Consider the following 72,089-nt stretch of genomic DNA (forward strand, 5'->3'; position numbering starts at 1 on the left):
TCCCCACCCACCCTCATTGAAAAAGTAAGCATCTCACTACAGGTTATAGATGTGTAGTCATGCAAAACGCTTCCGTAGTAGTCCTGTTGTGAAAAACTAAGTGTATTTCCCTTCATCCTATCCTACCCCCCATTTTTTCTATTCTCTCTTTTGACCCTGTCCCTCCTCAGAAGTGTTTGCTTTTGATTAGCCTTCCCCCAATCTTCCCTCTCCTCTATCAACCCCCTGCTCTCTTGTCCCCTTCCCCCTTATTTTCCTGTAGGGTAAGATAGATTTCCATACCCCATTGTGCATGTTATTCCCTCCTTAAGTCAAATCCTATGAGAATAGGATTCACTCATTCCCTCTCACCTTCCCCCACTTCTCCTCCACTGTAAAAGCCTTTTCTTGCCTGTTTCATGTGAGATAATTCACCCCATTCTACTTCTCCCTTTTTCCTTCTCCCAGTATAATCCTCTCTCACCCCTTAATTTTATTTTCCAGATATCACCCCTTCATCTTCAACTCACCCTGTGCCCTCTATCTATCTATCTATACATACATATAATTTTTTCTCTCACACTACCCTAATACTGACAAGGGACTCCTGAGTTATAAATATCATCTTTCAATGCAGGAATGTAAACAATTCAGCCTTAATAAGTCTCTTATGATTTCTCTTTCCTGTTTACCTCTTCCATGTTTCATTTGAGTCTTGTATTTGAAAGTCAAATTTTCTATTCAGCTCTGGTTTTTTGCTCAGGAATACTTGAAAGTCCCCTATTTTATTGAATGACCATTTTTTACCCTGAAGGATTATACTCAGTTTTGCTGGTTAGGTGATTCTTGGTTGTAGTCCTGTCTCCTTTGCCCTCTGGAATATCATATTCCATACCCTCTGGACCCTTAATGTAGAAGCTGCTAAATCTTTTGTTATCCTGATTGTGTTTCCACAATACTTGAATTATTTCCTTCTTGCTGCCTGCAATATTTTCTCCTTGACCTGGGAATTCTGGATTTTGGCTACAATATTCCTAGGAGTTTTCCTTTGGAGATCTCTTTCAGGAGGTGATCAGTGGATTCTTTCAATTTCTATTTTGCCCTCTGGCTCTAGAATATCAGGGCAGTTTTTCTTGATAATTTCTTGAAAGATAATGTCTAGGCTCTTTTTTTGATCATGGCTTTCAGATAGTCCAATAATTTTTAAGTTCTCTCTCCTGGATCATTTTCCAGGTCAGTTGTTTTTCCAATGAGATATTTCATATTCTCTTCTATTTTTTCATTCTTTTGGATTAGTGTTACACTGCCTTGATTTCTCAAATTGTCACTAGCTTCCAATTGCTGCACTATAATTTTGAAAGAAGTATTTTCTTCAGTAAGCTTTTGGACTTCCTTTTCCATTTGGTCAATTTTGCTTTTTTCTCCTCATTGACTTATTGGGCCTCTTTTGCCATTTGAGTTATGCTATTTTTTAAGGTGTTATTTTCATCAGGATTTTTTTGGGGGTCTCCTTTAGCATCACTCTCAGTTTTTCCTCTACTTCTCTTACTTGCTTCTCAAAATTCTTTTCTGAGCTCTTTCCTGGCCTGAGACCAATTCATATTTTTCTTGGAGGCTTTGGTTGTAGGAGCTTTGGCTTTGTTGTCTTCTTCTGGTTGTATGTTTTGATCTTCTTTGTCACCAAAGGAAAATAATATGGTCTGACTCTTTTTTCACTGTTTGCTCAATATCCCAGCAAATTATGTGAGTTATAAACTCTTTGTTAAGGTAGGGGTCTGTTTCCAGAGTGGAGAATGTACTATCTCAAGCTTCAGGGGTTTTGTGCAGCTGTTTTCAGAGATACTTCTAGGGACTGTAAATTTTCAGTTCTTCCAAGTTGCTATGATCAAGGGTGAGGTGTTTGCTCCTTTCCTGGCCTGTGCTCTGATCTATGAGTGACCACAAGCACTCTTTTCTGCCTTGGAACTGTGAGGATTTCCTCTCCACAGCTACTACAAACTCTACCATGCCAGCACTCCTCCTTGGCCCAGGACCGCCATCCAAAACTGTGACCCAGATCCAAGCATGGGCAAAGCAAGAGAATCTTGCACCAGCAGAGAGATCCTTGCAACCCCCCTCTGATCAGCCACTTGATTCCCTCTCCATTTGTGGACCAGAAGCTCCGGAGGCAATCGCTGCCTCTGGACCGAGCTCGGGGAATCGGGCTGGAACTCCACTGTGCTTCTCTCTCAGCACTGCAGAGACAGACTTTCCCCCCTGACCTTCTAAGTTGTCTTTGCCCTTCATGGGTTGAGAAGTCTGGAAACTGCCACAGCTGCCCCTGATTCAGTGCTCTGAGGCCTGCTCCAGGTTCACTGTGGTCTCTGTGCCCACACCAAACTGCATTCCTCCCTCAACCTGGTGCGATATACCTTTCTGATAAACCATCCAGGCTGTCTTTGGCTGGAAATTTGCTTCACTCTGTCTTTTTGTGTGTTCTGCTGCTTTAGAATTTGTTTAGCGCTATTTCTAATAGGTATTTGGAGGGGTTTGGGGGAGAGCTCAAGCAAGTCACTGCTTTTACTCTGCCATCTTGGCTCTGCCCCCCAAAAGATAATTTTGATACCAATATTACAAGAAACAATTAAAGAAAATTGCCCTGAAGTTTTAGAACAAGAGGGAAAAGTAGAAATAGAAAAAATCCACCAATCACCACCTGAAAGACATCCCAGGATGAAAACCTACAGGAATATCGTAGCCAAATTTCAAAACCTCCAGGTTAAGGAGAATATATTGTGAACAAGAAGAAAAAACAGTTCAAATACTACAGAGCCACAATTAGAATTACAGAAGACCTAGCAGTTGCTGTACTAAAAGACCCCAAATCTTGGAACACTATATATTGAAGAGCAAAAGAACTGGGGTTGCAGCCAAAAATAACTTACCCAGCAAATTTGAGTATAATCTTGAATGAAAAAAAAATTATATTCAATGAATTGACAGACTTTCAGGTTTTTGTCATAGAAAGACCATAACTTAATAGAAAATTTGACACATAAGATCCAGAGAAATACAAGGTAAACATCAAAGACCAATTCCTAGGAGCTCACTAAGGACAAACTGTTTACTTTTTATAGTGGAAGTGGAAATGTAAACCATGTTCTTAAGGCTGTCATTAGTAATTGGGTAGTTTGAAAGAAAGACTAGGAATGAGCTGAGTATGATGTGATGATTCTAAAAAGCAAAATTGTGTAGGAAAAACTAAAAAGAGCAATTATCACATACAAATGAGGTGCAAGAGGAAGAACTGATACAAAGGAATCAGATGGGGGTGAAGGGCTGGTAGTGTTGGAACCCTACTCTCATCAAATATGTCTTAAAGAGGGAACAATATACATCTAGAGGTATAAAAGTCTAAATTTATAAAGAAATAAGAGGGTGGGGAACAAGATAAGGGGGGGATTAGAAAGTTGTATAAACTAAGATTTAGGAGGGTGGGGGGAGAAGAAAAGGGAGAGACCCTTAGAAGAGTGGGTAGAACAAAGAAAAGGGCCTTAGGTGAGAAGATAAGGGAGAGATTCTTGAAAAGGGTGTGGAATAACAAGGTAGTAGTTAGAAGTAAACTAGAGGATGGATAAGGTAAAAAAAAAGAGGCTGAGAAGGACAATAGTGAGGAAAAAACAGGAGGGAGGGAAATACACAAATAATAATTATAACTTTGAATGTGAATAAGTTCAATTCATCTATAAAACAGAAATGGATAGCAGAATGGATTAAAAATCAGAATCTGATGACATGCTGCTTTCTTTTAAAAAATATTTATTTATGTTTAGTTTTCAACATTCACTTTCATAAGATTTTGAGTTTTAAATTTTCTACCTTTCTTTTTCCTCCCCCCTCCTCAAGATGGCATGCAATCTGATACAGACTCTACTTATACATTCATATTAAGCATATTTTCACATTTGTCAAGATATATAGAAGAATTAGAACTAATGGGAGGAACCATGAGAAAGAAGAAATAAAACAAAACAACAAAAGAAAAGGAGAGCAAATAGTATGCTTCCACCTGCACTCAGACTCCATAGTTCTTTCTCTGGATGTGGATAGCATTTTCCATCATGAGTCTTTTGGAGTTGTCTTAGATCCTTGCATTGCTGAGAAGAGGTAAGTCTATCAAAGTCAGTCATTGCACAATGTGGCTGTTGTTATTTACAATGTTCTCCTGGTTCTGCTCATTTCATTCAGCATCAGTTCATATAAGTCTTTCCAGGTTTTTCTGAAGTCAGTCTGCATATCATTTCTTACAGGATAATAGTATTCCATTACATTCATATACTACAACTTGTTCAGTCATTCCCCAATTGATGGGCATCCCTTCAATTTCTAATTCTTTGCCACCACAAAAAGAGCTGCTATAAATACTTTTGTACATGTAGGTTCTTTCCCCATTTTCATGCTCTTTTTGGGCTACAGACCTAGAAGTGGTATTGTTGGGTCAAACGGTGCACATAATTTAAAGCCCTTTGGGCATAGTTCTACATTTCTCTCCAGAATGGTTGGATCAGTTCGGAACTCCACCAACACTCCATTAGTGTTGCAATTTTCCCACGTCTTCTCCAGAATTTTTCATTATCCTGTTTTGTTATGTTAACCAATCTGGTAGGTGTGATGTGGTACCTCAGAATTCTTTTGATGTGCATTTCTCTAATCAATAGTGATTTAGAGCATTTTTATATGACTATAGATAGCTTTAATTTCTTCCTCTGAAATGTGCCTACATTGACCATTTATGAATTGGAGAATGACTTGTATTCTTATAAATTCATCTCAGTTCTGTATATGTTTTAGAAATGAGGCCTTTATCAGAGACACTGGCTGTAAAAATTGTTTCTCAGCTTTCTCCTTCCCTTCTAATCTTGGTTGCATTGGCTTTGTTTGTGCAAAAACTTTTTAATTTAATGTAATCAAAGTAATCCATTTTGCATTTCATAATGTTCTCTATCTCTTGTTTGGTCATAAATTCTTCCCTTCTCCACAGATCTGATAAGTAAACTATTCTTTGCTCTCCTAATTTGCTTATAGTATCAGCCTTTATATCTAAATCATGCACTCATTTTGACTTTATCTTGGGAGAAGGTGTAACATGTTGGTCTATGCCTAGACCAACTTAATTGCCTAGTTCCTGCTATACTATTTTCCAGTTTTCCTAGCAGTTTTTGTTAACTAGTGAGTTCTTATACCAGAGGCTGGAGTCTTTGGTTTTATCAAATAGTAGATTACTATAGTCATTGACTGTTGTATCTTGCATACCTAACCTATTCCACTGATCCATCACTCTGTTTCTTAGCCAGTACCAAGTAGTTTGATGATCGCTGCTTTATAATACAATTTAAGATCTGGTATAGCTAGGTCACCTTCCCCTGCATTACTTTCCATTAGTTCTCTTGATATTCTGGACATTTTGTTCTTTCAGATGAATTTTGTTATTGTTTTTTCTAGCTCTATAAAATATTTTTGGGGAGTTTGATTGATATGGCACTGAACAAATAAATTAATTTAGGTAGAATTATCATTTTTATTATATTAGCTCAACTTACCCAGAAGCAACCAATATTTTTCCAATTATTTAGATTTGACTTTATATGTGTGAAAAGTTTTTTGTTATTGTGTTCATGTATTTCTTGAGTTTGTTTTGGCAGGTTGATGCTCAAATTTTTTTTATAATGTTTACAGTAACTTTAAAGGGAATTTCTCTTTCTATCTCTTGCTGTTGGACTTTATTAGTAATATATAGAAATGCCAACAATTTATGTGGATAATATGCTGCTTTCAAGAAACACATTTAAAGAGATGCACAGAGTTAAAACAAATGGCTGAAGTAGAATGTATTTTGCCTTAGTCAATGTAAAAAAAAAAGCAGAGGTAGTAATTATGATATCAGACAAAGTCAAAACTAAAATTGATTTAATTAAAAGAGATAAGCAGGTAAAATACATTATGATAAAAAGTACCATAGATAACAAAGCAATATCAATATTAAACTTATACATTAAATACTATAGCATCTAAATTTTTAAAAGAATAGTTAAGTGAATTGCATGTGGAAATAGAAAGTAGTACTACAATAGTGGGGGACTCTAATCTTCCCTTCTCAGAAGTAGAAAATCTAAGCAAAAAATAAATAAGAAAGCAGTTAAGGAAGTGAATAGAATTTTAGATAAGCTAGATATGATACATATCTGAAGAGAACTGAATGGAAATAGAGAGGAATCCACCTTTTTCTCAGTAGCACATGATACATTTACAAAGAGTGACCGCATATGAGGACACAAAAATTTTATAGTTAAAAGCAGAAAAGCAGAAATAGTAAACACTTCATTTACAGACCACAATGCAATAAAATTATATTTAATAAGGGACCATGGAAATATAGAAAAACTAAGTGGAAACTAAACAATCTAATCTTAGAGAATGTTTGGGTTAAAGAACAAATAATAGAGACAATAAGTAATTTCATAAAAGAAAGTGACAATAATGAAACAACATATCAAAACCTATGGGATACAGCAAAAGTAGTAATCAGAGGAAAATTTATATCTTTAAGTGCTTATATAAATGAAAAAGAGGAAGAGCAGACCAATGAACTGGGTATGCAATTAAAAAACAAACTAGAAAAAGAACAAATTAAAAATCCACCATTAAATACTAAAGTGGAAATCCTAAAAATTAAATGTGAAATTAATAAAATTGAGTGCAAGAAAACACTTGAATTAATAAATAAAACTAGGAATTGGTGTTCCACAAAAGTCAATAAAATAGATAAACCATTGGTTAATATGATTTAAAAAAGAGAGAAGAAAATTGAATTACTAGTATCAAAAATGAAAAGGGTGAATATGCCACTAAAGAAGATGAAATCAAAGCAATTATAAGGAGTTATTTTGCCCAACTATATGCCAATAAATTTAACAACTTCAGCAAAATGGAAGAATATTTACAAAAATGCAAATTGCCTGGATTAGCAGAAGATGAAATAGATTATTTAAATGGAACTATATTAGAAAAAGAAATTGAACAGACCATAAATGAGCTTCCTAAGAAAAAAGCACCAGGACCACATGGATTTACAGGTGAATTCTACCAAATATTTAAAGACCAACTAATTCCAATATTAGGTAAATTATTTGGAATAATAGGCAAAGAAGAGATCCTATAAAACTCCTTTTATGAAGCAAATATGATACTGATACCTAAACCAGGAAAAGTAAAAACAGAGAAAGAAATTATAGACAAATTTCATTACTGGATATGGATGCAAAAATCCTAAATAATATACTAGCTAAAAAATTACAATCATATATTACAAAGATTATGCATTTTGACTAAGTGGGATTCATACCAGGTAAGCAGGGATTATTTAACGTAAGGAAAAGCTATTAACACAATTAATTATATCAATAATAAAAATTATAAAAATCATAATATCAATAGAATAGCTAAGTCATTCAAACGCAATCATAAAATATTATTTTAACTATGTACATTGTTTTCCTGGTTCTGTTCACTTCCCTTTGCATCAGTTCACTTACTTTTTTCAGATTTTTCTGAATCCATCTCCTTTGTCATTTCTTAGAGCACAATAGTATGCCATCACAATGATATAACACATTTTCTTCAGCTATTCCCCAATTGATGGGCATTCCAAGTCTTTGCCACCACAAAAAGAGCCACTAGAAATATTTTTGTATGCAAGGGTTCTTTTCCTTTTTCTTTGATCTCTTTGGGGTATAGACTAAGTAGTAGTATTGGTAAGTCAAAGGGTATGCACAATTTGATAACCCTTTGGGCATAATTTAAAATTGCACTCCAATATGGTTAGATAAATTCACAATTCCACCAGTAGTAGTACATTAGTGTCCCAATTTTCCCATATCTGCTCAAACATTTGTCATTTTTCCCTTTCAGTCATATTAGCCAATTTGAAAGCTCTGTGATGGTATCTCAGAGTTGGTTTAATTTGCATTTCTCTAATCAATAGTGATTTAGAGCATTCTTTCATGTGACTTTAGAGAGCTTTTATTTCTTCTGAAAATTGCCTGTTCATACCCTCTGATATCAATATCTCTGATATCAGTTGATATTAATTGAGGAATGACTTGTATTCTTATAACTTTGACTCCATTCTCTATATTTGAGAAATCAGACCTTTGTTAGAGAAACTTGCTGTAGAATTTTCCCCCCATTTTCTGCTTTCTTTCTAAATCTTGGCTGCATTGGTTTTGTTTTTACAAACCCATTTTAATTATATGTGACCAAAATTATCCATTTTATATTCCATATTGCTCTTTATCTCTTGTTTTGTCATAAGTTCTTCCCTTATCCATAAGTCTGACAGGTAAACTATTCCATCTTCTTCTAATTTGATTATGATATCATTCTTTATGTCTAAATCATGTACCCATTTTGACGTTACCTTGGTATACCATGTGAGATGTTGGTCTATATCTAGTTTCTGCCAAGCTGCTCTCTAGTTTTCCAAGCAGTTTTTGTCAAATGATGATTTCTTGTCCCACAGGGTTGGGTCTTTGGGTTTATCAAACATATTCTTGTGGTCCTTGACTATTGTATATTATGTACCTAATATATTCCCCTGATCCACTATGCTATTTCTTAGTGAGTATCAGACTGGTTTGATGATTACCATTTTGTGATACAGTTAGAGATCTGGTATGGCTGGGCCATATTCTTTCACCTTTTTAAAAATTGATTTCCTTGATATTCGTGACCTTTTGTTTATCCAGATGAATTAAAAAAATTTTTTTCTAACCCTATAAAATATTTTTGGTAATTTTGCTGGCATGGCACTGAGAAAGTATATTAATTTTTCTAGAATTGCCATTTTTATAGTGGTTTGACCTGCCTATGAGCAATTAATATTTTTCCAATTATTTAGATATGACTTTATTTGTATGAAAAGTATTTTATAATTGTCTTCATATAGTTCTTGTGTTTATCTTGACAAGTAGACTCTCAAGTATTTTATATTGTCTATAGTTATTTTAAATGGAATTCTTTTTTCTATCTTTTGCTGCTCAACTCTGGTGGTAATACATAGAAATGCTGTTGATTTACATTGATTTATTTTGTATCCTGCAATCCCACCAAAACTGCTAATTATTTGAACTTGTTTTTTAGTTGATTCTCTAGAATTCTTTAAGTATACCATCATAGCACTCAAAAAGAGTAATAGTTTTATTTCCTTATTGCCTATTCTAATTAATATTTTCTTCCAGTTTTCATTTTTATTTTGTTTTATTATTTCTTAATGTCTAATGAAGTCATTAACTTCCATTTGCCCAATTCTGATTTTTAAGGAATGATTTTCTTCAGGAAGCTTTTGTACCTCCTTTTTCATTTAGGTAGTTCTACTTTTTTAAGAGTTTTTCTCTTCATTGAATTTTTGTGCATCTTTTTCTATTTCTTCAATTGTACTTTTTAAGGAATTCTCTTCAGTGGATTTTTGTACCTCTTTGGCCTGTTCTGTTTTTAAAGTGTTGCTTTCTTTGGTAATTTTTTTGTACTTCCTTTTCCAAGCTGATGACTCTCTTTTTCATAATTTTCTTATATCATGCTCATTTCTTTTCCCAATTTTTTCTTTACTTCTCTCATTTGGTTTTTCAAATCCCTTTTGAGCTCTTCCAGTATAACTGGATCTGGCTTGGCCTATTATAGTGGAACAAGTGAGGCATGTATTATTGTATATTGAAATGAAAACTTCCTAAGTAGCAGAAATATTATATTGAGTAGAGTTTAATGCAATCATTTTAACTGAAATATTGAGTTCAGTTGTCTCTGAAACCTTTGCAATCACATATGTTGCATGACAAAAGTTCAACAACTTTCCCTTTTAATAACTTGTGATAAAAACCTGAATGGGCTATGTTCCTACCTCTGAACTCAAACTGTAACAAGTATAAGATAATAGAAACTTCTTCCCAGGTCACCCTCAAAATAATTTATTAGCAATTGTGCTGGGGATGCTGTCCACCAGGAGATAACAGTTATATCCAATGGTCACTAAATATATTTCATTCTTATGTTAATTACGGGAAAATACTCATTGTAGGTCTTCCCTCCAATTAACAGTAAAATGTTTCCATTGAAGCAGAGATAGATGAATGTATGTCATGACTCAGTTGTCAGTCTTGGCCAATACTGAATTCATACAGACTGTTCACAAACTCAGCTATGCTCATATTTTACCTAAGGGAAAAACTAGATTCATGCTTTTGCCTCACTTTGGGAAGTTACAGAATAAAAATCAATATGATCCTCTTTAATTGAGTTCAGAGTTCCTAGGAAGAAGATCCTGCAATTTTTCTGAAATTTTTTTTGTGTAACCTGCCACTGTCCCTCTCTTGCATCCAATTCCCAATAATGAAAAATATACAAACCAGAAATTTCTGTGATTAGTCACACTTTTAGCTGATGTCATATTACAATGTTAATTGAATGTAAATGCAAACAAGGTAGATAAAACAAGGAAGTTTTGAGTTAATATAGATTTATATAGACTGGGAGAGAGAATTTTTTTTCCATTTTGTATTAAAGAGCTTATTAAAATAATTTGCAAAAAGACCACTGTGAAAATAATTATAGTTTATGTGTCAACATATATTATGAAGAAATGATTGGCATTTCTATATGCTATCAACAAAGTCTAGCAGGAAGAGATAAAAGGAGAAATTCCATAAAATAACTGCAGACAATATAAAATACTTTGAAGTCTACCTGCCAAGACAAACCTAGAAACTGTATGAACATAATTACAGAACACTTTTCACACTAATTGTGTTAGATCTGAACAACTGAAGAAATATTGATTGCTCATGGATAGGTTGAGCCAATATAGCAAAAATGATGATTCCACCTAAATTAATTGACTCATCCAGAGGAATACCTATAAAAATATCAAAAATGTATAAAACTAGAAAAGAATATTAACAAAATTCATTTAGAATAACAAAAGGTCAAGAATATTAAGGGAATCAATGAAAAAAATGTGAAAATAACTTAGCAGTTCCAGATCTCAAACTGTATTACAGGTGGTAATCAACCAAACAATATGGTACTGGCTAAGAAATAGAGTGGTGGATCAGTAGAATAGTTTAGGTCCCCTATATGCCATAGTGAATAACCACAGTAACCTAGTTTTTTGAAAAACTCAAAGATCCAAGATTTTGGGACAAAAACCTAGTATTTGACAAAAAAGTGCTTGGAAAACTGGAAAGCAATTGGCTAATATGATAAAAGAGAAAAATGACAAATGTTGGAAGAGATGTGGAAAAATAGGAACAGTAATGAACTATTGGTGATCCAACCATTCTGGAGAACAATTTGGAACTATGCCCAAGGGGCTATCAAATTGTGCATACCCATTGATCCAGCAATGCAATTACTAGCTTTGTATCCCAAAAAGGTCAAAGGAAAAGTAAAAGGATTTATATATACAAAAATATTTCTAACAAGTTGTTTGTGATGGCCAAGATTGGAAATTGAAAGGATGCCCATTAATTAAGAAATGACTAAACAAGTTGGGCATATAATTAAGATGTTATATTACTGTGCTCTAAGAAATAAAGAGCAGGATGCTTTCAGGAAAACATAGGAAGACTTATATGAAGTGATCCAAAGTGAAATGAGCAGAACCAGGAGAACAGTGTACACAGTAATAGCAATATTCTACAATGATCAATTTTGAATGACTTGCTATTCTCAGCAATACAATGATCCAAGACAATTCTGAAGGACTTATGATGAAAAAAATGCTATCCACCTCTAGAGAAAGAACTGATAAAATCTGAATGCAAATTAAAGCATTTTTTTTCCGCTTTATTATTCTTGGTTTTTTTTTTGGTTTCATTTTCTTTTGCAACATGGCTAATATGAAAATGTTCTGCAGGACAGCAAATATAGAATCTATAACAAATTGCTTGCATTCTCAATGAGGTTGGAGGGAAAGGAGGGAGGGGGAAACGTGGAACTCAGAATAAAAAAAGTTAAAATTTTTGTTTACATGAAATTGAGAAAAAATTAAATGTAAAAAATCTTTTACAAAGATCGAGGCAGTAGAGAAATATAAATAACTCAAAAGGACCATCTAATTTAAAATTAGATTATTTCCATTTAAAAATGAGCATGGGTAAGAAGAATGAAAAATATGTTCTGGAGACTGGTAGGTGGTGCAGCAGATAGAGTACCAGCCCTGGAGTCAGGAGGAACTGAATTCAAATCTGGCCTCAGACCAGATGCTTCACATTTATTGGTTGTGTGATCCTGGGCAAGTCACTTAACCCTAATTACCTAAAAAAAAGGAGGAAAAAAGAATGAAAGAATAATATGTTCTGAAATATGATTCAGGTGTAAGAAATGAAAGATTCCAAAGGCTTGTGATATAATTGCTCAGTTAATAGAACAATGTTTCATAGAACAGAAAAGTTGCCATGTCTGGAGAATCCCTTTTCGATATTATATCTATGTAAGCCACTAGGTGGCAATCTAAGCTTCAGATGTATTACATCAACAAACTGAACAAGAGTAAAAGAGCCTGGAGATCTATAACCTCAGAATATAACTCATTTTCTCTGAAAATGTGCAGATTGTCCCCCCATCTCCTAGACCTTCCCAACCTTTGAATTTCCCTAGTGTCTTCCTGGGTTCCTATCCGGTTTGGATAGTTCATATAACTTGCCTGGCTCATGATTCTCCACCTATTGGATTCTCCTTCTTGATTTCCTCCTTAACTTGATCCTGCCTCCAAAATATCCATTTAACCAAATTCTATTTAATATACTAAAGGAATGTGTGTGTGTGTGTATCTGTATAACAGTGAGATCTAAAGTTGTTAATTACACAAGTTCCAATTGGTCCTATGGTGATCCGTGATGTGATAAGTTAACATACCTGAAGGTCTTTTTTAAAGGAACTCCTTTCAAGCTTCTTTGTTTCAAAGGCAGAGGGGACAAGACCAAAGCATCTCACCAATTTCTAGAATTTCTTTTCCCCTTGAATGACCAGGGAGTGAAGGATGCTTATCTCCTGGTCCTCAGCTTTCTCACAGCATCTGTCAAAAGTCCTGTGGAAAATCTCTGTGTCATGTATTATAAATGCTTTTATATTCCAGGGAAAATTTTAATCAGGAGCCTTAAAAAGATTGTCAATGCTGCCTTCACCTATAGACAATTGGCTTCACTGTAAAGAGTACCTCTGTGCCAGAATCTACAGTTTCTACTAAGCTAAGTTTCATATTTGGTCTTTTCAGCCTTAGTTGTATGTATGTGTAATCACTATGGGTTGTGGCCTGGCCAGAATGGATCTGTTGAGATAATGAGGACCAATTTTCATAGCTAGTGAACATCATCACAATCACAATTGCTGCATGTTGATCCCAGAACAGTAGTTAAGAGCTTCCAAGGCAGATCATACTTATTAGCTTGGCTATGTTGCTATCCAATCTTGTTTTTCACCTTTTAAAAATCCTGCATAAATGTAGACAAAGAAAAAAATGAATGAAAGCCCCTGAGAATTTAAAGAACTTCTCAGACAACATACCTCTATGTTAGTAATTTTCTCCATCCCAGTGGATTTCAAAAGGCATTCTAATGATGTAGGTTCTATTTCTTGCTAGGGTGCTCAAGGGGATATATCCCAAATACTAAGAAAACCAACATAAATAAGGTGCTGCCATGCAAACATAATAACATGGAGTATATAGTTATCATCTTCTTGCAACAATAGGTATCATTGCTGTTCTTGATTTTGATATAAAAATACTTAGATCTAATTTTTTATTTATCCCTCAATAGCTATGTCTATTCCTCTTGTCGTGACAAACTTTGTGTTGATTTTGATTTTACATGCATCTCTCTCTCTCTCTCTCTCAATCAGTAAGATTTCATTCCTGATTTGTGATCTTCATGTTTCTAGTTCCTTGTCGTGCCCTATAAAGACAAAGTTTTGGAAGTGAGCTATATTTATGGGGCATTATTACACCACGTTAGTAAAGTCTGATCTACCATCGGTCATAGCACATATCCTGAAATATCACTACAAACAGTAAGTACCTGATAGAACATGGTTAAGTAAGGACACCTTAGGTAAAGATCTATGCATATACATTGGCACATTTCTTTAATGTATTACTTCTTTCCCACTTCTCAGATTCAGACTTTGAGGAGATGAATTTCAATAATATATTTGTTGGTTGATTTAGTGGAAAGAAAAGTGGACTTGAAGTCAGGAGAGCTGGATTTAAATCCCAGATCTGACTTGCTAGCTGTATCTGTGATTGTAGGTAAGTGACTGAACCTTTGTGATCCTCAGTTTCCTCATACGTAAAATGAGAATAACATTATTTTCCTTTAAAGGTTATTGGAGGAATGTAACCTATAGAATTTAAATTGCTGTAGTTATTAGTATTCTTGTTACATGATTATTACAATTTTATCACCAATACAAATAAATAATTCTTGAGGGTTTCAAAAATGAGGTGGTGCCTTCCATTCAACTAATATTTTTCTCTGCCCACTATTCATGGAATCTTGTCCAAGGCACTGGGGGTAGAAAGAAAAAATGCAAAACAGTTATCAATCTTAGGGAACTTACGTTCTATTGGAGAGAAAGAGGTAAAATATGTACACAGATAAGTAAATTCAAGGTAAGTTGAGAAAGGACAGAGTTTTAGAAGCTAGTCTTCCTACAATTGTTGACCCACTAGCTGAGCCACAAAGGAAGCTTGAGATTCGAAGAAGCAGAGATGAGGTAGGCCATTTGGAGCATGGAGGATGGCCTGAGGAGAGGAACATAGCTGGGGATAGAATTCTGAGTTTAGGGAACAGACAGTGGGCTAGTTTGGTTGGAATACAAAGTATATGCCTGGTAGTAGAGTGAAACAAATCTGAAAAGGGAGGCTGGATTCAAAATGAGCATGACTCTAAATATCAAGGTGAAAAATTGTTATTTTGTCTTTAAGGCTTGATTGGACAATTGACATGGTTATCTATGTGCTTTAGGAAGATCATATTTATAGATTTTTTTAGAGGATAGTTTAGAGGAAGAAGAGACTGAACTTCTAATTAAGAGGCTTTTGTAATAATCCAATTGAGAGGAGATGAGTCAGGGTGGTGGTTATGTGAGTGAGTATGAGATGTGATATATGTTCTGGATATAGAAGTGGCAATATTTGGCAGTTAACTGGATGGGAAAGGGAAGATAGAGAGAAGAATAGAGATTTATTCCGGGACTGTAACCAGGATACCTGGAAGGATGTGCCCTGAACAGAAATAGGAAATTGTGGAAATAAGTGGTTTTAGGCTGAAGAATTGAGGATGAGTTCTTTTTTGGACTTGTTGAGTTTGAAATGCTTTTGGGACATCTAGGTAAAAATGTTCAACTATTGGTGATGTGTAGATAGGAGTTCAGGGCTAGATATAAAAAATTTGGGATTTACATGAATGGAAAAATTAATAGCAGTGGAAGGTAATGAGATCATTGAGAATGTATAGAAAAAGAGTAGAAGGCCTATGGCAGAGATTGGGTCACATTTACAATTAGGAGGCTTTAAGGGATCATGATCTGGCAAAGGAGATTGAAAAGGAAAGGTTATACAGCAGCAAGAATACCAGTACCAGGAGAGCCAGTGGCATGAAAATTCATGAGGATAAAGTATCCATGAAGAGTAGGTTTTCCATCTTGTCCTGTGCTGGGCAGAGGCCAAGAATCAATCAACTAACAAATATTTATTATGTACCTATTATTTTTCAGTCACTTTACTAGATGTTAATGTTATTCATTATTCATTTTCAAAGAGGACCAGTGAAATCACAGGGTGATGTCTTGACTAGTGTGTGAATTGGATTTAAGTGAGGCAGAGTTGCGCAAAGTCATCAGCCTCACTCTGTCTTCCAGAGTCATCAAAGTTCAGTGGCAAGAAAAAAGTCAGGACAACTGTTGATGGTCCTGGATTCAATGGATGACCTTGGCACCTTCAAAGTCTGACCAACTTGTAAGCACTTCACAGCACTTGCTTCAGCTGCCTACATAGCCATTGGAAGAAATTGTTCTCATCCACCCATTCTGCCAGGGCAAGTCTTCATATGCTTGTGGTAGACACCCCCCCAAACCCCTATAGTTTTGAAATTTAAATGAAGATTATGAAAATATTATGGTTTGGAAATTGAGAAATTATTGATAACTTTGTAGAGAATAGGTCCAGTGGAGTGATGGGCCCAGAAACCGTATGATACTATAATGGATTAAAAAGTGAGTAGAAGCAGAAGTATACACAACAGGGGTAGATGTTTTTTTCCCCTGAGAGCATATTGGGAAAGAGAAGAGATATAGTATGATAACTTAAAAGGAAGGAAGCATCAAATGAAAGGTTTTAAAGGATTAGAGAGACCTGAGTCCATTTGTAGGAAGAAGGGAAGAAACCCACAGATAAAATTAAAGAGGTATTTTTCAATGGGTAAAGTTTAGGTTTGAAATAGGAGAAATGGAATCAATGGAGAAAAGAAGGACTATCTCTTTTTCAGAGACTGTTGCAAAGACAATAGAGATGATATTGAGGCATATTGAATTGTAAAAGAGGAAAAAAAAGAAGTCCCACAGGGACCTTTTGTCATAAAAGTAGGATGCAAAGTCCTTTCTTGAGAGGGAAGTGTGAAATAGGAGGCATTGAAAAATTGCCTCAACACTCTACAATTTTTTTAGAGTAGGTATTCTTTTTTCTTGTGGTCAAAAAAGCTGGACTATAGACTCACAAATGAGTATTATAGTCAGTTATTTTCTCAGCATTTCAACATTTTATATTTTTTTGTTGGACTTAGGAAAGAGGAAATATGAATTTTCTGTTGGGAGTAATAAGATAATTCCAGGAAAATGTAATATTTAAGATAATTTCTTTTATTTAAAACTTAACAAGAACCAACAAATGCAAATATTATCAAGGTAGTTTTGCCTTCAAAAGCAATATTATATGTGTGTGTACATATATACATATATACATATATATATATAAATATATGTATACACATATGTATATAAACTTTCCTTTGTGAGAGATATATAGAGTCAAGGAACACAAATCAACAGATCAGCCATATTTGAAAATGCTTGTCTCCTTCAATATTTCTAGTCTTTTGAATTTTAAATTGACCCAAAAAGTAAACTGAGGAGACTCTCTGAGCAAGATAACATTTATTAACCGAGGTTTGATTACTTCTACTAATGTCAAAGACCCTAAGCAAGAGGATAGATCTCCTTCTATAGATTTTGGGGAGTGCAGAACAAAGAACAGAGCAAGTAGATAACAGCATGGGATTAAGAGGAACCTGGTTGGTTACAGAGTTGAGGTACAGGGAACAACATGATTGATTGAAAGTTTGATAATAGGGGCTAGCAATGACTCTCCTCTCATGAGAATAAGAAATGCTCATTATAAGACATACAGGTGTGAGGTAGCGGCCCAGACTTTTAGACAGGAAACCAGACATCCTTGAAGTATAGGTTGGTGGTGCAGAGACTTTAGACCAGACTCCTTTGCTTTCCTACACATTCCCAAAGGGCAGTTAAATTCCTTGAGGCAAAAATAGATAAGTGATTAGCAAGGGAGCTGGCTTTGTAAAATTAACCCATTACAGGCTAGTTGAATTCTGAAATAACTTCAGAGACAAAAAACCATGACTTAAGTAATTATAGGACAAAAGCAGTTACAGGACAAAAATCAATTAATTATAAATAGGATCAATAAATAAATGATACAGGATGAATCTTAATCTTCTCAGGTCCATCAACTCTCTGCCAATAGTGGCAGGTAATATTTCCTCATCATTCTTTTGAAGCCATGATTTGTCATGATTTTGGTCTAAGTTCTCAAGTCTTTCAAAGTTGTTTCCCCTCTCATGGTTATTGTGATCATCACATATATTGTTCTTTTGATTCTACTGAGTTCACTCTGCATCTGTTAGTGAAAGTGTTTTCTTTTGAACTACTCCAAAACATTCAAATTCATCACTGCTTATAGCACAATAATTTGCCACTACTTTTCTATTCCAGAATTTGCTCAGTTATTCTGCAATTGAAGGAAGCAATAAGTAAACAGGATATAGTTACAGCAGGTTGAGCAAGTGCTTTCCATGATTCTATGTAAAAACAGGAGATGTTCCCATGAGAAATTTCCCAGAGTCCTTCAAACTGGCAATATCTGGTATAATGTTAGCCCTTCATAGTAATACTAAGTTCTAGGAGCAAAGGAAAATGAGAATACTTAGAATTCAGATTTTCCCATTCTTTTTTTTGTGATTTTAAAGCATAAGGGTCATCTTAGAAACTAGGACTTTCCTGATATTCAATGAGCATGAGGTGGATAACATCGTTGGATGTGGAAAGTTGTCTTTTGAGAGGTGAGGGGTCACAAAGCAGACTTTGTTTCTTTGGAATGGATTAACAATGCTGATTAGTTGGCAGAACAGCAGTTACACATTTGGATATAGTCTCTGCATATAGTTAAAAAAATTGTTGTAAATTCAACTATTCTCTTCACTCTTACAGAATTTTTCATACTGTCAAAATGATAAAATTCCCAAATCATGTAGTATGGTTGAACCATGGGGAAAAATTTGGAGGAAGTAAATTTGTTTAATCTCTGCTTTGATTGTGGTACACTGCCATGATGCACAGGACACAAGAATGGGAGTAAGGCAGTAGGAGTGGCATGTAGGAGGTGGTCAGTGAATGTTTCCTGAAGACATAAATAGACATATCCAAATCTTAGTCCTCTAATTTTAATCTCCTTTTCTTCTGCTTAATAGGTACTCTTACCAAGATAGATGTCTGGCAATAACTGCACTGCTGTGACTGAATTCATTCTTTTGGGGTTGGCAGATGATTCAACCTTTTGTGTCATCCTCTTTGTGATATTTCTGGGTGTCTATGCTGTCACCTTAGTTGGTAACCTTAGCATAATCACATTGATCAGAAATAGCTCCCAACTTGGCACCCCAATGTACCTTTTCCTTAGTCACTTGGCTTTTGTAGACACTGCATATTCCTCATCTGTCACACCTGTTATGCTCAAGAACTTCCTTGTGGACAAAACAACAATCTCCCTTGGAGGCTGTGTGGCCCAGATGTTCTGTGGAGCCACCTTTGGGACAGCTGAGTGCTTTCTGCTGGCTGTGATGGCCTATGATCGGTATGTGGCCATCTGTAGCCCTCTGTTCTACTCCACTAACATGTCTGCAAGGGTCTGCACTGTGTTACTCATCACATCCTACCTAGGTAGTTGCATGAATGCTTGGATCTTCACTGGTTGCTTATTGGATCGGTCTTTCTGTGGATCCAACAAAATCAACCATTTTTTCTGTGATTATTCACCACTTTTGAAGCTTTCCTATTCCCAAGATGATCTTGCTGAAATTCTTCCTTCTGCATCTACTGGGTCAGTAATTATGGTCACAGTGCTAATTATCATAGTCTCTTATGTATATATCCTCTTCTCTGTCCTGAAGATAAGGTCCACTGAGGGGAGATCCAAAGCTTTCTCAACTTGCACCTCCCACCTCACTGCAGTCACTCTCTTCTATGGCACCCTTACATTCATTTATGTGATGCCTAAGTCCAGCTATTCCACTGATATGAATAAAGTCATGTCTGTTTTCTACATCGTAATGATCCCCATGTTGAACCCATTGATCTACAGTCTAAGGAACAATGAAGTAAAAGGGGCACTGAGAAAACTAATGAGTAAAAAACACTTTTTTTCATGAATTTAACTCCATACAAAAAGTATTTATTCAGTATACTCTATGTCCCAGGCACTTCATAAGGTTTGGGGGATGCAAAAAAAAAAAAATGAAACTGTTTTTTTCTGAAGAGGATCTAATGTTTTACCAATATACTGGTTAGGATTAAGTGATACCATTAAATGGGTTTTAGGAAAAGTATATTTTCATTTTTATGGATTAAATTTGTGATTTTAAATATTGATTGCAAAGCTCTGAAAATCAATGTGTTCCATAAACATGAACTTCCAACCTTTGTAAATGAGTAGGGAGAAGTCTCTCATTGCTCTTCTTTGGGTCCATGATTGTTCTCTGGAATCTTGCAACACTCATTTTGTATTGATTTGTTGGGGCTGTTCTTTCCATTTACATTGTTATGTTCATTGCATGTGTTGTGTTGTTGGCTCTGCTATCATCACTCTGTAATAGATAATTTAAATCATTCCTATGTCTCTGTATCAATCATATTTATTGTTTCTTACAGCAAATTATATTCCATTATATTCATGTGTCACAAGTTGTTTAGCTATTCCCCAATCACTGGTCATCTGCTGTGATAAATGAAAAGTCTGAGAGACATAGTTTCTGGATATTTAATAATCAATTTATTATGCCTAGTAAATAATAAATAAAATGATATAAGTGGCACTCTTGGAAACCAAAGATGCCTCTTGGAGAACATTGAATGCTTAAAAATCCTTTGGAAAAGGGGATGTACCTGAGGGTGGACATCAACTCTGATTGGTTAACATTCAATGAGAGGGTCAATATTTAACATATTAATGGGGAGAGGCAAAAAGTCTTCAGCTCTTTCTGCTGAGAACATGACCTGATCATGAGACTCAACCACCTCTAGCAGTCTGGATAAAAGAAATCATCTCTACCCAGATCACTCTGGCTGGTTTTCCCCTTCATAAGCTGGCTTACCCTAAATTCTAATGGAAGGTTGCAAGGACAGGTATTTAATATACTCAGGGCAAGTTCTCACCTAAACTGGATTCTGTTTGTAAGGACTTCTAGCTGGGTGGGGTTCCATCCAAGATCAAAAGCATGTACCGAAGGATTTGGGCAATCTAGTCCATCAGCAGTGTCCTTTAGAGACTGGCTGAATAACCTGCAGGGGTTGATATGTGAATGAGGAAATAGAAAGAGAAAACCTTAATCTTAAGTAATAATAGGTTAGTAATGTAAGAGAAAAATAATCATTTCTCCCCCTGATTTGTTTCCAGTTCTTTGCTACCACAAAAGTGGTGCTATAAATATTTTGGCATATGCAGGGAATTTCTTTTTATTAAGGACTACCTTTGTGGCATAACACACCTGTAAAAATATGTTCTTTTTTCTACATAATAACTCTTTGTGAGGGGTGAAGAGGGAGAGAGACCAGAAGAAATTTAGATCATGTAAAAACAAAGGATATCAATAAAGAATCATTTAAAAAATAAAAATCTTCACAAGCTGACTGTTGCCTACCTTTTGTGTCTTACACTACTTCCATCCATGCAATGTACAATCTAGCTGCACTGGACTATTTGCCTTTCCCCACATCTGACACTTCATTTTCTCATCCTTAATCTATCCCTGTTTGGCCCTCATCTTTCTAATGTGGACACTGATAGTCTTCTCCAGCTACTCCCCTCCACCAAATGAGACTTGCCCTTTAGTCGCCACCCTTGGCTCCATCATTTTAGAAGGCTCTTACAAAGCATGAGCAGAATAGAGAAGGCCATGTGCTGTGCTATGTAAGCTTGTCAAATCCTTCACCAGACAGAAATTATTGTTAGGCTCATGTTTGTCGAAGGATAAATCTGGATTCATGCTTTTTTACTCCACTTTGGGAAGTTATAGAATATAAATCAACAGGAGCCTTTTAACTAAATTCAGAGTTCCCAGGCAGGGAGATCCTGCTATTTTCCAACACTATATTTTTTGTAACATTTTTTATGTAGCTTCCTACTGCCTCTCCCTATCACATCCTATTCCCAATAATGAAACATATATGAACTGGAAATTGCTATGGTCAACCATACTTTTAGCTGATGCTATATTGCAATGCTAATTAAACAAAAATATAAATAAACTAGAGAAAAGAAAGAAACTTTTGAGTTAATATAGGCTTTCCCAAACTGGGAGAGACAATTGAAGAAGTGGTTAATCACCATTATCAATTGTGCTTCATGGAAGAGAAACAATGACTGGTGTTTCCAGACAGGATTCTCAGGCTGCTCCTTGGACCAAAATGGATGGAGCTCTAGTTGCTGTTCAAATGCTGCCCCCTCCACCACCAGACCTGTTCCAGTCACTCTTGAAATGCTTGTGCACTGTGGCCAAACCCACCCTCTCACCTGTACACATCTTGCTTTTCACAAAATTTTCCTATGGGAAGAAGAAAGGGAAAAGTGAAGAGGACCCAGTCTCTTTCAAGCATAGTCCCTCTGTAGTCAGTGGATAAAACCAAACTGAGGATCCTTTGGTAAGGTGGCTGCTGCAAATGCAAAATATCTGAGGTCTGTTTGGTCCTTTCTGGTTCTGCAGTGATGATGGGAAGGGAACATGAAAGGGAGAAAAGGGTTGTAAGACTCATAAAGTTTTAGATTTTAATAAATATAGTGGGGTGAGGATACAATCCCCCACATTGAAGAGGCTGCTTCCTGAATGGCATGCTGACATGTAGTGAAAATGCCTTGAAGACATTTAGAGCAAGTAGAGATATTCTATGAATGGTTTTCATATCCACATGGTAAAGAGGAGCCTCTTTGGCCATGGAATTGGAAGTGAGGTGTATTTGAAAAGGACATTAATCTACTAGAAATAAATGAACTGGATAGGTTATTAATTAAAGTGGAAAGTAAGAGTAAAAATTTTGAGAAAGCAACAAAATCAGATGATTATGTAATTGATACTGTGATACTTTAAAAATATAGTTTAGGATTTCTCAGGAGCTCTTGGAATTTCTTAATTATGCCAACAATAGAATTGCTAACCTACATTGCAGAAACTTGAATGATTATAGAACCAAAATGAATCAGGTGATGTGATGAGGACCAATTTTCATACCTGGTCATCATTGTCACAATGCCAATTACTACATATTGATCCCAGAACAATTTTTGAGAGTTTCCATAGCAGATCATACTTACTAGTTTGATTATATTGCTACCCAATGTTTTTGGATTTTTTCCATTTAAAAAAAAATCCTGGGGGCAGCTAAGTGGTGCAGTGACAGAGCACTGGCCCTGGAGTCAGGAGGACCCAAGTTCAAATCCAGCCTCAGACAAGACACTTGATGCTTACTAGCTGTGTGACCCTGGGCAAGCAACTTAACCCCAGTTGCCTCACCAAAAAAAATCCTGGATAAACACAGACAAAGAAAAAATTAATGAAGGCCCCTGAGAATTTAGAGAACTTCTCAAACAACTCATCTCTGTGCTAGCAATTTTCTCAATCCCAGTGGATTTCAAATGGCATTTTGATGATGTCAGCTACATTTGACGTCAAGGTGCTCAAGGGTTTAAATCCCAAATGCTATAAAACCAAACATAAACATTTCCTCACTGTGGAAAGATAGTTCCTTGGAGTCTAAAGTCATCATCTTCTTCTATCAATAGATACCACTGCTGTTCTTGGTTTTGCTGTAAAAATACTTAGATCTGATTTTTGATTTATAGTTCAGTTCAGGAGGGCCTGTCTATTCCTCTTCCTATTGATATGTCAAACTTTATACTGATTTCAGTTTTGCATAGGGCCTCAAACTCCCCATTCTTCTGTTTTAATGAGTAGGATTCATTCTTGATTTGGGTCTTCATGTATCTGGTCCCTTATAGGTCATATAAAGTCAAAGATTTCTAAGAGAAGTGTATGCATGAAACATTATTACAACATATTAGTAAGTAAATGTTTTCTTCCATAGGCCGTATCATACATCCTGAAACATCACTACAAACAGTAAGTACGTGATAGACCATGATTAGATAAGAATACCTTTGGTAAAGATCTCTGTGTATTTAAAGGTACATTTGTTTCATTTATTATTTCCTCCCCCTCTCCACTTCTCAGACTGAGGCTTCAGCTGGGGGAATTTTACTGATATATTCATTGGTTGATACAGAGGAAAGAGAATTGGACTTGAAGTTAGGAGAGCTGGATTTGAGTCTTACTGGCTCTGCCTCTGATTGTGAGTAAGTGACTACACCTCTGTAATCCTCAGTTATCTCATCTGTAAAATGAGAATAATAATATTTTCCCCTAAAAATTGTGGGAGGAAAGTAATTTATGAAATTTAAATTGTGTCATTGAGTTTTTCTGGTATCTGTTTATTATGATTATTTTACCAATATAAACGAGACTTAAAGTTTTTGAAAGTGAGTTGATGCCTTCCATTCAATGGATATTTTTCTCTGCCCAGTATGCACAGAGCTTTGTCCAAGGAATTGGGGATAGAAAGGGAAAAAATGCAAAATATTCCTTACATTCATGGAGCTTACATTCTATTGGAGACAAAGGGATAAAATATTTATACAGATAAGTAAATATATGATTAGTTGAGGAGGGACAGTTTTAGAAACTAGGCTTTCCATAAGGGTGACCCACTTGCAGGACCACAAAGGAAGCTTGAGATTTTAAGAAGCAGAGATAAGGTAGGGTATTTGGAATGTGGAGGATGTCCTATGAAGAGAGACAGAGATAGAGATAGAATTCTGAATCTGGGGTAATAGTAGTAGGCCTGTTGGGCTGGAATATAGAGTGCATGTCTGAGAACAAGGTGAAATAAATCTGAAGAGTTAGGCTGGATTCAAATTGTGCATGACTCTAAATATCAAGGTTAAGAATTGTTATTTTCTCCCCAAACAATAAGGGATCTCTTAAAGGCTTGGGTAAGCAAGTGACATGATTAGCCATGTGCTTTACATTTTTGTAGGTTTTTAGAGGATAGTTTAGAGGAAGGAGAGACTGAACTTCTAATTGAGAGGTTCTTGCAATAATCCAAGTGAAAGGAGATGAAACCTGATTTAGGTCGATGGCTATTTAAGTGACCTTGAGAGGATATGAGATATATGTTGTAGATGAGGAATTGGAAAGACTTGGCAGCTGAGTGGCTAGGAAATGGAAGATGGAGAGAAAAATAGGGATTGATTTCAGGATCACAGATGAAGTTTCTTGGAAGGATGATGAGACCTACAATAGAGAAACAATTATTATAGTTAAGTGGTTTTAGGTTGAATGTTTGGGATGAGATGATTTTTCTTTTGAACTTGTTGAGTTTCAAATGCTTTGGGGACATCTAGTTACAAATATCCAACTATCAGTGATTTGTGGATTCAGTTCAGGGCTATATTTATTTACATAACATTCATTTGGATGGAGATGTTAATGGCAGTGGAAGCTAACGGATTCATTGAGAAAGTATAGAAAAAAAGGAGAGGGTCTAGGACAGACCTGGGGGAACATTTATGATTAGGAGACAGCACAGGGTTAATAATATGCAAAGGAGACTGAGAAGGAAAGGTCAGACAGGTAGGGAGAATACTAGTACCAGGAGGATCAGTGTCCTGAAAATCATGAGGAAAAAGTATCCAGCAAGAGTAGGTGGTCCATTGTGTCACCTGCTGCAGAAAGTGCAAGAATCAATCAATCAACAAATGTTTAATAAGGGCTTACTATTTTTTAGCCACTTTCTGAATGCTAATGATACAAATACAATGTTTGCAAAAGTCCCTATCATCTATGAATTTAAATGAATATTACAAAAATATTAAAATTTAGAAATCATTTTATTTGTATGTATATATATAGATATAGATAGATAGAGGGTACAGGGTGAGTTGAAAATGAAGGGGTCACAATAAAATTAAGGGGTGAGAGAGGAATATACTAGGAGAAGGAGAAAGGGAGAGGTAGAATGGGGTAAATTATCCCACAAAAAAAAAACAGAAAAGAAAAGGCTCTTACAATGGAGGGGAAACGGGGGAAGGTGAGACAGAATGAGTGAATCTTATTCTCGTAGGATTTGACTTAAGGAGGGAATAACATACATACTCAATTAGGTGTGGAAATCTGTCTTACCCTACAGGAAAATAGGGGGGGAAGGAGACAAGATAGTAGGGGAATGATAGGGAGGAGGGCAGATTGGTAAAGGGAGTAATCAGAAGCAAATACTTCTGAGGAGGTAAAGGGTCAAAAGAAAGAATGGGATAAATGGGTGGGTGGGATAGGATTAAGAAAAATAGAGTTAGTTTTTCACAGCATGTCTACTATGGAAGTGTTTTGCATAACTACACATATATAACCTATATTTAGTTGGTTGCTTTATCAATGAGGGTGGGTGGGGAGGGAGGAAGGGAGAAAATTTGGAACCCAAAGTTTTAAAAACACATGTTTAAAAAAATGTTTTCACATGCAACCGGGAAATAAGAAATACAGGAAATGGGGTACAGAAATGCATCCTGCCCTACAGGAAAATTGAAGGGGAAGGGGATAAGAGAAGGGGGGCAGAGATAGAAGGGAAGACAGACTAGGAGAAGGGGTATTTAGAATGCATACCATCTTGGGGTGGGGGGAGGGGCAAGATGGGGTGAAAATTTGGAACTCAAAATCTTGTGGAAGTAAATGTTGAAAACAAAAAAATAAATAAAAATTACCATTAAAAATAAATAAATAAATAGATAAGTAAATAAATAAATAAATGAAGGAAGAAAGTGTTGATAATTTTGCAGATTATGGTTGTAGTGGAGTGATGATGTCAGAAAGCAGATTAAAATGTTTTAACAAGTGAGTAGAGGAAGTGGAGTCAAAAACGTAGATTTTCCCACCTGAGAGCTGACAAGGAAAGAGGAGATGTGGTACAATAGCCTGAAAGACTATCAGGATCAAATGAAAGGTTTTAAAGGATTGGACAGATCTCACCAAATCTATAGGAAGAAGGGGAAAAGCCTATAGATAAAACATTTAAAGCTTACAGGGTAGTTTTCAATGGGAGAAGTTTAAGGTTGAGATAGGATGGATGGGATCAATAGAACAAATTGAAGAATTGGCCCTGGAGAAAAGAAGGACTCTCTCTCTTTCAGAGATTGCTGCAAAGACAATAGGGGGATGATATTGATGAATACTGAGTTGTAGAAGAGGAAAGAAAAGGGATCACAGGGACAGTCTTTCTTTTGTCATAAAAGTGGGTTCCAAAGTCCTCTCTTGAGAGGAGAGTGGGAAGCAGAAGGTGTTGAAAAATTGCCTCATCACTCTACACATTTTTATTTAGCTAAGGCATTCATTCTATTTCTTGTCATCAAAAGAAAGAGTGGAACCATAGAGCCATAAATGAGTGTTATAGTCAGAGTCTTCTCTGAGTTGAACACTATCTCAATATTTTGTATCATTTTTTAGTAGCCTGAGAAGAGAAAAAAAATGAGTTCAGAGTTGGGAGTAATAAGAATATTTCAGGAAAAAGTAATATTTAAAACAATTTCTTGCATTTGGAATTTAACAAGTACATACTAATGTAAACATTTCATTATAATTTGGTCTTTAAAAGAAATGTCACATACATATGTATATGTATGTGTATATATATATGCATATATACATACATGTATACGCGGATGTAAAATTGTACTTCCTTTTTCCTCTTGGGTATCTTGAAAATGTTTTATTCTTGTTCCTTTCATCCACTCATGTCTATCACTATGCAGTCAGCTACTTCTCTTGCCACTCACAGTGGAAGCCCTCTCTTGTAAGAGATCTGTATAGTCAAGGAAACTAAATCAAAGAATTCACCATGGCTGAGGATACAGGTCTCATTCTGCACCTCTAGTCCATCACATTTCTGCCGAGAAGTGGTGGATGATATTTCCTCATCAGTCTTATGATGAGATGATTTGCTGCTATTTTGTTGCAAGTTCTGAAATCTTTCAAGTGGTTTAACCTCTCGTGATTATTGTGGTTATCATATAATTTGTTATTCTAGTTCTACTTAGTTCATTCTGCATTAGTTAGTGAAAGTGTTTTCATATTACTCCAAATCAGTGTTATTCTTCACTTCTTATGACACATAAATTGCCACTGTTTTTCTATACTAGAATTTGCTCAGCTATTCTGAAATTGAAAGACCTGACAGGTAAACAGGAAATGGTGACAACAGTTGAGCAAGTGTTTTCCATTGTTTTACCTGGAAACAGCAGCATTTCCATGGAAAATTTTCAGTAGTCCTTCAGGCTAGCAATATCTAGCTTAATGATTCCTCTTTGCAGAAATGCCAACTTTTAGGAGAAAAATACAGAGAAGTGAGGCAACAAGGTAGTGCAGTGGATAGAGAGGTGGCCCTGGATTCAGTAGGACCTGAGTTCAAATCCATCCTTAGACACTTGATGCTAACTGTGTGACTTTGGGCAAGTCACAATCCCAAGTAGGTCATGAAAAAAACATATTGAGAAGACTCAGAGTTGAGATTCTTCTTCTCTTGTGATTATAGAACATAAGGTTTATATTAGCAACCAGAATTTTCCTCACAATCATGTAGTCCGATGTGGATAACATCTTCTGATGTGGAAAGTGGTCCTGTGAGAGATGAAGGAGCATAGAGCAGACTCTGTTTCATTGGAAGGGAATAACAATGCTGGTTAGTTGGCAGAACAGCATTTACACATTTGGATACAGTCTCTGTATATAGTTAAGAAAGGTACAATATGATCAAATATCATATGATTATGATGTGATTAAATAATCCTCTTCACTCTTATAGCCTTTTCGCACATTCTCACAATGGCAAAGTTGGCCAATCACACAGTATTGTTGGTCCAGGGAAAAATTTGGAAGCAACAAGAATATATTCATCTCTCCTTTTCTTATGGGCGCATTGCCATGATGAACAGGAGCAAAGTAGGAGAGCATGATAGTAGGATGGGCATGTAGGAGGTGACCAGTGAATGTTTCCTCAATACAGCAGTAGACCTATCCAAATCTTAGTCCTGAATTCTATTTTAATCTTCTTTTCTTCTAAAAGGCTCTCTTTCCAGGATGGATGTCTGGCAATAACTGCACTGCTGTGACTGAATTCATTCTTTTGGGCTTAACAGATGATCCAACCCTTCATGTCATCCTCTTTGTGATATTTCTAGGTGTCTATGCTGTCACCTTAGTTGGTAACCTTAGCATAATCACATTGATCAGAAATAGCTCTCAGCTTCACACTCCAATGTACCTTTTCCTCAGCCATTTGGCATTTGTGGATATTGGATATTCCTCATCTGTCACACCTGTTATGCTCAAAAACTTCCTTGTGGACAAAACTATAATGTGTCCTGAAGGCTGTGTGGCCCAACTGTTCTTTGCAATCAGCTTTGGGAGGGCTGAGTGCTCCCTGCTGGCTGTGATGGCCTATGATAGGTATATGGCCATCTGTAACCCTTTACTCCACCAACACATCTGCTAGGGTCTGCATGCTGTTCCTCATCACATCCTACCTGGGTGGTTGTATAAATGCATTGATCTTCATTGGTTCCTTATTGAATCTGTCCTTCTGTGGACCCAATAAGATCAATCACTTTTTTGTGACTATTTACCACTTTTGAAGCTTTCCTACTCCCAAGATGATGTTGCTGAAATTCTTTCTTCTGCCTCTGCTGGGTCAATAATTATGATCACAGTGTTAATCATCATAATCTCTTATGTATACCTCCTCTTCTCCATCCTGAAGATAAGGTCCACTGTGGGGAGATCCAAAGCTTTCTCAACTTGCACCTCCCACCTCACAGCAGGCATTTTCTTCTAAGGCACCATTACATTCATTTATGTGATGCCTAAGTCCAGTTACTCAACAGATAAAAATAAAGTGGCATCTGTTTCTACATGGTAATGATTCCCATGTTGAACCTCCTGATTTACAGTATAAAGAACAATGAAGTAAAAGGTGCCTTGCAAAAAATGTTGCTTAGGAAATATCCTTTTTCATGAATTCAACTCAATACAACACGTATTTATGAAGTACATACTTTTTCTCAGGCACTGTGATGTTTCAGTGAAACAAAAAAAAAATGAAAAATTCCCGTCCTTTAATATTCCTTTATTATTTTGCTGATATAATGGCTAAGATTAAGTGATACTAACAACTCTGTTTTAGAAAAGATACATTTTCTTTTTGATGGGTTACATTTGTGAATTTAAATGTTAATTGCAAAGGTCTAAAAATACATGCAATGTTCCACAAACATGGATCTCCTCCTTCTGGAAAGGTGTATGGAGAAGTGCCTTATTCCTCTTCTTTGGGTCCATGATTATTTTTTTAGAATCTTGCAACACTCATCTTCTATTGATTGATTGGGGCGGTTCCTTCCATTTACATTGTTATGTTCATTGTGTGTGTGTTGTGTTCTTTGCTCTACTATCGGGACTCTGTAACAGAACAAGTTAATCATTGCTATGTTCCTATATTAATCATAGCTGTTATATCTTACAGAATAATCATATTCTATTGTGTTCCTGTGCCACAATTTGTTTTGCCAGTGCTCAGTCACTGGTCATATGCCATGATAAATGAAAAGTCTGAGAGATATAGTTTCTGGGTATTTAATAATCGATTGACATACTATGCCTAGTAAATAATTAATAAGATGATGTTAATGATACAATTGGAAACCAAAGGTGCCCCTTGGAGAACATTGATTGCTTAAAAATCCTTTCAAAAAGGGGATGGACCTGAGGGCGGACATCAACTCTGATTGGTTAACATTCAATGAGAGGTTGTCCATATTAATGATGAGGTGGGCAATAGTCTTCAGATCCTGCTGAGAATGTAACCTGATCATGAAACTCAGTCTCCTCTAGCAATCTGGACAAAAATATTCCTCTCTACCCAGAACACACTGGCTAGTTTTCCCCTTCATAAGTTGGCTCACCCTAAGTTCTAATGGAAGGTTTCGAAGACAAAGGCTTATATGCTAAGGGCAAGTTCTCACCTAAACGGGATTCTGTTTGTAAGGTCTTCTAGTTGGTTGGGATTCCACCCAAGATCAAAAAGTATGTATCCCAAGAATTTGGGCAATCTTATCTATCAGCAATGTCCTACAGAGACTTGCTGAATAACCTACAGGCATTGTTTTCTGAATGAGGAAACAGAACGGGAAAACCTTAATCTTAAGTAACATTTGGTTATTTACTTAAGAGAAAAATAATTATTCTTTTCCCTGCTTTCTTTCCAGTTCTTTGTTACCACAAAAGTGGTCTAGAAATATTTTGGTGTATGCAGGGAATTTCCTTTTATCAAGGACTACCTTTGTGGCATAATACACCTGTTTACATAATAACTCTATGTGAGGGATAAAGAGGGAGAGAGACTAGAAGAAATTTAGATCATGTAAAAACAAAAGATATCAATAAAGAATCATTTAAAAAATAAAAATCTTCACAACCTGGCTACTTCCTACCTTTTCACCCTTACATTTCACTCAAATTCACACAGTGTAAAGTCTAGCTGCACTGAATTATTTGCCTTTCCACACACATGACACTCTATTTTCCGCACAAACGTTACACCTGTCTCACAGGCCTGAAATGCTTTACTCCCCCCCCCCCTTTGCTGCTTATTTTCCTGTGCTTTCCTTAAGACAATTCAAATCCCACATTATGTAAGAAGCCTTTTCTGTGCAGTAGCTGGGGTGCCAGCCCTGGAGTAAATAGGATCTGAGTTCAAATCCTGTTCCAGACATTTATTACCTAGGTGATCCTGGGCAAGTCACTTATCCCCAATTGCCTCAAAAAAAAAAAGAAAGAAAAGGAAAAGAAAAAAATAGACTTTTTCCGGCCTGTCGAGCACATAGTACCTTCCTCTCTAAGATGATTTTCTCTTCACTCTGCCTATAATTTATATATAGCTGGTTATTTACACGGTGTCTCTCCCAACAGAATGTGAGCTCCTGGAAGGCAAGTACTTTTGTTTTCCTTTGTATTCCAAGTTATAGTATAGACACTGGCATAGAGTAAGCACAGAAAATCCTTATTGAGTGATCACCATCTTGGTTATTGTCGTCTAGATGCTTTCTGTGTTTTTGATATTTTCCCAAAACGAGGAGGCCTAATCTGAACATGATATTTCAAATCTGGTCTTATCAAGGCAAAATCCAATTGAGTTATCAGCTTCCTAATTTTTGTTCCTCTGCTTCTATTAGTCTTTCTGGCTGATGTCATCCACCATTCAAAAATGAGCACCTTCCCTTTGCTTGTAATTTGTTTTTTTTTCCCCCAAGCACTAGTTTAACATTTAACCTTGATTATAATTCTGTCTTTCCCATTCTGTGCTATTGTTCTACCTTTCCCCCAAAATGACATCATTTGTGACTAATCACTGTATAGTATATCTGATCATGATCACCTCATAGAATAATTTGAAATCTGAAAGTGCTAGTCCTACTTACTTTTTTTACCTCATAATTTCCCTTTTTATTGTGAGGATCACATAGTCTCTTGGGGTATTTATCCAACTCACACAAAAACACACACACAGACGCACTAATGAGTTGGGCCCATGGAGTGGGGCTCACTATATTTCCCCTCAATGCTGTAGGAGTAATCTCAATGTATTATAGTGTTGTTGTACCCCTCTTTCCATTCTGGCATGCTCTCCCCATTATTAATCTCCATTCCCAATTAATATCTATCCAATATCAACAATTGAAATAGTTTTTTGTTACCCAATATAATTTAACAAATTATCATCAATTAGCTTTACTAAGGGATATTTCCTGAAAAGTTATAGCACAGCAAGTTGGTATAAACTTATCCTGGTGGATCATTAGCATACTCTCCCCATACTACCTCAGACCCTGGGAGAGTGAGCTCAAACTTAAAGCAGTTGCTACACAGCATTGGCTCTACCAAATTCACTTGCAAATGCAGCATAACCAATGAATAGTCTCTCCTTTGCATGTAAGGGCATGGCATCTTGCCTGTGATATCAATACCCTGTTTTTTATATTTCCAAGCACTATTCAAAGCAGATCTTTAAGTCTTTCCAAATGGCTAAGTAACATCACACTGTTATTGTGTCCATTTTGCAGATGAAGAAGCTGAGGCAGAAAGAAGTTAAGTAATTTGCCCAAAGGTACATAGCTAAGAAATGTCTGGGACTGCATTTGAACTCAGGTCTTCCTGACCTCAGAACCAGCACTCAATCCACTATACCACCTAACTACCTAGATTGTAAATGTACAGTTGTAACATTTACCATAGGACTAATTGGAGGGCATATGCTTCTAAATGTTTGTAAATGGCCAGGAAAGACTCATTGCTGATCGAGTGCTATACCATGGAACCACGGACCCCTTGTCAGGTCACCCAACAAATCCAAAGCACAGAGGAGGAATGGAAAGGACTTTGATTTCGATTAGTTTTCTGAAAGCTTGCAGTTTTAAAAACACTAACTTTTAAGAAATGAAGAGTGGCAGATATGAAAAAGCTACATGTATTTGTTTTACAATTTCATATACAAAATTCATTTGAGATTTTTGTTCATAAAACAGTAATAACTGATAATGATTTTATGGTTTATAATTAAGTTTTTTCTTAAAAGGACAAGTATAAAAAACATTTACTCCTATTGAAGCCTTCCCAGTGATGGGAAAATCACTACCTCTGAAGGAAAATCATTCATGTTTTGGAGAGATCTGATTATTAGGATGTTTTTCCTCAGGTCAAGGTAAAAGCTGTTTCTGAAATTTCTACTTATTCTCTTGATTCTCTTTTCTGGAGCCACTTGAAAGCTCTTCAACTACTTGAAGAAAGCAATCATTTCCCTTCTACAAAATATCTTTTCGAAGGTACACATCCCCAATTACTCATACCCATCATCTTATGAAATGATTTTCATTCTTCTCACCAGCCTGGTCAGTCTCTCTGGGCATACTTCAGCATGTCAGTATCCTTCCTAATGTGTGGTGTCCAAGAGCTGAACATAGGACCCCAATGTGTCTTGGTCAGAGCAGACAATCAACATGACTATCCCTCTCTCTTTCCTGACTCCATGCCTACTGCATGGAATCCAGCTCCAATTCCTCATTCTAGCATGGAGGGATTCCTGGGTGCTCAAAGGATGAACCACTGCAACACATGCTTTCCAAAGCTCTCCTACACTGTAAAGCCTTCAAATATGGTGCCAGCAAGAGATCTTATTTGTATTTTGAGATCCTCCCTATCTAAATACAAAGAAGTTCATCACTAATAGACTGGCCTCCTGGGATGAAATCTCTGGCTATCACAATTCATGAAGCAAAGAAAAATGTGAAGCAGCTGGCCTGGGAAGAGTTGTATGTAGAAGGTGAAATGATTTAGCTATGCTGCAGCAGGACAGAAAAGATTAGGATTCTTAATCTATCCCTATTTGGCCCTCACCTTTCTTTTTTATTTTATTTTATTTTATTCCATTTATTTTTTATAACTGCATTAAAATATCATTGGTCTCTTTCTAATTCTATGTATTTAGTTTTATTCATTTAAAAATATGATTCTGAGAATGAATCTCTGCAGGATTCACCAGATTATTGAAAGAGAACAGGACTCTGTTGGAGAGAAAATACTCAGATAAGTAAAAGGTGTCCAGCCTCATGAAGCCCTAGCCTGTAATAGATAGTTACTTAGGTGCGACATGATAGTTGTCTTGAAATATTTGAAAGACCATTATGTGGAAGAGAGATTAAACTTGTTCTATTTGGTCCCTCAGGGCAGAATGATAAGCCCTGGGCAGAAGTTGCAAAGTTGCAAATGTTAGGCTTCATGAAAAGAAAAGCTTGCTAACAATTCTAGTGACCCCAGAGGGGGATGGGCTTCCTCAAGAGTTAGTGGGCTCCTTTCCTGTGATTCTGGTTCTTTCAAATATCATCCAAGAAGAAAACATAACTGTCTCAGCTTCTTCCAAAGTGTTCCAAACATGGGGAACCAAGATGGTGGAGTAAATAGGTAGTGCTCTCACCCTCCCCTATCAACCTCTGAAAACCCAGAAAATATCACCCCAGAAAAAACCTTGGAACAGCTGAACCAGAAGAAAGATGGGGTGCAGCATTGCAGGAGCCCATGTAGCTAGAGGAATTAATGGGAAAGGCCCCTTTTACCCTGGGGGAAGCGGAGCAGTATGAAACAGGAGTCGCCCAGGAGATTCTGGTGCCTAGGCATTCTACAGCAAATGGGTTCCCCAGTGCCCCATCAGAAATAAGGGAAGCAGCACTACAAAGGGCCCCAGGCAGATAAGCACCCGGCAGCATTGGTCTGAAAGGAGCTGAAGAAAGCAACCTAGAGGTGCCAAAAAGTTCCAGTCTTGTTGATTCCAGCCCAACACCAGGTAAGCTGTCAGAACCCTACAGCCTCCACCTGCCAACCAGGAGGAGATCCCGAAGCTCAGGTGGTCGAGCAGGCAAACACCAACAGCTGAACCTCCAAGTGTCTCAGTGAGGGTGGGGTAACTGGTGGAAACCAGCTCAGAAAACCACCAGGTGCCTCGGCATTCTACAGCAAAGAAGTCTTCCAGTGCCTCAGCAGAAATAAAGGAGGCAGCACGACAAGGGGCCCCAGGCAGATAAACACCTGGTAGCACTTATCTAAAAGGAGCTAAACAAAGCTAAAGGAAAGGAAAATTAGGCAACCCAGATTTACCTGAAAGTCCCAGCCTTGCTGATTCCAGCCCAATACCAGATAAGCTGCCAGAGCCCTACAACCTCCAATTGCCTACATAAGAGGCCCCAGCACACAAAGCCAGTGACCAACACCTAGGATCCCAACACAAGAAGCTTGGGTCAGTGCCCTCTGCTCCCCAGCAAGAGAGCTTAATCTCTTTAAAGGCCAGGGAATAAAGAAACACCATGAGCAAAAAGAAACATGATAGATTCATATTATGAGAAGAGTGAAGATCAAGACAGAAATTCTGAAGAGGACAACACTGTCATCAAACCCACACCTGCAACATCAAAAGGGAATATGAACTGGTCTGAAGTCCCAAAAGCCTTCTTAGAAGAACTCAAGAAGGATTTTAAATGTCAAATGAGAGAGGTAGAGGAGTCCTTTAAAAGTACAATTGGCCAATTGGAAAAAAGTACACTGAAGAAAACAAGTCCCTAAAACACACAATTGGCCAATTGGAAAAAAATGACAATGAAGAAAATAAATCCCTTAAAAATACAATTGACCAATTAAAGAAGAAAACACAAAAACTAACAGAAAAAAATGTTAAAAATTAGAATTGAACAAATGGAAACTAATGACTCTATGAGAGAGCAAGAATCAGTTAAACAGAAACAAAAAAATGAAAAAATAGATGAAAACATAAAATACCTCATGGGTAAAACAGCTGACTTGGAAAATTCATCCAGGAGAGACAATTTAAAAATTATAGGCCTACCTGAAAGTCATGATGAAAAAAAGAGCCTAGACAATATCCTTAAGGAAATAATAAAACTACCCTGAAGTCTTAGAACCTGAAGGTAAAATAACTATAGAAAGAATCCACCGTTCCCCATCTGAAAGAGATCCCACATTGAAAATGTCAAGGAATATAATAGCTAAATTCCAAAATTACCAGATTAAAGAGAAATTACTGCAAGCAGCCAGAAAGAAACAATTTAAATATCATGGAACCACAGTCAGGATTACACAGGACCTTGCAGCCTCTACATTAAAAGATTGTAGGACATGGAACATGATATTCCGGTAAGGCAAAGGAGCTTGGAATGCAGCCAAGGATTAACTACCCAGCCAAAATGAGCACGATTTTTCAGGGAAGGAAATGGATATTCAATGAAATAGGGGAATTCCTAACATTCCTGATAAAAAAAACAGAGCTCAACAAAAAATTTGACTTTCAACTATAAGATTCAAGAGAGACATAAAAAGGTAAATGGGACAGAAAGATACAATATGTTGTTAATGAGGGCAAAATGTTTACATCCCTACAAGGCAAGATGACACTTGCAACTCTTGAGGACTGTGTTGTTATTATACCATGTTAAAGGAGTATACATAAAGGGAGTGGATATAAGTTGACTTTGATGTAATGACAAAAAAAAATTTAATCTAGTGGGTTAAAGGATGCAAGTAAGTGGATTAATCTGAGCTAAGAAAATGTACTGAGAAAGGAGGAGGCGGACAAGGGTAAATTACATTACAGGAAAAGACACAAAAACCTATTAGAGCAGAGGTAAATAAGGGAGGGGGATGAGCATTGTTTGAACCTTACTCTCATCAGATTTGACTCAAGAAGGGAATAACATAATCAGTTAGGTGTAGAAATCTAACTTGCACTATAGGTAGTAGGAGGGGAAAGGGGAAAGAAAAGGGAGGGGGAATAGAAGGGAGGGAAGAAGCAGTAAGGGTAAAGGGGAAGAAAAGGGAAAGGGATAATAGAAAGGAGGTGGGACGGAAGGAGGTGCTGGTCAAAAGCAAAACACTAGTGAGGGGGGGAAAGGAGAAGGAGAAAGAAAAGCATAAAGAGGGGGGAAAAAGGATGGAGAAAAGACACAGATAGTAATCATAACTGTAAATGTGCATGGGATGAACTCTTCCATAAAATGGAAGCATATAGCAGATTGGACTAAAAACCATAGTCCTACAATATGTTGTTTACAGGAAACACATTTGAAAAAGAGTGACACATACAGGGTAAAGGTAAAAGGCTGGAGCAAAATATATTATGCTCCAGCTGAAGTAAAAAAAGCAGGGGTAGCAATCCTGATCTCAGACAAAGCAAAAGCAAAAATAGATCTTATCAAAAGAGATAAGGAAGGAAACTACATCCTGCTAAAAGGTACCATAGACAATGAAGTAATATCATTACTAAACATATATGCACCAAATGGTATAGCATCCAAATTCTTAGAAGAGAAGTTCAGGGACTTACAGGAAGAAATAGACAGCAAAACTATACTAGTGGGGGACCTCAACCTCCCCCTCTCTGAACTAGATAAATCTAACCACAAAATAAACAAGAAAGAAGTTAAGGAAGTGAATAGAACATTAGAAAAGTTAGGTATGATAGACCTCTGGAGAAAACTGAATGGGGATAGAAAGGAATATATCTTTTTCTCAGAGGTACATGGCACATATACAAAAATTGACCATGTGCTATGGCATAAAAACCTCACAATCCAATGCAGAAAGCCAGAAATATTAAATGCATCCTTTTCAGATCACGATGCAATAAAAATTATATGTAATAAAGGGCCATGGAAAGATAGACTGAAAAATAATTGGAAACTAAATAATCTAATCCTAAAAAATGATTGGGTCAAACAACAAATCATAGAAACAATCAAGAATTACATTCAAGAGAATGACAATAATGAGACAACATACCAAAACTTATGGGATGCAGCAAAAGCAGTTCTTAGGGGAAGTTTTATATCTCTAAATGCTTACATAAATAAAATAGAAAAAGAGGAGATCAATGAATTGGGCATACAACTAGAAAAACTAGAAAAAGAACAGCTTAAAAATCCTCAATTAAACATGAAATTAGAAATATTGAACACCAAAGGAAAAATTAAGAAAATTGAAATTAAGGAAACTATTGAACTAATAAATAAAACTAAGAGCTGGTTTTATAAAAAAAACCAATAAAATAGATAAACCTTTGGTTAATCTAATTTAAAAAAAAGAAAGAAGAAAACCAAATTACTAGTATCAAGAATGTAAAGGGTGAAACTACCACCAAGGAAGAGGAAATTAAAACAACAATTAGGAATTATTTTGCCCAACTATATGCCAACAAATTTGACAATCTTAGTGAAATGGATATATATTTACAAAAATATAAATTGCCCAGATTAACAGAAGAGGAAGTAAAATATTTAAGTAACCCCATCTCAGAAAAAGAAATTGAACAAGTCATTGATGAACTCCCTAGGAAAAAATCTCCAGGGCCAGATGGATTTACATGTGAATTCTATCAAACATTTAAAGAATAATTAATTCCAATACTATATAAACTATTTGGTTAAATAGGTAAAGAAGGAATCTTACCAAATTCTTTTTATAATACAAATATGGTGCTGATACCTAAACCAGGAAGAGTCAAAACAGAGAAAGAAAATTATAGACCAATTTCTCTAATGAATATAAATGCAAAAATTTTAAACAAAATATTAGCAAATAGATTACAGCAACTTGTCATGTGAATAATACACTATGACCAGGTAGGATTTATACCAGGAATGCAGGGCTGGTTCAGTATAAGGAAAACTATCAGCATAATCTATCATATCAACACCAAAACTAACAGAAACCACATGATCATCTCAATAGATGCAGAAAAAGCTTTTGACAAAATACAACACCCATTCCTATTAAAAACACTAGAGAGCATAGGTATAAATGGAGTCTTTCTTAAAATAATAAATAGCATCTATCTAAAACCTTAAGCAAGCATAATATGTAATGGGGACAAGCTAGAAGCATTTCTAATAAGATTGGGGGTGAAACAAGGATGTCCATTATCACCAATGTTATTCAACATCGTACTGGAAATGTTAACTTTAGCAATAAGAGAAGAAAAGACATTGAAGGCATTAGAATAGGCAAAGAATAAACAAAGCTATCACTCTTTGCAGATGACATAATGTTATACTTAGAGAATCCCAAAGAATCAAGTAAAAAACTACTTGAAATAAACAACTTTAGGAAAGTTGCAGGCTATAAAATAAACCCACAGAAATCATCGGCATTTCTATATATTACCAACAAACCCCAACAGCAAGAGATAGAAAGAGAAATTCCATTTAAACTTACTGTAGACATTATAAAATATTTAGGAGTCTACCTCCCGAAACAAACCCAGGAACTCTATGAACACAATTACAAAACACTTTTCACGCAAATAAAATCAGATCTAAATAACTGGAAAAACATCCGTTGCTCGTGGGTAGGCCGAGCTAATATAATAAAAATGACAATTCTACCTAAGCTAATTTACTTATTCAGTGCCATACCAATCATACTACCAAAAAATTATTTTATAGAATTAGAAAAAACAATAACAAGATTCATTTGGAAGAACAAAAGTTCCAGAATATCAAGAGAACTAAAGAAAAGAAATGCAGGGGAAGGTGGCCTAGCCATTCCAGATCTTAAATTGTATTATAAAGCAGCAATCATCAAAACTGCTTGGTACTGGCTAAGAAATAGAGTGGTGGATCAGTGGAATAGGATAAGTATGCAAAACACAGTAGTCAATGACTATAGTAATCTATTATTTCATAAAACCAAAGACCCCAGCTTCTGGGATAAAAACCCACTCTTTGAAAAAAACTCCTGGGAAAACTGGAAAAGAGGATGGCAAAAACTAGGCATAGACCCAAATCTCACACCATCTACCAAAATAAAGTCAAAATGGGTACATGATTTAGATATAAAGGCTGATACTATAAGCAAACTGGGAAAGCAAGGAATAGTTTATCTGTCAGATCTATGGAGAACAGAAGAATTCATGACCAAACAGGAGATAGAGAACATTATGAAAAACAAAATAGATAATTTTGATTACATTAAATTGAAAAGTTTTTGCACAAACAAAGCCAATGCAACTAAGATTAGAAGGAAGGTAGAAAATTGGGAAAGAATTTTTATAACCAGTCTCTCTGATAAGGGCCTCATTTCCAAAATATGTAGAGAATTAAGTCAAATTTATAAGGATACAAGCCATTCCCCAATTGATAAGTGGTCAAAGGATATGAACAGACAGTTCTCAGATGAAGAAATTAAAGTCATCTATAGCCATATGAAAAAATGCTCTAAATCACTGTTGATTAGAGAAATGCAAATCAAAACAACTCTGAGGTACTGCATCACACCTATCAGAATGGTCAACAAGACAAAAGAGGAAAATGATAAATGTTGGAGAAGATGTGGGAAAATTGGAACACTAATGCATTGATGGTGGAGTTGTGAAATGATCCAACCATTTTGGAGAGCAATTTGGAGCTATGCTCAAAGGGCTATAAAAATGTGCACACCATTTGACGCAGCAATACCGCTTCTAGGTCTGTATCCCAAAGAGATCACACAAATGGGAAAAGGACCTACATGTACAAAAATATTCATAGCAGCTCTTTTTGTCATGGCAAAGACTTGGAAATTGAAAGGATGCCCATCAATTGGGGAATGGCTGAGCAAGTTGTGGTATGAATGTGATGGAATACTATTGTGTTATAAAAAATGATGAACAGACTGACTTCAGAAAAACCTGGAAAGACTTGTAGGGTCTGATGCTGAGTGAAGTGAGCAGAATCAAGAGAATGTTGTACATGATAAGAACCATGTTGTGTGATAACTAATATTGACAAACTTAACCCTTCCTGGCAATACAAGGATCTAAGACATCTCCAGAGGCCTTGTGATGGAAAATGCTATGCACACCCAAAGAAAGAACTATGGAAGTTGAATTGTTATTTTTTTTCTCTTTTGTTGAGTTTTGTTTCTTCTTTCTGATGGTTCCTCCTATTGGTTTGAATTTCTACTTACAAGATCACTAATGTGAAAATAGGTTTAATATGAATGTAAATGTATAGCATACATGAGATTGTGCACCGTCTTGGGGAGGGTGCTAGGGAGGAAGGAGGAGAAAAATTTTAAACTCAAAAGCATATTGAAGTGATTATTGATAAATCAAAATAAATTATTAAAAAAACAAAAAAACCAAAGTGTTCCAAACATTAGCCAACCATGCCACCCTTAAAGTAAGCAAATTCATAACTGTGAGAACAAAGCAATTGACTGAAAAAGGAAAAAATAATGAAACTGAATTGGTCTTTAGGTAGACAGAAGTCAAGATATTTATTTGGGTGAATCTAAAGTTGTTAGTTGTTGGGTGTTGATGACAATGGGATCTAGACCCCAAAAAGGAAAATAACCCTGGACTTTCCCACATGGCTAAATCTCTGGAGGTCACCTGAGGCTATAATCTCATCAACTGGCCTATCATTGTGGCTACTCCCAATCTCTGTTACCATTAACCTAGCCTGGCCCTCCATTGTCTTACTCCCTAGGGCCCACAGCCATTTCCCACCCTTAATCCTAGCTAGGCCCCATTGCCTCTTGGCTATGTGGTCCAGGTCCCAGGAGTTCTGTTCACCCCAGCTTACTGGCCACTACCATCCAGATCCTCCTCCAGTCACCTCAAACTACTTGGCCACTTCTACATCCCTCCCACAGTCTTTCTGTATATAAGGTCCATCATGTCTCCATTTAAAGTGCTCAGATTCTTATAATCTAGCCAATAGCTCAGTAATGTTCACGCTCCTTAAGATTCTGCCCAATGTGACATATGTTGTAATCAACCTTGTCTTTGACTGAAAAAAGACTTGGGTCAAATTCTTTTGGGCATGACTGGCATATTGTGATCTTGGGGTCCCAGCACCCTTGAACCTGTAGACCTCGTCTGTGTTACTCAAGTCAATCAATCAACAAGCCTTTATTAAGTGAATACTATGTGCCAGGCACTGAACTAGCCCCAAACCAGTATATGGACACAGGCCTATTGACATGCCCACTCTTTGTATAAGGTCCATGACAGCTGAAACACTAATTACCTAGAGAGGATGTTGGCCCTGGCTGATGATGAGGTTGGGATCTAGACCCCACAAAGGAAAAACCCTGGACTTTCCCACATGGCCAAATCTCTCAGCCCTCACCTTTCTGATGGGGACACTGACAATCTTTTCTAGCTGCTCCTCTTCTCCTACCACCAAATGAGACTTTCCCTTCAGTCCCCACCCTTGGCTCCATCATTTTAGAAGGCTCTTACTAAGCATGGGTGGAATGGAGCAGGGCATGTGCCCTCCTGAATAAGCTTGTCAAGTCCTTCACCAGACAGAAATTATTGTTCAACTTATGTGTGTCTAAGGATAAAACTAGATTCATGTTTTTACGCCACTTTGGGAAGTTATAGAATAAAAATCAATATGAGCTTTTTAATTTAACTCCGAGATCTTAAGCAAGAAGATCTTGCCATTTTTCCAACAGTCTATATTTTCTGTAATATTTTTGTGTAATTTGGCACTGCCCTTCTCCATTGCATCCTGTTCCAAGTAATGAAGCATATATGATCCAGAAATTGCTGTGATCAACCACACTTTTAGCTGATTCCATATTGCCATGCTAATTCAACAGAAACCTAAATAAACTAGAGAAAAGAAAGAAACTTTTGAGTTAATATAGGCTTTCCCAAACTGGGAGAGATCATTGAGGAAGTGACTAATCACTGATATCAATTGTGCTTCATGGAAGAGAAACAATGACTGGTGTTTCCAGACAGGATTCTCAGGCTACTCCCTGGACCAAAATAAATGGAGTTCTAGTTGCTGTTCAAATGCTGCCCCCTCCACCGCCAGACTTGCTCCAGTCTCTCTTGAAATGCTTGTGCATGATGGCCAAACTCACCCTCTCACGTGAGCACATCTTGCTTCTCACAAAATTCTCCTAGGGGAACAAGAAAGGTAAAAGAGAAGAGGGCCCAGTCTCTTTCAAACATAGTCCCTCTTTGGTCAGGGGCTCAAACCAAACTGAGGATCCTTTGGTAAGATGGCTGCTGCAAATGAAAAATATGTCTGAGTTCTATTTGGTCCTTTCTGATTCTGCAGTGATGATGGCAAGGGAACATGAAAGGGAGATGATGGTTACAAAATTTGTAGAGTTTTAGACTGTAATATATGTAGTGGGGTAAGGATAGAATCCCCCATATTGAAGAGGCTGCTTCCTGAATGGCATGCTGACATGTAGTGAAAATGCCTTGAAGAAATTTAGAGTAAGTAGAGATATTCTACACATAGTTCTGATATCCATGTGATAAAGAGGAGCCTTTTTGATTGGCCATGGAGTTAGAACTGGGGTACATTTTAAAAGGACATTAATCAGCTAGAAATAATTGAACTGGATAGGTTAGTAATTAAAGTGGAAATTTAATTGGAGTAAAAAAGTTTGAGAAAGCAACAAAATCAGATGATTAATTATGTAATTGAAAAGATTTTCAAAGTTCTTCTGTGATACTTTAAAAAAATATAGTTTGGGATTTCTGAGGTGTTCTTGAAATTTCTTAAGTATATCAACAACATAACTGCTAATTTCCATTGCAGAAAGTTAAATGATGATAGAAGCAAAATGAATCAGGTGATGTGATGAGAATCAATTTTCATCTAGTGAACATTGTCACAATGATAATTGCAACAAATTGATTCCATAATAATTTTTGAGAGATTCCATAGCAGATCATACTTACTAGATTGGTTATATTGCTATCCAATCTTGTTTTTCCATTTATAACAATCCTAGATAAATATAGACAAAAGAAAATAAAAGAAGGCCCCTGAGAATTTGGAGAACTTCTTAAACAACTCATCTCTGTGTTAGTAGTTTTCTCAATCCCAGTGGATTTCAAATGGCATTTTGATGATGTCAACTATGTTTGGTGTTATGGTACTCAAGGGTCTAAATCCCAAATGTTACAAAACAAAATATGTTTCCTTACTGTGCAAAGATAGTTCCTTGGAGTCTAAAGTTGTCATCTTCTTTTAATAGGTACCACTGCAGTTCTTGGTTCATCTGTAAAAATACTTAGCTCTGATTTTTGATTTGTAGCTCAGTTCAAGAGGGCCTATTTATTCTTCTTGATATGCCAAACTTTATATTGATTTTAGTTTTGCATAGGATTTTAATCTCCACCTGCCCCTATCTTAATGTGTAAGATTCATTCCTGATTTGGGTCATGTATCTGGTAGCTTGTAGGGCCACATAAAATCAAAGATTTGTAAGTGAGCTGTATGATTGTAATATTATTACAGCATGTAAGTAAGTAAATTGTGATCTACCGTAAGTCATATCATACAACCGGAAACATCACCACAAACAGTAAGTATTTAATAGAACATGGTTATATAAGAAACCCTTAGGTAAAGATCTCTGGGTATACATAGGTACATTTGTTTGCTGTATTACTTTTCCCCCACTTCTTAGATTGTGGGTTTAGCTGGAGGAATTTTACGATGTATTTGTTGGTTGATGTGGTAGAAAGAGAATTGGATTTGAAGTCAGTAGAGCTGGACTTGAACCTCACATTTGAGTGTTACTGGCTCTGCCTCTGATTGTGGACAAGTGACTGCACCTCTGTGATGCCCAGTTACTTCATCTTTAAAATGACAATAACAATATTTTCCCCTTCAACTTGTGGGAGAAAAGTAGTTTATGAAATTTAAGCTGTGTACTGAGTCATTAGAATTCATGTTATCCACTTATGATTATGTTACCAATGTAAAAGAGACTTAAGGTTTTCATATGAGAGTTGGTGCCTCCCATTGAATGAATATTTTTCTCTGCCCACTATGCACAGAGCCTTGTCCAAGGCACTGGGGATAGAAAAGGAAAAAATGCAAAACAGTCCTTAAACTCAGAGAGCTTACATTCTATTGGAGACAAAGGGATAACATATTTCAGCAAAGAAGTAAATACAAGATAATTTGAGGAGGAATAGTTTTAGATACCAGGCTTCTCATAAGTGGTGACGCTCTAGCTGAGCCATGAAGGAAACTTAAGATTCTAAGAAGCAGAGATGAGGTAGGGCATTTGGAGCATGGAGGATGGCCTGAGCAGAGGGACACAGATGAAGGTAGAATTCTGAGTCTGGGGAACAGAAAGCAGGCTAGCTGGGCTGGAACGTAGAGTATATGGCTGGAATGTAGAGTATATGGCTGGGAACAAAGTGAAATAAATTTAAAGAAGGAGACTGGAGTCAGGTTGTGCAGGACTCTAAATATCAAGCTGAAGAATTGTGATTTTGTTCTCTAGGCAATATGGGATGTGTTCATGGCTTGAGTGACATGGTTACTCACGTATTTTAGGAAGATCATTTTTGTACGTTATTAAAGGATAGTTTAGAGGAAGGAGAAAATGGACTTCTAATTTAGAGGCTTTTGCAATAATCCAAGTGAGAGGAAATGCAAACCTGAGTTAGGATGATGGCTATTTAAGAGGACATGAGAGGATATGAGATACATGTTGTAGATGAAGAAGTGACAAGACTTCGCAGCTGACTGGTTAGGAAATGGAAGATGGAGAGAAAAATAGAGATTGATTTCAGGATCACAGATGAAGTTTCTTGGAAGGATGATGAGACCTCCAATAGAAAAATAATTATTATAGTTAAGTGGTTTTAGGTTGAATGTTTGGGATAGATGATTTTTCTTTTGAACTTGTTGAGTTTCAAATGCTTTGGGGACATCTAGTTACTAATGTCCAAGTATCAGTGATTGGTGGATTCAGTTCAGGGCTGGATTTATTGACTTAAGATTCATTTGGATGGAGATGTGGCAGTGGAAGCTAATGGATTCCTTGAGAAGGCAAAGAAAAAGAAGAGAGGGTCTAGGACAGAGCCTGGGGGAACATTTATGATTAGGAGACAGTACAGGATTAATAATCTGCCAAAGGAGACTGAGAAGGAAAGGTCAGACAGGTAGGAGAATACTAGTACCAGGAAGATCAGTGTCCTGAAAATCATGAGGAAAAAGTATCCAGCAAGAGTAGATGGTCCGCTGTGTCACCTGCTTGCAAAAAGTGAAACAGTCAATCAGCAAATGTTTAATAAGCACTTACTATTTTTCAACCACTTTCCTAGTGCTAATGATACAAATGCAATGTTTAAAAAAATCCCTAACATCTATGGATCTAAAAGAATATTACAAAAACATGATGATTTAGAAGTTATTGGTAACTTTGCAGAGAATGTTTGTAGTGGAATGATGAGGTCAGAAACCAGATTAGAATGTTTTACCAAGTGAGTACAAGAAAAATAGGTGGACTCAAAAAAGTAGATTTTTTTCCCCCTGAGAGCTGACAAGGAAAGACATGATGTAGTACAATAACTTGAAAGAATGTCAGGGTCAAATGAAAGATTTTAAAGGTTTATGTCAGCATATCTATAGGAAGAAGGGAAAAAGCCTATAGATAAAACATTTAAAGCTTATAGGGTAGTTTTCAATGGGAGAAGCTCAAGGTTGAGATAGGATGGATGGGATCAAAGGAACAAATTGAAGAAATGGCCCTGGAGTAAAGAAGGACTCTCTCTCTTTCAGAGATTGCTGCAAAGACAATAGGGGGATGATATTGATGAATATTGAATTGTAGAAGAGGAAAGAAAAGGGATCCCACAGGGACAGTCTTTCTTTTGTCAGAGAAGTAGGTTCCAAAGTCCTCTCTTGAGAGGAAAGTGGGAAGCAGAAGGTGTTGAAAAATTGCCTCATCACTCTACACATTTTTATTTAGCTAAGGCATTCTTTCTTTTCTTGGGGTCAAAAGAAAGAGTGGAATCATAGAGCCATAAATGAGTGTTATAGACAGAGTCTTCTCTGAGACGAACAGTATCTCAATATTTTATGTTATTTTTTACTAGCTTGAGAAGAGAAGAAAAATGAGTTCAGAGTTGGGAGTGATGAGAATATTTCAGGAAAAGTAATATTTAAGACAATTCCTTGCATTTGGAATTTAACAAGTATTTACTAATGCAAACATTTCATGATAATTTGGTCTTTAAAGGAAATGCCACATACATATGTATATGTATATGTATATGTATATATATGCATATATACATACATACATGTATATGCAGATGTAAAACTGTACTTCCTTTTTCCTATTGAGCATTTTGAAAATGTTTTATTCTTGTTCCCTTCATCCACTCATTTCTGTCACTACCCAGTCAGCTACTTCTCTTGCCACTCACAGTGGAAGCCCTCCCTTGTAAGAGATCTGTATAGTCAAGGAAACTAAATCAACGAATTCAGCATGTCTGAGGATACAGGTCTCACTCTGCACCTCTAGTCCATCACATTTCTGCCAAGAAGTGGTGGATGATATTTGCTCATCACTCTTATGATGAAGTGATTTGTTGCTATTTTGTTGCAAGTTCTGAGATCTTTCAAGTGATTTCCCCTCTCATGATTATTGTGGTCATCATATACTTTGTTATTCTAGTTCTACTTAGTTCACTCTGCATTAGTTAATGAAAGTGTTTCCATATTACTCCAAAGCGGTGTTACTCCTCACTTCTTATGACACATAAATTGCCACTGTTTTTCTATACTAGAATTTGCTCAGCTATTCTGCAGTTGAAGGACCTGACAGGAAAACAGGAAATGGTGACAGCAGTTGAGCAAGTGTTTTCCATTGTTTTACCTAGAAACAACAGCATTTTGATGGAAAATTTTCACTAGTCCTTCAGGCTAGCAATGTCTAGCTTAATGATTCCTCTTTGCAGAAAAATACACAGGAGTGGGGAAGCAAAGCAGTGCAGTGGATAGAGAGGTGGCCCTGGATTCAGTAGGACCTGAGTTCAAATCCATCCTTAGACACTTGATGCTAACTGTGCGACTTGGGCAAGTCACAATCCCAAGTAGGTCATGAAAAAAATATATTGAGAAGACCCAGAGTTGAGATTCTTCTTCTCTTGTGATTATAGAACATAAGGTTTATATTGGCAACTAGAATTTTCCTCATAGTCAAGTAACCTGATGTGGATAACATCATCTGATGTGGAAAGTGGTCCTGTGAGATGTGAAGGAGCATAGAGCAGATTCTATTTCTTTGGAAGGGATTAACAATGTTAGTTAGTTGGCAGAATAGCATTCACACATTTGGATATAGTCTGCATATAGTTAAGAAAGGTACAATATGATCAAATATCATATGATTATGATGTGATTAAATAATCCTCTTCACTCTTACAGCCTTTTCACACATTCTCACAATGGCAAAGTTGGCCAATCACACAGTATTGTTGGTCCAGGAAAAAAAATTTGGAAGCAACAAAAATATATTCATCTCTCCTTTTCTTATGGATACATTGCCATGATGAACAGGAACAAAAAGTAGGAGAGCATGATAGTAGGATGGGCATGTAGGAGGTGACCAGTGAATGTTTCCTCAATACAGCAGTAGAACTATCCAAATCTTAGTCCTGAATTCTATTTTAATCTCCTTTTTTTCTGACTAACAGGCTTTCTTTCCAAGACAGATGTCTGGCAATAACTGCACTACTGTGACTGAATTCATTCTTTTGGGCTTAACAGATGATCCAACCCTTCGTGTCATCCTCTTTGTGATGTTTCTAGGTGTCTATGCTGTCACCTTAATTAGTAACCTTAGCATAATCACATTGATCAGAAATAGCTCTCAGCTTCACATTCCAATGTATCTTTTCCTCAGTCACTTGGCATTTGTGGATATTGGATATTCCTCATCTGTCACACCTGTTATGCTCAAAAACTTCCTTGTGGACAAAACTATAATCCCTCCTGAAGGCTGTGTGGTCCAACTGTTCTTTGTAGTCAGCTTTGGGAGCGCTGAGTGCTTCCTGCTGGCTGTGATGGCCTATGATCGGTATTTGGCCATCTCTAACCCTCTACACTACTCCACCAAAATGTCTGCTAGGGTCTGCACACTGTTCCTCATCACATCCTACCTGGGTGGTTGTGTAAATGCTTGGATATTTACTTGTTGCTTATTGAATCTGTCCTTCTGTGGACCCAATAAGATCAATCACTTTTTCTGTGATTATTCACCACTTTTGAAGCTTTCCTACTCCCAAGATGATGTTGCTGAAATTCTTCCTTCTGCCTCTGCTGGGTCAATAATTATGATCACAATGTTAATTATCATAATCTCTTATGTATACATCCTCTCCTGTGTCCTGAAGATAAGGTCCACTGAAGGGAGATCCAAAGCTTTCTCAACTTGCACCTCCCACCTCACAGCAGTCACTTTGTTCTATGGGACCCTTACATTCATTTACGTGATGCCTAAGTCCAGTTACTCAACAGATGAAAATAAAGTAGTGTCTGTTTTCTACATGGTAATGATTCCCATGTTGAACCCCCTGATTTACAGTCTAAGGAACAATGAAGTAAAAGGGGCCTTGCAAAAACTGTTGCCTAGGAAATATCCTTTTTCATGAATTCAACTCAATACAACGCGTATTTATCAAGTACATACTTTGTGTCAGGCACTGTGATATGTTTCAGTGAAACAAAGAAAAAATGAAACATTCCCTTCCTTTAAGATTCCTTTATTATTTTACTGATATAATGGTTAGGATTAAGGGATACCAACAACTGTGTTTTAGAAAAGATGCATTTTCTTTTTGATGGGTTACATTTGTGAATTTAAATGTTAATTGCAAAGGTCTAAAAATACATGCAATGTTCCACAAACATGGATCTCCTCCTTCTGGAAAGGTGTATGGAGAAGTGCCTTATTCCTCTTCTTTGGGTCCATGATTATTTTTTTAGAATCTTGCAACACTCATCTTCTATTGATTGATTGGGGCGGTTCCTTCCATTTACATTGTTATGTTCGTTGTGTGTGTGTTATGTTCTTTCCTCTACTATCATGACTCTGTAACAGAACAAGTTAATCATTGCTATGTTCCTATATTAATCATAGCTGTTATATCTCACAGAATAATCATATTCTATTGTGTTCCCGTGCCACAATTTGTTTTGCCAGTGCTCAGTCACTGGTCCTCTGCCGTGATAAATGAAAAGTCTGAGAGACATAGTTTCTGGGTATTTAATAATCAATCGATTTATTATGCCTAGTAAAAAATTAATAAGATGAGGTCAATGATACTCTTGGAAACCAAAGGTGCCCCTTGGAGAACATCAAATGCTTAAAAATCCTTTCGAAAAGGGGATGGACCTGAGGGCGGACATCAACTCTGATTGGTTAACATTCAATGAGAGGTTGGCCATATTAATGAGGAGGTGGGCAATAGTCTTCAGCTCCTGCTGAGAATGTGACCTGATCATGAAACTCAGTCTCCTCTAGCAATCTGGACAAAAGTATTCCTCTCTACCCAGAACACCCTGGCTAGTTTTCCCCTTCATAAGTTGGCTCACCCTAAGTTCTAATGAAAAGTTTCAAAGACAACGGCTTATTTTCCAAGGGCAAGTTCTCACCTAAACGGGATTCTGTTTGTAAGGTCTTCTAGTTGGTTGGGATTCCACTCAAGATCAAAAAGTATGTATCCCAAGAATTTGGGCAATCTTATCTATCAGCAATGTCCTACAGAGACTTGCTGAATAATCCACAGGCATTGTTTTCTGAGTGAGGAAACAGAAAGCAAAAACCATAATCTTAAGTAACACTTGGTTATTAACTTAAGAGAAAAATAATTATTCTCTTCCTTGCTTTTTCTCCAGTTCTTTGCTACCACAAAAGTGGTCTAGAAATATTTTGGTGTATGCAGGGAATTTCCTTTTATCAAGGACTACCTTTGTGGCATAATACACCTGTAAAAATGTATTCCCTTTTCTACATAATAACTCTTTGTGAGGGATAAAGAGGGAGAGAGACTAGAAGAAATGTATATCATGTAAAAACAAAAGATTTCAATAAAGAATCATTTGAAAAATAAAAATCTTCACAAACTGGCTACTTCCTACCTTTTCAACCTTACACTTCACTCACATTCACACAGTGTACAGTCTAGCCACATTGAATTATTTGCCTTTCCACACACTTGACACTCTATTTTCTGCACAAACATTTACACTGCCTGTCTCACAGGCCTGAAATGCTTTACTCCTCCCACTTTGTTGCTTATTTTGCTGTGCTTTCCTTAACACAATTCAAATTCCACATTCTGTGAGAAGCCTTTTCTGTACAGTGGCTAGGGTGCCAGCCCTGGAATAAGCAGGATCTGAGTTCAAATCCTGTCTCAGACACTTATTACCTAGGTTATCCTGGGCAAGTCACACAACCCTAATTGCCTCAAAAAAAAAAAAGATAGAAAGAAAGAAAGAAAGAAAGAAAGAAAGAAAGAAAGAAAGAAAGAAAGAAAGAAAGAAAGAAAGAAAGAAAGAAAAAAAAGAAAAAGAAAAAAAGAAACCTTTTCTGGCCTGTCAAGCTAATAGTACCTTCCTCTCTAAGATGATTTTCCATTTACTCCACCTATAATTTATATATAGCTGTTTATTTACATGGTATCTCTCCCAATAGAATCTGAGGTCCTGGAAGGCAAGTACTTTTGTTTTCCAATTTATAGCATAGAGACTGGCATAGAGTTAGCCCAGAAAATCCTTATTGACTGACCACCACCTTGGTTACCATTTCCAGATGTTTCTATGTTTTTAAGATTTTCCTAAAATGAGGAGAGTAGGTCTGAACATGGTATTCCATATCTGGTCTTGTCAAGGCAGAATCCAGTTGAGTTATCAGCTTCCTAATTTTTGTTCCTCTGCTTCTATTAGTCCTTCTGGCTGACATCATCCACCATTCAAAAATCAGCACCTTCCCATTGCTTTGTAATTTGTTTTTTTTCCCCCCCAAGCACTAGTTTAGCATTTAACTTTGATTATAATTCTGCTTTCCCATTCTGTGCTATTGTTCTACCTTTCCCCAAAATGACATCATTTATGAAATAATCACTATACAGTGTAATCTGATCATGATCACTTCATAGAATAATTTGAAATCTGAAAGTGCTAGTCTTACTTTCTTTTTTTACCTCATAATTTCCATTTTTATTGTGAGGATCACATAGGCTCTTGGGGTATTTATCCAACTCACACACAACACACACACAGATACACTAATGAGTTGGGACCATGGAGTGGGGCTCACTATATTTGCCCTCAATGCTGTAGGAGTAATCTCAATGTATTATAGTGTTGTTGTACCCCTCTTTCCATTCTGGCATTCTCTCCCCATTATCAATCTCCATTCCCAATTAATATCTACCCAATATCAACACTTGAAATAGTTTTTTGTTACCAAATATAATTTAACAAATTATCATCAATTAGCTTTATTAATGGATATTTCTTGAAAAGATATAGCACAACAAGTTGGTATAAACTCATCCCTGTGGATCATTAGCATACTCTCCCCTATACTACCTTAGACCCTGAGAGAGTGAGCTCATACTTAAAGCAGTTCCTACACAGCATTGGCTCCACCAAGTTCACTTTCAAATGCAGCATAGGCAATGAATAGTCTCTCCCTTCCTTGCAGGGGCATGGCATCTTGACTGTAATATCAATACCTTGTTTTTTATATTTGTAAGCACTGTTCAAAGCAGATCTTTAAGTCTTCCCAAATGACTAGGTAATATCACATTGTTATTGTGTCCATTTTGCAGATGAAGAAACTGAGGCAGAAAGAAGTTAAGAAACTTGCCCGAGGGTATATAGCTAAGATATGTCTGAGACTAGATTTGAACTCAGGTCTTCCTGACCTCAGACCCAGTTCTCAATCCACTATACTGCCCAACCACCCAGATTGTAAATGTACAGCTGTAACATTTACCACAGGACTAATTGGAGGGCACATACTTCTAAATATTTGTAAATGGGCAGGAAAGACTCATTGCTGATCCAGTGCTAGACCCCAGAACCAAGGACCCTTTGTCAGGACACCCAACAAATCCAAAGCACAGAGGAGCAATAGTAAGGACTTTGATTTCGATTAGTGTTCTGAAGGCTTGGAGTTTTAAAAATACTAACTTTTGAGAAATGAAGAATGGCAGATACTAAGAAGCTACATGCATTTGTTTTACAATTTCATATACAAAATTCCTTTGTGATTTTTTGTTCATAAAAATAGTAATAACTGATAATGATTTTATAGTTTATAATTAATTTTTTTCTTAAAAGAAGGAGAAGTATAAAAAATATTTACCCCTACTGAAGCCTTCCCAGTGATGGGAAAATTACTACGTCTGAAGGAAAATCATTCATGTTTTGGAGAGATCTGATTATTAGGATGTTTTTCCTCAGGTCAAGGTAAAATCTGTTTCTGAAATTTCTACTTATTCTCCTGATTCTGTTTTCTGGAGCCACTTGAAAGCTCTTCAACTACTTGAAGAAAGCAATCATTTCCCTTCTACATAATATCTTTTCCAGGGTACACATCCCCAATTACTCATACCCATCATCTTAGGAAATGATTTTCATTCTTCTCACCAGCCTGACCAGTCTCTCTGGACATACTTCAGCATGTCAATATCATCCCTAATGCGTGGTGTCCAAGAGCTGAGCATAGCACCCCAATGTGTCTTGGTCAGAGCAGACAATCAACATGACAATCCCTCGCTCTTTCCTGGCTCCATGCCTACTGCATGGAATCCAGCTCCAATTCCTCATTCTAGCACAGAGGGATTCCTGGGTGCTCAAAGGATGAGCCACTGCAACACATGCTTTCCAAAGCTCTCCTGCATTGTAAAGTCTTCAAATATGGTGCCAGCAAGAGATCATATTTGTATTTTGAGAACCTGCCTATCTAAGTACAAAGAAGTTCATCACTAATAGACTGGCCTCTTGGGCTGAAAACTCGGGCTGTCACAACTTATGAAAAAAAAATTTGATGCAGCATGTCTGAGAAGGCTTGTATGTAGGTGAAATGATTCGCCTGTGCTGCAGCAGGAGAGAAAGGATTAGGATTCCTATTCTATCCCTTTGGCCCTCACCTTTCTAATGGGGACACTGACAGTCTTTTCCAGTTACCCCTCTCCTTCTACCACCGAATGAGACTTTCTCTTCAGTATCCACCCTTGGCTCCATCATTTTAGAAGGCTCTTACTAAGCATGGGCGGAATGGGGAAGGCCATGTGCCCTACTGTGTAAGCTTGTCAAATCCTTCACCATACAAAAATTATTGTTGGGCTTGTGTTTTTCTAAGGATAAAGCTAGATTTGAGTTTTTATCCCACTTTGGAAAGTTATAGAATAAAAATCAACATGAGCTTTTTAATTTAGCTCAGAGTTCCCAGGCAGTAAGATCCTGCCATTTCCTAAGTCTATATTTCCTTTAATATTTTTTGTATAACTTGCCACTGCCTTTCTCCATTGCATCCTATCCCAAATAATGAAGTATATATGATCCAGAAATTGCTGTGATCAACCATACTTTTAGCTGGTTCCATATTGCAATGCTAATTAAACAAAAATAGAAATAAATTTGATAAAAGAAATAAACTTTTGAGTTAACATAGGCTTTCCCAAACTGGGAGAGACGATTGAAGAAGTGGCAAATCACTGATATCAATTGTGCTTCATGGAAGAGAAACAATGACTGGTGTTCCCAGACAGGTTTCTCAGGCTGAACCCTGGACCAAAATGGATGGAGCTCTAGTTGCTGTTCAAATGCTGCCCCATTCACCACCACACCTGCCCTAGTCTCTCTTCAAATACTTGTGCATGGTGGCTAAACCCACCCTCTCACCTGTGCATATCCTGCTTCTCACAAAATTCTCCTATGGGAAGAAAAAAGGGAAAAGATAAGAGGACATAGTCTCTTTCAAGCATAGTTCCTCTTTGGCCAGGGGATCAAACCAAACTGAAGATCCTTTGGTAAGATGGCTGCTACAAATGCAAAATATATCTGAGTTCTATTTGGTCCTTTCTGATTCTGCAGTGATGATGGCAAGGGAACGTGAAAGGGAGAGAATGGTTACAAGACCCACAGAGTTTTAGATTGTAATATATATAGTGGGGTGAGGATACAATCCCCCACATTGAAGAGGCTGCTTCTTGAATGACATGCTGACATGTAATGAAAATGCCTGGAAGACATTTAGAGCAAGTAGAGATATTCTATAAATAGTTCTGATATCCACGTGGTAAAAAGGAGCCTCTTTGATTGGCAGTGGAATTAGAACTGGGGTACACTTGAAAAGGGCAGTAATCGGCTAGAAATAATTGAATGGGAAAGGTTATTAATTAAAGAGAAAAGTTAATTGGAATAAAAATTTTTGAGAAAGCAACAAGATTAGATGATTATTTATGTAATTGAAAAGATTTTCAGAACTCTGCCTCCTGTGATACTTTTTTTTTCCTTTTTGATGAGGCAATCAGGGGTTAAGTGACTTGCCCAGAGTCACTCAGCTAGTAAGTGTCATGTGTCTGAGGTCACATTTGAACTCAGGTCCTCTTGACTTCAAGGCCAGAGTTTATCCACTGAACCACCTAGCCGCCCTCCGATGATACTTTAAAAGAATTAGTTTTGGATTTTTCAGGTGTTCTTGGAATTTCTTAAGTATATCAACAACATAACTGCTGACTTACTTTACAGAAAGTTAAATGGTGTAAGAACCAAAATGAATCAGGTGATGTGATGAGGACCAGTTTTCATATCTAGTAAACATTATCACAATGTTAATTACTACATATTGATTCCAGAACAATTTTGAGAGATTTCATAGCAAATCATACTTACTGATTTGGCTACATTGCTATCCAATCGTGTTTTTCCAATTTTTAAAAATCCTAGATAAATATAGACAAAGAAAAAACAAATGAAGGCCCCTGAGAATTTAGACAACTTCTCAAACAATTCACCTCTGTTAGTAATTTTCTCAATCCCAGTGGATTCCAAATGGCATTTTGATGATGTCGGCTATGATTGTTGTTAAGGTAATCAAGGCTGTAAATCCCAAATGCTACAAAAACAAACATAAATATTTCCTTGCTGTGCAAACATAGTTCCTGGGAGTCTAAAGTTTTCATCTTCTTATATCAGTAGGTACCACTGTTGTTCTTGTTTTTGCTGTAAAAACACTTAGAGCTGATTTTTGATTTGTAGTTCAATTTGGAGGAGGGAGAGATCTCTCTATTCCTCTTGATATGACAAACTTTATATTGATTTCAGTTTTGTATAAGGCTTTAATCTCCCCTAACCCAACCCCCCATCTTAATGAGTAAGATTCATTCCTGATTTGGGTCTTCATGTATCTGGTCCCTTGTAGGGCCATATAGTCAAAGATTTGCAAGTGAGATGTATGCTTGGAACATTATTACAGTTTATTAGTACTATCATAGGTCATATCATACGTCTTGAACCATCACTATAAACAGTAAGTACATGATAGAATATAGATAAGAACACCTTAGGTAAAGATCTCTGTGTATATATAGGTATATTTGTTTCATGTATTACTTTCCCCCTGGTTCTCAGACTGAAGCTTTAGCTGGAGGAATTTCACTGATATATTTGTTGGTTGATGTAGTGGAAAGAGAATTGTACTTGAAGTCAGGAGAGTTGTGTTTGACCTCACATATGAGCCTTACTGACTCTGTCCCTGATTGTGGGTAAGTGATTGCATCTCTGTGATCCTCAATTACCTCATCTATATGAGAATAACAATATTTTTCACTAAATTTTTATGAGGGAAGTAATTTATGAAATGTAAATTGTGGTATAGAATTATTACAATGTCTGTTATCTGCTTACTATAATTATGTTACCAATGTAAATGGGACTTAATATTTTCAAAAGTGAGTTAGTATCTTCCATTCAATGAATATGTTTCTCTGCCCCCTATGCACAGAGCCTTGTCCAAAGCACTGGGGATATAAAGTGAAACAAAGCAAAACAACCTTTCAACTCAGGGAGCTTACATTCTATTGGAGAGAAAGTTATAAAACGTTTACACTAATAAGTAAATAGAAGATAACTTGAGGAGGCACAGAGTTTTAGCAACTAGGCTTCCCATAAGTGGTGACCCACTAGCTCAGCCACAAAGGAAGGTTGAGGTTCTAAGAAGCAGAGATGAGGTAGGCCATTTGGAGCATGGAGGATGGCCTATGCAGAGGGACAGAGATGGAGGTAGAATTCTGAGTCTGGGGAACGAGCAGTAGGCCAGCTGGGTTGGAATATAGAGTACATGTCTGAGAGCAAAATGAAATAAGTCTGAAGAGATAGGCTGGCTTCACATTGTTTAGGACTCTAAATATCAAGGGGAAGAATTGTTATTTTGTCCTCAAGCAATAGGGGATCCATTCAAGGTTTGAGTAAGCAAGTAACATGATTAGCCAAGTGCTCTAGGAAGACCATTTTTGTAGGTTTTTAGAGGGTAGTTTAGAGGAAGGAGAGACTGAACTTCTACTGAAGAGGCTTTTGCAATAATCCAAGTGAGAGGAGATGCCAACCTCAGTTAGAGTGATGGCTATCTGAGAGAACATGAAAGGATATGAGATACATGTTGTAGATGAAGAGGTGGCAAGACTTGGCAGCTGACTAGTTAGGAAATGGAAGATAAAGAGAAGAATAGAGACTGATTTCAGGATCACATACGAGGCTCCTTGGAAGGATAATGAGACCCTCAACAGAAACAAGAAATTATCTGGATACCTTGTTTTAGGTTGGGATAAGATGATTTCTCTCTTGAACTTGTTGAGTTTCAAACACATTTGAGACATCTAGCTACAAATGTCCAACTATTGGTGAAGGGTGGATTGGAGTTCAGGGCTGGTAGTACTGACTTAGAATTCATTTGGATGGAGATGTTAATGGTAGTGGAAGCTAATGAGTTCATTAAGAAGGTATAGAAAAAAAGAGGAGATGGTCTAGGACAGAGCCTGGGGGTATATTTATGATTAGGAGACAGAACAGGGATAATAATCTGCTAAAGAAGGATGACAAGGAAAGATCAGACAGGTAGGAGGAATACTAGTACCAGGAGGGCCAGTGTCATGAAAATTCACGAGGGAAAAGTATCCAATAAGAGTAGGTGGTCCGTGGTGTCATATGCTGCAAAAAGTGAGTCAATTAATCAATCAACAAGTGTTTAATAAGCACTACTTTGTTTTAGCTACTTTCCTAGGTGCTAATGATACAAATACAAAGTCTGTAACAATCCCTACCATCTATTACTTTACATGAAGTTTGAAAAAACGTTATAATTTAGACATTATTGGTAACTTTGAAGAGAATAGTTTTAGTGGAATGATGGGGTCAGAAACTAGATTAGAATGCTTTAACAGGTGAGTAGTGGGAGAAGAAGTAGACCTAACAAAGAAAGATTTGTCCTCCCATGAGAGCTGGTGGGGAGAGAGAGAAGAGAGGTGGTACAATAACTTGAAAGGATGTCAGGCTGAAATGAAAGGTTTTAAAAGATCGGACAAATTTGAGCACATTTATTGAAAGAATGTGAAAAGTCTACAGATAAAAAGATTAAGGATTACAGGGTAGTTTTTCAATGGGGGAAGCTTATGGTTGAAATAGGAAGGAATGGATGAATGGAAGAAGTAGGGGAAGTGGTCCTAGAGAAAACAAGGACTCTCTCTTTTTCAGAGATTGTTGCAGAGCAATAGGGGATGATATTGAGAAACATTGAATTGTAGAAGAGGAAAGAAAAGGGATCTCAGAGGGGCAGCCTTTTTTGTTATAAAAGTGGGTTGCAAAGTCCTCTCTTGAAAGGCAAGTGTGAAGCAGAAGGTGTTGAAAAATTGCTGCATCACTCTATAAATTTTTAGTAAGTTAAGGCATTCTCTTTTCTTGTGGTCACAAAGAAAGAGTTGAACCATAGAGTCATAAATTCATGTTATAGTCAGAGTCTTCTCTGGAATAAACAGTATCTCAATATTTTGTATCATTTTTACTGGACTGAGAAGAGAGGAAAAATGAGTTTACACTTGGGAGTAATAAAAACACTTCAGGAAAAAGTAACATTTAAGACAATTTCTTACATTTGGAACTTAACAAAGATGAACAAATGCAAGCATTTTGAGATAGTTTGGTCTTTAAAAGAAATGTAACATTTATACATACATATGTGTGTGAGTGTGTGTATGTAAAGTTCTACTTCCCTTTTTCTCTCGTGCATTTTGAAAATGGTTTGTCTTTGTTCCCTTCATCCCTTCCTGTCTATCACTACCCAGATAGGTAGTTCTCTTGCTGCTACAGGGGAAGCCCTCACTTGTAAGAGATCTGCATGGTCAAGGAAACTAAATCAACAGATTCACCATGTCTGAGAATCTAGACCTCATTCTGCACCTCTAGTCCATCACTTTTCTGCCAGGAAGCAGTAGATAGTATTTCCTCATCAGTCTTATGATGGCAGGATTTGTCATTATTTTCATCAAAGTTCTGAAGTCTTTCTAAGTGGTTTTCCCCTCCATGATTATTGTGGTTATTACGTAAATTATTCTTCGAGTTCTACTGAGTTAACTTGGTATCGGTTAATAGAAGTTTTTCTGTATTATCCAAAGCAGTGATATTCATCATTACTTACGTTAAAATTTTCCTTAATCTTAAAATTGCCACGACTGTCTATACCACAATTTGCTCAGCTATTCTGCAGTTAAAGGACCTGATAGAGAAACAGGATATGATTACAGCAGGTTGAGCAAGTGTTTTCCTAGAAACAGCAGCATTTCCATGGGAAACTTTCCATAGTCCTTCAGGCTAGCAATATCTAGCTTAGTGATTACTCTTTGCAGAAATGCCGAGTTCTAGGAGCAAAATACAATGAGAAGGGACACCTAGTTGTCACGGTTGTTAGAGCACCCCAGAGTCAGAAGGAACTGTGTTCAAACACTGCCTCAGACACTTGACACTTACTAGCTATGTGACTCTGGGCAGCTCACTTAACCCAAAGTGTCTTGCCAAAAACAAACAAAAACCCAATAAGAAGATTCTTAATTGAGAATATCCATTCCTCCCCTCTTGTGATTTTTTAGAACATAAGGGTGATCTTGAAACCAGGACTTTCCCCATACTCAATTAACATGAGGAAGAAAATGTCTTCAAATGTGGAAAGTGGTCCGTGAAAGGTGAAGGAATGTAGAGCAGACTCTATTTCTTTGGAGGAAGCTTACAATGATGGTTAGTTGACAGAACAGCATTTACATATTTGGATATTGTCTCTGCATATAGTTAAGACAGATTCCAATGATTTAATTAAACAACTCTCTTCACTTTTTCAGCCTTTTTCATATTCTCACAATGGTAAAATTGGCAAATCATACAGTATGGTTGGTCCAGGGAAAAAATTTTGAAGGCAACAAATATATTCATCTCTGCTTTGCCTTTGGGCAAGCTGCCATGATGCATAGTAGCAAAAAATGAGAGTGTGATAGTAGAATGGGCATGTAAGAGGTGGCCAGTGAATGTTTCCTGAATACATCAATAGACATATCCAAAGCTTAATCCTATGCTCTATTTTAATCTCCTTTTCTTCTGCCCAATAGGTTCTCTTTCTAAGATAGATGTCTGGCAATAACTGCACTGCTGTGACTGAATTCATTCTTTTGGGGCTAACAGATGATCCAACCCTTCGGGTCATCCTCTTTGTGATATTTCTAGGTGTCTACATTGTCACCTTAGTTGGTAACCTTAGCATAATTACATTGATCAGAAATAGCTCCCAACTTGGCACCCCAATGTACCTTTTCCTCAGCCACTTGGCTTCTGTAGACATTATATATTCTTCATCTGTCACACCTGTTATGCTCACGAACTTCCTTGTGGACAAAACTATAATCCCTCTTGGAGGCTGTGTGGCCCAAATGTGTTGTGGAGCTACATTTGGGACAGCTGAATGCTTCCTGCTGGCTGTGATGGCCTATGATCGGTATATGGCCATCTGTAACCCCCTACTGTACTCCACCAACATGTCTGCTAGGGTCTGCACTCTGTTACTCATCACATCCTACCTGGGTGGTTGTGTAAATGCTTGGATCTTCACTGGTTGCTTATTGAATCGTTCCTTCTGTGGATCCAATAAGATCAATCACTTTTGCTGTGATTATTCACCACTTTTGAAACTTTCCTACTCCCAAAATGATCTTGCTGAAATTCTTCCTGCTGCCTCTGCTGGGTCAATAATTATGATCACAATGTTAATTATCCTAATCTCTTACATATATATCCTCTTCTCTATCCGGAAAATAAGATCCACTGAGGGGAGATCCAAAGCTTTCTCAACTTGCACCTCCCACCTCACAGCAGTCACTCTCTTCTATGGCACTCTTACATTCATTTATATGATGCCTAAGTCAAGTTACTCAATAAATGAAAATAAAGTGGTGTCTGTTTTCTACATTGTAATGATCCCCATGTTGAACCCTTTGATCTACAGCCTAAGGAACAGTGAAGTAAAAGGGGCCCTGAAGAAACTGATGAGTAAGAATCATCCTTTTTTATGAATTCAATTTAATACAAGTATTTATTAAGTACATACTATGTCCCAGGCACTGTTACATTTCAGGATTGAAAGGAAAAAATGAAACATTCCGTTCTTTTAAGGACTTAATATTCTGCTGATGTAATGTTTAGGACCAAGTGATACCAACAATTAGGCTTTCGGGTCGATACATTTTCATTTTGATGTGTTAATTTGTGAATTTAAATATTGATTGCAAAGGTCTCAAAATATATACAACGTTCCACAATGATGGATCTCTGAACTTGGTAAAGGTGTATGGAGAAGTTTCTTATTGCCCTTCTTTGGGTCCATGATTTTTTTGGGGGAAGTGGAATCTTGCAACACTCATTTTCTATTGATTTGTGGGGGGTTTTCTTTCCATTTACTTTATTATGTTCATTGTGTGTGTGGAGTTCTTGGCTCTACTATCATGATTCTGTAACAGATCAAGTAAATCTTTTCTATTTTCCTGTATTAATCATATCTGTTGTTTCTTACAGCACAGTCATATTCTATTATGTTCATACTCCACAATTTGTTTAGCCATTGCTCAGTCACTGGACATCTGCTTTGTTTCCAGTTCCCTGCTACCACAAAAGTGGTGCTGTAAATATATTTGTGTAGGGACAGACTTTCCTTTTATCAATGACCACCCTTTGGCATAACACACCTGAAAAAATATGTTCTTTTTCCTGTGGGATGTGAGCTCTTTCTGTGGGCTTTTCGTGAAATGCGAGGAGGGAGAGATACTAGAAGAAATATGTGTGCACAGATTAATGCTAACTTGGGTGGAGAGATGAGGCCACTGAATCTGTATTTGGAATGTTAAAATTTTCCTTACTGGAGGCTTGGAAAAATACTGAATGAAGTTATAATATTCTCCTCTAAAAAAATCTCTAAAGCTAAAAAGGAAGGAACTACACTGTCCTTTGGAGAAAAAAAATGACACGATTGGCTTAAAATGAGGTAATTTTTATTACACATGTTACCTGGGGTTGGTGAGTGGAGCTTTAGGAGAATAAACTGACACACTTTTCAGGAGCAAGAGCAGGATTGTTTTGATTATCAGTCCAGATCAGGTTAGTGAGGAGGTGGAGTGGGGTATATTGGAGATACATGTTGTGAAAGTACTCCTGAGACTAACATGTCTGTTTTCCATGAGCTACCTTAACTGTATAAATGTAGCGGACATATATTAAGACTGTTTGCTGAAAGGTGTTCACTGAGCCTGCATTGATCCAAATGTCTTGCTCACTCCCAGACACCTTTTCTGGTGTTTGCTCACTGATCTTGCTGAGCAGTACAACTCAAACCAGTTTAAATCAGCCTTGTGGTCAACTGATGCTGCAAAACATCCTTCTTTTGTGGAAAGGACTGTCCATTCTCCAGCCCTTTGTGGTTTTCAAGCATAAATTGCCTCTCTCCTCCTGGGCTAGGGATTCCTTTGTAACTTTGGATTTAAGGAGCTGCCATGCATGTATGTCTTTTCCTATTAGTGAATAATTTTGTTCTGACTCAACCAGAACTCCCCTACATTTGAGGGGTGGGTTTTGTATGTTGACAATATGGTGGCAAGGTGGCTCTTGAGGACATGTCCAGACAGCAGTTGGGCCATAGCTGGAGCTGACTCAGCCTGATATAGTGAAACAACAGGCACTTATTATTTTATACTGACATGGAAACTTCTTAAGTAGGAGAAATAGTAATAGTGAGTAGGGTTTATTGTAATCATTTGAATGTTGAGTTCAGAGTTTTCTTTGAAAACTTTTGTAACCACAAATGTTGTATACTGACAGTTCAACGATTTTTTTTGTCTTTATAACTTGTGAAAAAGGCTTGAATGGGTTATATTCTTATCCCTGAACTCAAACCTTAACAAGTATAAAACAATACAAGATTCTTCCCAGGTCACATTCAAAATAATTATTATCACCTGCCCACCAAGAGATAACAGTTACATCCCATGGTCACTAAACATATTTCATCCTTAGAGTAATTTTGAAAAAATGCTCATTGTAGGCCTTCTCTCCAGCTAACTGTAACATGTTTCTAAAGCTACAAAGGAAGTTGAATGTATGCCAAGGCTGAGTCTCCACTCTTGGACAATGTTGAATTCATACAGACTCTTCACAATCTTTGCTGTGCATTCCCTGGCCCATTAGCACTTCTCAGCCTTGGGGGCCTGTAGTGCAGCAAAACGTTGATGATAAATAACGTAACAAGAAAATATTTTCTCTACTTAGAGAAGAATAATTCAGGTTCAAATTGCATTGCAAGTAAAGCTTTGTCCTATGGCAAAGACTAGTCCTTGTATTAACATGTCAGTGGCAGGCAAAAGAGTAGCAATGTATGAATAAACAAGGGATAAAGAGCATTATGGGATATAAAATGGATAGTTTTGATTACATTAAACTAAAAAGGTTTTGCACAAATAACCAATGCAGCCAAGATTAGAAGGAAAGCAAAAAACAGAGGGAAAATTTTGCAGCAAGTTTTTCTGATAAAGGCCTCATTTTTCAATAGCTATGGGACCTTGGGCAAGTCACTTAACCCTGATTGCCTTGCAAAAAATAAAAAATAATTAAAAACCGCAATTAATTAGAGAAATGCAAATTAAAATAACTCTGAGGTACCACCTCACAGCCATCAGATTGTGAAAGAAAAGAAAAATGATGAGTGTTTAAAGGGATGTGGGAAAATTGGGAAACTAATGTACTATTGGAGGAGATGTGAAGTTATTCAACATTTATGGATAGCAATGTTGAACTAAGCCCAAAGGCTATCAAACTGTGCATACCCTTTGACCTAGCAATACAACTACTAGGTCTGTACTCCAAAAAGATTAAAGAAAAGGAAAAAAGACACATATATTTGTATGAAAATATTTATAGAAGCTTTTTTGTGGTGAGCAAGAATTAGAATTTCAAGGGACGCTCAACAACTGGGAAGAGTTGAATGAGTTGTGGTATATGATTGTGATGGAATGTATTCTACTCTATGAAATGAGGAACAAGATGCTTGTAGAAAAACCTAGGAAGGCTTAAATGAACTGCAAAGTGAAGTAAGCAGAACCAGGAGAACATTGCACACTATAATGGCAATATTGAACAATGACCAACTGTGAATGACTTTGCTATTTTCAGCAATACAATGATGCCAGACAATTCTGAAGAACTTATGATGAAAAATGCTATTCTCTGAAGAGAAAGAACTGATGGAATCTGAATTCAGATTAAAGCATACTTTTTTACCTTCTTTCTCACTTTCGGTTTTTTTGGTCTGCATTTTCTTTTGCACCGTTGTTTATACGCAAATGTTTTGCATGACTATATATATATTACCTATACCAAATTACTTGCCTTCTCAATCAGGGGAAAGGGAAAGAAGGGAGAGAGAAAATACAGAAATTAAAATTAAAATAAGTTAAAAAATTATTAACATGAAATCGAGAATAAATAAATTAGACAAAATAAAATAAAAATTAGGTGTAATTTATGTAAATCCTTTTAAAGAATGAGACAGTAGGGAAATATTGCTAATAACTCAATAAGCCTATCTAATTTTAAATTAGGTTATTTCAATGTGAAGGTAAGCATAGGTGAGAAGAGTGAAAAACACATTGGGAAACATGGCTCAAGAGTAAGAAATGAAAGAATACAAAGGCTTATGATATAATTTTCAAGTCCATAGAACATGTTTCATATAACAATGTTTCATATAACAGAAATGATACTACATCTGGAGTAGCATCTTTGGATCTGAGCAAGCCACTGAATGACAATTTAAGCTTCAGATACAGTGCATCAACCAATTGAACAAGAAGAAAAGTCCCTAGAAAGCTCTAGCCCTAAGAATCCATCTTATTTTCTCTGAAAATTTGTGGATTTACTCACATGTTCTAGACTTTACCAACCTTTATACTTTTCTAGTGTCTTCTAATGTTCTTGTCTATGGTTTTGGATATTCCAAGAACTCATAATTTATCTGGCCCAAGAGTCCCTACCTACTGGATTCTCCATCTTGATTTCCTCCTTAACTTGATCGTCCCTCCAACAAATCCATTCAAATAAACTTATATTTAATATTCTGAAAGTAAAATACAAATAGAACACTGAGGTCTAAAACAGTTGAATACACATGCTCCAACTGGTGCCTTGTTGTTCTGTAACTGAATAAACTAACATATCTGAAATTTTTTGTAAGGAAGTTCTTTCAAACTTCTCTATTTCAAAGACAGAGAAGACAAGACCATGTCATCTTACCAAGCTTCAAAACTTCTTTTCCCTTTCATGACCAGGAATGAATGATCCTTATCTCCTGGCCCTCAGCTGAGTCAGCATATGTCAATTGTCCTATGGAAAATTTATGTGTCATATATTATACATGCTCTCATATTCCAGGGAAATTGTAGCAGGAGTCTTGAAATATTGTCTATACTGCTTTCACACGTGGATGATTGCCCTTATTGTGTGTGAGTGGTACCTCTGTTCCAGGATCTGTAATTTCTACTAAATTTCATAGATGGTATTTTCAATCTCAGTTGTGTATATGTGTAATTAGTATGGTTGGGGCCTGACTCAAACTGAATCAGGTGAGATGATGAGGATCAGTGTTCACACCTGGTCAACATTATCACAACCACACTTGCCACATTTTAATCCTTAAACCTTTTTTAAGAACTTTCATAGCAAATCATACTATGTTGTTACCCCATCTTGTTTTTAATTTTTCAAGAATCCTAGATAAACATAGACAAAGAAAAATGAATAAAGGCCTTTGAGAATTTAGAAAACTCAGACAAATCATCCACATGTTTGTTTTTTTCTCAATCCCACTGGATTTCAAATGGCACTTTAATGATGTAGGGTGCATTTGGAGTTAAGGTGCTCAAGGGCTTACATCCCAAATGCTACTAGACAACATAAATATGGTGCTGCCATGCAAAGATAAGTATTTGGAATCTCAGGTTATCATCTTCTTACATCAATAGATACCACTGCTGTTCTTGGTTTGGCCATAACAACTCCAAGATATAATTTTTATCTGTATTTCATTACAAAGGGGCCTATCTGTTCTTCTGATCTCAATTTTATATGGGGTTTTAAAGTATCTCTCTGTTTCTCTGTCTCTGACTCTGTGTCTGTGTCTGTCTGTGTCTCTCTTTAAGATTGACTCCTGATTTGAGTCTTCATGTTTGTGGTCCCTTGTAGTACTATATAAAGTCAAACATTTGGAAGTAAGATATATGCATGGAGCATTATTACAGCAAGTTAATAAATAAAATTCTAAACTCCAACAGGTCACATCATATATCCTGAAACATCACTAAAAATAGTAAGTACCTGATAGAATATGATAAGAACACCTTTAGTAAAGAGCCCTGTGTATACATTTGTTTCATGTATTACTTTTCCCTCACTTCTCAAATTAAGACTTGGATAGGAGAAATTTCACTGACATATTTGTTGATTGATACAGTGGAAAGAGAATTGGACTTGAAGTCAAGAGAGGTGGATTTGAATCCTAAGTGTGAGTCTTATTGGCTATGACTGTGATAGCGGATAAATGACTGAACCTCAGTGATCCTCATTTATCTCATAGATGAGATAAAAATATTTTCCTCCAAAAATTGTGGAAGGAAAGTAATATATAAAATTTAAATTGTGGTATTTAGTTATTAGAATTCCTGTAACCTCATTATTACGATTGTGTTACCAGTATAAATGAAACTTGAGGTTTTCAAAAATAAATTGTTGCCTTTCATTCAACTCATATGTTGATATGCCCACTGTGCATAGGGCCCTGTCCAAGTTACTGGGGATACAAAAAAATGCAAAAGTCCTTAAACTCAGAGACCTTACATTCTATTGGAGACAAAGGGATAAAATATTTTCACAGACAAGTAAGTGCAAATGAGGAGGGACAGAACTTTAGAAACTAAGTTTCCTGTCAGTGATGACCCAATAGCTGAGACATGAAGGAAGCTTACGATTCTAAGCAAAGATGTGGCAGGACTTTTCAAGCATGAAAGATGTTCTGTCTAAAGGGACCTAGATAGGGATAGAATTCTGAATCTGGGGAAGAAGCAGTAGACCAGTTGGGCTGGAATATAGAGTACATATCTGAAGGCAAAGTGAAATAAATCTGAAGAGGGAGGTTAGATTTAGATTGTGCAGGACTCTAAATATCAAGTTGAAGAAGGTATTTTGTCTTCAGGGCCATAAAGGATCTGCTCAAGGCTTGAGCAAACAAGTGACATGGCCAGCCATGTGCTTTAGGAAGACCATTTTTGTAGGTTTTTAGAGGACAATTTAGAGGAAGGAGAAGCTGGACTTCTAAGTAGGGGGCTTCAGAGGAGGTACAAACCTGAGTTATGGCAGTGGCTGTGAGTGTACCTAAGAAGAGATGTGATATATGTGGTTGATATCGAAGTGGCAAGATTTGACAACTGACAAATTGGGATGGAAAGATATAGAGAAGAGTAGAGATTAATTTCAGGATCTAAAGGTCAAGAACATGAAATGAACTAATGAAAAAATGTAAAGGAAGGAAGTTTCACAACACCAGATATTAAACTATAGTACAAGTAAGTAATTATCAAAACTATCTGGTACAGGCTATGAATAGAAAGTAGGTCACTGGAATAGAGTAGACATAGAATTTACATCTGCAAATGACCATATGAACCTTCTGTTTGACAAATGCAAAGAGTTAAGAATTGGGAATAAGAATTAATTATATAGTAAAAATTGTTGGGAAAACTGGAAAGGAGTCTGGTAGAAATTGGGAATACACCAATATCTTACACCATTTACCAAGATAAGGAGTGTTATAATGATGTTCTTTCTGAGTATCTCCATATTTTATATTCTTTCTTACTGTAATTAGAAGGGAGGAAAAATGAGTTCAGAGTTGGAAGTAATAAGAACATTCCCAGAAAGAGTAATATTTAAGATAATTTCTTTTATTTGGAACTTTCAAAGCATCAACAAATAGAAACATTTCAATATAGTTTATTTTTAAAAAGAAAAATATACATATGTGTGTGTATACATATACAAATCTGTATATGCGTGTCTATGCCATTCAAGCTGTACTTCCTTTTTGTCTTTTTTTTTTTTTGCATTTTGAAATGCAAATGTTGTTGTTCTTTACCTCCCTCCTTGCCTATCACTACCCACTTAACTACCTCTATTGACTCAGTGGAAGCCCTCCCTTATAAGTGATAGGCATAGTCAAAGAACACAAATCAACAGATTCATGTCTGAGAATGCATGTGTCATTCTGCACCTCTAGTCTATCATCTCTCTACCAAGACATGGTAAGGTATTATTTTCTCATTATTCTTTTCAAGACATGATTTTGTCACTGTTTTGGTCCAAGTTCTCAGATTTTTCAAAGCAGTTTCTTCTCTCATGATTATTGTGGTCATCACATAAATTGCTCTTCAAGTTCTACTGAGTTCACTCTGCATCAATTAATAAAAGCATTTCCATATTACTCCAAAGCTGTCATATTCATCACTTCTTATGGTACATAAAATTGCCACTAATTTCCTACATTACAGTTTGCTCATCTATTCTGCAATTGAAGGATGCAACAGGTAAACAGGATAGGGTTGTAGCAGGATGAGCAAGTGCTTCCCATTGTTTTACATAGAAACAGCAAGGGTTCCCATGGGAAATTTCCCACAGTCCTTCAGGCTCGCAATGTCTAGTCTAATGATAGCCCTTTGCAGTAATATGAAGTTCTAGGGGCAAAATGCAATGAGAAGACTTAGAATCCAGATTCCCCATTCCTTCTCTTTGTAGTTTTGGAGCACAACAATCATCTTGGAAACCAGGACTTTCCTTATAGTAAATTAGCATGAAGCAGATAACATTTTCCATGGTGGAAAGTGGTCCTTTGAGAGAATAGGAATCACAAAGGAGACTGTTTCTTTGGAAGGAATTAACAATGGTGGTTAGTTGGCAGAACAGCATTTACACATTTGGATATAGTCCCTGCATATATGGAAGAAAAGTTCCTATGCTGGGAATTCAACTATACTCTTTTGAGCTTTTTCATCTGCCAAAATGGCAAAATTGGCAAATAATAAAGTATTGTTAGTTCACAGGGAAAAAATTGGCAGAAACATTTTTATTCATCTCTGCTTTGCTTAAGGGCACCCTGCCAAGGTGCACAGGAGCAAAGTATTGGAGTAAGATACTAGAATGACTATGTAAGAGGTAGCCAGTGAAAGTGTCTTGAGTAAATCAATAGACATATCCAAAGTTTAATCCTATATTCCACATTAATCTCCATTTCTTTTAACAGGCACTCTTTCCAAGACAGATGTCTGACAATAACTGCAGTGCTGTGACAGAATTCATTATTTTTGGGTTGACAGATGGTCCAACCCTTTGTGTCATCCTCTTTGTGATATTTCTGGGCGCCTATGCTGTCACCTTAGGTGGTAACCTTAGCATAATCATATTGATCAGAAATAGCTCCCAACTTCACACTCCAATGTACCTCTTCCTTGGCCACTTAGCTTTTGTGGACTCTGCATATTCCTCATCTGTCACACCTGTTATGCTCAAGAATTTCTTGGTGGACAAAATCACAATCACTCTGGAAGGCTGTGTGGCCCAAATATTCTGTGAAGCCACCTTTGGGACAGCTAAGTGCTTCCTGCTGGCTGTGATGGCCCATGATTGCTATGTGGCCATCTGCAGCCTTCTACTCCATCAACATGTCTACTAGTGTCTGTACTGTTACTCATAACATCCTACATAGGTGGTTGTGTAAATTCTTGGATTACTACTGGCTGCTTATTGAATAGGTCCTTCTGTGGACCCAATAAGATCTATCACTTTTTCTGTGATTATTCACCACTTTTGAAGCTTTCCTACTCTGAAGATAAACTTGCTAAAATTCTTCCTGCTGCCTCTACTGGGTTAGTGATTGTGATCACAACGTTAATTATCCTAATTTCTTATGTATTCATCCTCTTCTCTGTGCTAAAGATGAGTTCCACTGAGGGGAGATCCAAAGCATTCTCAACTTGCACCTCCCACCTCACAGTAGTCACTCTGTTCTATGGCACTATTACATTCATATATGTGATGCCTAAATCCAGCTACACAATAGATGAGAATAAAGTAGTGTCTGTTTTCTACACTGTAACGATCTCTATGTTGAACCCTCTGATCTACAGTCTAAGGAACAATGAAGTAAAAGGAGATCTGAGAAAACTCATGAATAGAATGGGTGAGAAGATAAGGAAGGGAATTTTGGAGAGGTGTGTAGATTAAGATTAGGAAGGTGAAGGGGGAGAAGATAAGGGAGGGATTTTTAGAGGAGCAGGTAAAATTAGGAATGGGAGGGTAAGGGGAGAAGATAAGGTAACAGGGATATAGTAAAAAGAGAAGCTAAGAAAGAAAATGGTGAGTAAAAATAAGATGGAGGGAAATTCACAAAAAGTAATTATAACTTTAAATGTGAATGGGATGAACTTACCCACAAAATAAAAATGCATAGTAGAATGGATTAAAAATCAGAATTAAACAATATAATGTTTACAAGAAACACATTTAAGAGTGAGAGATACACACATAGCTAAGGGTTGGAGTAGAATTTATTACGCGTCAGCTGATGCAAAAAAGGCAGGGGTAGCAAAGAACTTTGTCAAATCTATAAGAATATGAGTTATTACCCAATTTTTAAATGGTCAAAAGATAGGAATACATGGTTTTCCAATGAAGTAATCAAAACAATTTATAGACATATAAAAAATGCTTTAAATCATTATTGATTAGAGAAATGTAAATCAAAACAACCTTGAGACATCATTTTACACCTACCAGATCAGCTAAAATGATTGAAGAGGAAAACAACAAATGTTGGAGGGGATGTGGAAAAATTGGTACACTAATACATTGTTGGTGGAATTGTGAACTGATCTAACCATTTTGGAGAGCAATCTGGAATTATGCTCAAAAAGTTATTAAACAGCTTATACACCTTGACCCATCAATACCACTACTAGGTTTATTTCCAAAGATGATTAAGGGAAAAGGAAAGGAACCTATGCGTTCTAAAATGCTCATAGCAGCTCTCTTTGTGGTGGCAAAGAACTGGAAATTGCAGGGATGCCCATCGACTGGCGAATGACTGAACAAATTGTGGTATATGATTGTGATAGAATACTGCTGTGCTGTAAGAAATTATGAACTCAATGATCTTAGAAAAATTGGAAAGACTTGTACAAAAGAATGAAGAGTGAAATGAACACAACCAAAAGAACATTATACACATTAACAGAAATACTGTTTTAAGAATGACTTTGAAAAAAAAAGAAAAAAAATGACTTTGAATGAATAA

General features: G+C 36.7%; 3 protein-coding genes and 2 pseudogenes across 3 annotated transcripts; all 5 read left to right on the top strand.

Annotated features, from left to right (window-relative positions):
• Positions 1-18,848: 18,848 nt before the first annotated feature.
• On the top strand, positions 18,849-19,787 carry LOC114034091 (olfactory receptor 480-like). The gene has a single exon (XM_027849696.1). The coding sequence runs from the start codon at positions 18,849-18,851 to the stop codon at positions 19,785-19,787; it is 939 nt and encodes a 312-aa protein (XP_027705497.1).
• Positions 19,788-28,812: 9,025 nt separating this feature from the next.
• On the top strand, positions 28,813-29,744 carry LOC114034075 (annotated as a pseudogene).
• A 19,006-nt stretch (positions 29,745-48,750) lies between these two features.
• LOC114034088 (olfactory receptor 480-like) lies at positions 48,751-49,755 on the top strand. Its single transcript, XM_027849693.1, has one exon. The coding sequence runs from the start codon at positions 48,817-48,819 to the stop codon at positions 49,753-49,755; it is 939 nt and encodes a 312-aa protein (XP_027705494.1). The 5' UTR covers positions 48,751-48,816.
• An 11,031-nt stretch (positions 49,756-60,786) lies between these two features.
• Positions 60,787-61,725, top strand: LOC114034093 (olfactory receptor 480-like). The gene has a single exon (XM_027849697.1). The coding sequence runs from the start codon at positions 60,787-60,789 to the stop codon at positions 61,723-61,725; it is 939 nt and encodes a 312-aa protein (XP_027705498.1).
• An 8,333-nt stretch (positions 61,726-70,058) lies between these two features.
• LOC114034076 lies at positions 70,059-71,020 on the top strand (annotated as a pseudogene).
• The last annotated feature ends 1,069 nt before the right edge of the window (positions 71,021-72,089 follow it).

This window comes from Vombatus ursinus, unplaced genomic scaffold (assembly GCF_900497805.2).
Source record: "Vombatus ursinus unplaced genomic scaffold, bare-nosed wombat genome assembly UNPS02007883.1, whole genome shotgun sequence".
Lineage (NCBI taxonomy): Eukaryota > Metazoa > Chordata > Mammalia > Diprotodontia > Vombatidae > Vombatus > Vombatus ursinus.

Coding starts and splice junctions, on each gene's coding strand:
- LOC114034093 (XM_027849697.1), top strand. CDS start 60,787: ATGTCTGGCAATAACTGCACTGCTGTGACTGAATTCATTCTTTTGGGG.
- LOC114034088 (XM_027849693.1), top strand. CDS start 48,817: ATGTCTGGCAATAACTGCACTACTGTGACTGAATTCATTCTTTTGGGC.
- LOC114034091 (XM_027849696.1), top strand. CDS start 18,849: ATGTCTGGCAATAACTGCACTGCTGTGACTGAATTCATTCTTTTGGGG.